At 44.4% G+C, this 60,948-nt stretch overlaps 3 protein-coding genes across 15 annotated transcripts in view; 2 read left to right on the forward strand and 1 right to left on the reverse strand.

Moving 5' to 3' along the window:
- Positions 1-9,775, forward strand: part of LOC100478996 (hyaluronan synthase 3) — a 213,033-nt gene extending 203,258 nt beyond the window's left edge. For 9 of the 11 annotated variants that reach the window (XM_034638550.1, XM_034638551.1, XM_034638552.1 and 6 more), the window contains 3 exons: positions 4,177-4,812; positions 7,877-7,978; positions 8,828-9,775. In XM_034638550.1, the coding sequence (XP_034494441.1) occupies positions 4,177-4,812; positions 7,877-7,978; positions 8,828-9,751 (1,662 nt within the window). In that variant the 3' untranslated portion in view covers positions 9,752-9,775. The other 2 variants (XM_019803770.2, XM_034638558.1) reach the window with 2 other exon arrangements.
- A 5,113-nt stretch (positions 9,776-14,888) lies between these two features.
- On the reverse strand, positions 14,889-19,510 carry CHTF8 (chromosome transmission fidelity factor 8). The gene is given in 5 exon segments (XM_002923205.4): positions 14,889-15,161; positions 15,163-15,257; positions 15,659-15,776; positions 16,037-16,094; positions 16,630-19,510. Coding segments are annotated over 5 exon segments (414 nt in total). The 5' UTR covers positions 16,646-19,510; the 3' UTR covers positions 14,889-15,034.
- Positions 19,511-23,337: 3,827 nt separating this feature from the next.
- On the forward strand, positions 23,338-60,225 carry UTP4 (UTP4 small subunit processome component). Of its 3 annotated transcripts, none has more exons than XM_019803769.2 (17): positions 23,338-23,486; positions 24,648-24,808; positions 27,623-27,814; positions 28,876-28,960; positions 30,629-30,718; positions 34,532-34,743; positions 40,916-41,087; positions 41,202-41,293; positions 42,522-42,618; positions 43,377-43,441; positions 45,781-45,903; positions 46,500-46,656; positions 49,126-49,232; positions 50,254-50,349; positions 52,391-52,576; positions 54,215-54,325; positions 59,919-60,225. In XM_019803769.2, exons 2-17 carry the CDS (start codon positions 24,650-24,652, stop codon positions 59,946-59,948), a joined length of 1,974 nt encoding a protein of 657 aa, XP_019659328.1. In that variant the 5' UTR covers positions 23,338-23,486; positions 24,648-24,649; the 3' UTR covers positions 59,949-60,225. The 3 variants fall into 3 exon arrangements, with proteins under 3 accessions (XP_019659328.1, XP_002923250.1, XP_034494452.1); XM_002923204.4 differs by lacking the exon at positions 59,919-60,225 and adding an exon at positions 55,955-56,154; XM_034638561.1 differs by lacking the exons at positions 23,338-23,486; positions 59,919-60,225 and adding exons at positions 23,533-23,735; positions 55,955-56,154.
- The last annotated feature ends 723 nt before the right edge of the window (positions 60,226-60,948 follow it).

Genomic DNA, 60,948 nt, shown 5'->3' on the forward strand with positions numbered 1-60,948 from the left:
GGTTCTAATTCAACTGGTTCTAAACTTTCTCTGCTAACAACTCCCCACTTTTTCCTGACCCCACCCCATCTCATCCAAGTCCAGCACCAGCTTTGGGGGACCTGGAATCCACTGGCTATAAGGTCAGTTGGGAATTTAGGAGGTTATGCATGTCGGAAATAAAGGTGTAAGAAAAGGGGCGGAGGAATTGGTTTTGGCTTTAAGACACCGGAACTTCCAAGGTTCCTGCAAAACCATTTGGAGCTTTTGCAAACCCTTAAAGTCATCAGCGCCCCACTGCGGAATCCAAAGCTAAGCTTGTCACAATTGTTAACACCTTCTTTGAACAGTCTTTTTATATTTGACAATTATTCTCTTCTGCGCCTCTTTTTTTTTTTTTTTTTCCTTGCCGGCGGGAAGGTTCTGCTGTCTTGCTTTTAGGGAGTACCCTATAGAGCGAACAGCCCCTCCGCGTGCCGCAGTCGGGGAAAGATTTCCATCGCCTCGGCGGCTTTGCAGAGTGAGTAGATTTCGAGGCTCAGAAAGCCGGGCGCGGGGAGGCGGAATGGAGAGTTAACAGTTTTGGACGTCCCTAGAGGTTATATTGAAAGTTAACAACGCTTCAGGTTCTAGGTTGAGCACAATGACCGCCTCCTCCTGGGCAGCTGGCCCCGGGGCGAGGCGGAGGAGCTCGGCCTCTGGCCGCCTTGGGAGAATCCACCTTCCCAGGGCGCAGAGACCGACCGAATCTGGAGCCGCGTGCACGCGGGACCCCGCGTCCCGCAGAGCACCGGCCATGTGTAGCTCCCTCCGACTGAGCCAATAAGGGGGTGCTCCTCGCGGCCCTCGGGGGAGCCCTCCCACTCTTCCCAACTTTCCCGGCCCTAGGGCCGGAGGAGGGCGCCTCTCCCGGCGGAGACGCGCTCGGTACTTAAAGGCGGCTCCGTGGGGCCGGCGCTCGTCAGTCGGAGCGCTCGGCGGCGGCAGTGCACCGGGGAGAGAGGCGCGGCGGCGGCGAGGAGCGGGAGGAGGGGCATGGAGCCGCCGCGGGCCTGCTGAGCACCGGAGCGCGGGCAGCGGGCGGCACGGTGAGCGCGGGCCCGACCAGCCGGCCACATCGGAGGGGCGGGCNCACCCCCACCCCCACCCCCGGCTGTGTGGGCGCTGCGTCCCGCGCCGGGAGGCCGGCTGAGGGCTGCAGTATCTCCAGGCTTCCCGGTGGTGGTTCCTGCAGCCCCCTCCCCACTGACCCCTCCTCCCTTTCTTCCTCCATCCTCTCCTCCTCCAGCCTCGCCTCCCTTCCTCCCTTGCGGCGTCTGTTTTGTGAATGGATTAGGGGGCGGACGACGGTGCGGGGCACGAGGCTGGTCGGAGTCTCTCCCTTCCCCACTCCAGCCTGGGGGTTCGCACCTGTCCGGCACCAAGATGCCCGGCGCTCTGGGCCCTGCGGGTCAGCCGGGCCACGGCCGCCAGTATCCGCGGGCCCTGCCTCCCCTACCCCAGCGGGCTCGGAGGGGCCGGGAGGGCGGCCGGCCGGCCAGGCGCAAGGGAAAAAGCCCCAGCCCCGCGCGCAAGTTTCCATCCCGCCGCGTGTGGGCCTCGTAGCAGGGCACACCTGTCAGCTGGAGAGGCTGCACACTGGCAGCCCCGCAAAGTTTCGGGTGTAGATTGGCGGCGTGCGTCCTTGGCTGAGGGTTTTCTCCTTCAGTTATGGGGGGGGTGTCTTAGGGAGCGCCCCCCAACCTAGCGCCCTTGAAGCCGGGTGCGCATTAGCCTGCGGGGACCGAGCTCTAGCGGATCTCTTCTGAACGAAACGGGAGTGGGAGAGAGGTGGTCGAGGCCCCCCTCTCCCCGCTTGAGGTGGAACGGCCCCCTATCTGGGCAGGGGCGCCTCTGCCAGAGCCCGCACCAGCACCTAATTGCTCATGGGGTTTTGGCTGCGGGGCATTTTTGGTCCTCGGTGGGGTACGGGGTGCCAAGGTAGTGCCTCCAGTTCGCGTGCGGCGTTTGGGGGTCCTGCCCGGGAGAGGAAGGGGCCGGCGACACCGGAGACGCTGCCTTTGTCTGCAGGCACAGTTTGCCAAGGTAGCTGGGGCCCAGAGGAGATGAGTGGGGCCTGGCCTGGCTGATTCCTCGGGTTTTCCGTTCCTTCCCCGCTGAGTCGTGGGAAACCGGCACGTGGGTGTGGCCGGCGCCGCCTTTGCTAGAAGGCGAGGCTCAGGCGGGGGTGAGCAGCCTGGCGAGTGCCTTCCCGGCTGTATTAACCTGGTGGGCACCGCCTCCGGCATTGCACCGAGGCGGGGCGCCAGCACCCGGCAGGTTGCCGGGCTGGCCTCTGTGCCCCGGCCCTCTCCCAGAGCGCAGGTGGGCAGTGGTGCCTAGCGGCGCCCCTTTGGCTTGTAAGGTCTAGAGGGCTAGGGCCGCGGGGCGCTCCTAGGGTGGATGCAGGGCCTCGGGCCCCCTGAGCCGCAGGCGCATTGGGGGGGTGGGGGAACCAGGGGAGGCTGGGAGTCCTGCAGAGGAAGCAGGCTCCCAGGAATGGCGGGGCAGAGCGCCTGGAGGCTGAGCTTCCCGAAGACCCGAGGCTGCCAACAGCACTTTCCGGCCCGCAGCTGCTGGAATGCTGCTGGTGCCTGAGTCTCAGACCGGCTTAGGCAGTGACTGCGTGTTCCTCTCCCATCCTATGTGGCAGGAAGGTGCTTTTGTGTTGGAGCAGGGCTCAAGGGGTGGTTCCAGTAAGACCTAGAGTTGGAGCAAGCTTGGAAGCGAGACCCCCGTTGTCTGTAGAGGTGGGTGGTGTTGCAAATGGGATTCTCCAGATCAGGCAGGTGGCAAAGAGAGGAAATTGGGAGAAGGCGTCGGTCAGAACGAGGAGTGGGGAGCTGTCTTCATCAGCCCCTCCTCTCTTCCCCAAGCAGCCTTCCCACTTGGGTAGTCCTTCAGGGCAGGAAGTGCTTCTAATTTCAGGGAAATTATTTACCTGAGACCTATGGCGTAAGAAACCATTAGAACCCCTCTTAGGGGGACCCCAAGTCTCAGACCGCTTGGGCAAGGTCAGACAGCCAGGAGGTGGTAGAGCTGTGTCCCAGGCACAAGTCTTAGGTGCTGAGTGCTAAGCTCTTTTCATTAAAACCCAGATGTTCCCGACGGAGCAGATGCTGGGAGCCCTGACTTAGTGCAGACGAAGGCTGGCAGCATTGTCAGGAGTGGCAGGGCAGGTGGATGAGCACAGAGATGCCACGCGGGCACTAGGACCAAGTGGATGGGGCTTCTCGGGCAGCCACCCCTCCCGGCCTGCTGCAGCCACCACTAGGGCTGCTGCAGTGGTGGCTGCAGTTCCCTCTGGCGCCGGGACTGCTGGGCTTCCAGGACAGCTGTCCACACCCCAGCTCTCATTTCCTTTCTTTCCTTGTCTGCTTTTCCCGGTTGCTTTCCCTTTTTTTCCTGCCTCTCCAGTAAATGAGAAAAAGGTGAGACAGCAGAGAACACAGGGAAACTTTCTCTTACTGATTTTGCCGTTTCAAGAGAGAGAAGTTGCCCCCCCCACCTCTTTACATTTCCTGCCGTTTCTCATCTTTTCCTCCTCCACTTTGTTTGTGGGCCTCATGGGTGGCTGTGCTTTACTTCCCCTCCCACTGTGTAGTACCCTGGTGGGTACAGAGCAGGCAGAAGCTCTTGGCCACTGGCTGCGTCCCTGGTCATCCTTCTCTTTCCCCTCCATGGCCCCTCATGTGCTCAGAGCTGCTTCAGGCTCACCGCTACTGAGGGTTGCCTAGAAGAGTTTTGAGTCAGGCAGATCCCAGGACCGCCGTCCACCAGGTGGGGATCACAGTGTTCTTTCTGGCTTTGGTTTGTCTAACAAGAATAAACGCTCTTCGAAATGCTTTACATATGTAATCCATCTAACCCTCAAAGATGCTACAGGATTAGTGCTGTAGTCCACGTTTCACAGATGAATGAACTCAGGGGCAGAACAGAGTCACACAGAGAGTAAGTGGCAGAGCTGGGATTCAAACCCCAGTAGCCTGGCTTCTGAGTCTACACACAGTCTTAGTCACGCTCAGTCAGTGGCAATGGTTTTCGTTAGTGGGTCATTTTCCCTGTTCTGGACCCAGTCCGGAGAAAATGCCCCCACTCCCACTGACTGGAAATGCTGCCTTTCTGCCTGATTCCACACCTCCCTCCTTCTCCCGCCAGATGCCGGTGCAGCTGACGACAGCCCTGCGTGTGGTGGGCACCAGCCTGTTTGCCCTGGCGGTGCTGGGTGGCATCCTGGCAGCTTATGTAACAGGCTACCAGTTCATTCACACAGAAAAGCATTATCTGTCCTTTGGCCTGTACGGTGCCATCCTGGGCCTGCACCTGCTCATCCAGAGCCTGTTTGCCTTCCTGGAGCACCGGCGCATGCGGCGGGCAGGTCGGCCGCTGAAACTGCCAGCCCCGTCGCAGCGCTCCGTGGCACTCTGCATTGCCGCCTACCAGGAGGACCCCGACTATCTGCGCAAGTGCCTGCGCTCAGCCCAGCGCATCGCCTTCCCTGACCTCAAGGTGGTCATGGTGGTGGATGGCAATCGCCAGGAGGACGCCTACATGCTGGACATCTTCCATGAGGTGCTAGGTGGCACTGAGCAAGCTGGCTTCTTTGTGTGGCGCAGCAACTTCCATGAGGCGGGTGAGGGGGAGACCGAGGCCAGCCTTCAGGAGGGCATGGACCGTGTGCGGGATGTGGTGCGAACCAGCACCTTTTCGTGCATCATGCAGAAATGGGGAGGCAAGCGAGAGGTCATGTACACGGCTTTCAAGGCTCTTGGCGATTCAGTGGACTACATCCAGGTAAGAGCACCTTTATCAGGAACATGGGGTTGTGTGGATGTGTCTGGCCAGCTGGGCAAACTGGGTAGGAATTGTAGGTCCGGTTGAGGTCCCTTGTGTTGTGTACTTCCTTCCTCTGACCTTCACAAGACAACGAGGCATCTGCTGCTCTGAACAGCAGTCCTGGGTCATAAAGACCTGGGATGGAATCCTCGTTCTTCTTCTGTTGCTTAGCTCTGTGACTTAGGGCAGGCCTCTGGACTGGTGTCCCCAATACTTATAAGAGCTAACAAGTGGGTGGCATTTAATTCATACCACACACCATTCAAGACGCTTCATACATACTTTTTTTTTTTTTTAAGATTTTATTTATCTGTCAGAGAAAGAGTGCAAGCACAAGCTGGGGGGGCAGTGGCAGGCAGAGGGAGAAGAAGGCTCTCCACTGAGCAAGGAGCCCAACACAGGACTCGATCCCAGGACCCTGGAATCATGACCCGAGCCAAAGGCAGAGGCTTAACCCACTGAGCCACCCAGGCATCCCTCCATATTAGTTCTTTTAACCCCTCATAATACTCCTAGAGGATAAATACTGTTAGTATTTCCACTCATAGAAGGTAAACCTGAAGCACTGAGAAGTGAAGTAACTTGCCTACTGTCACACAGCAGTAAGGTGCAGAGATGGGATCTGAGCCTAGGCAATCTGCCCATATCCACTGTGCTATACTGCCTCACCACTGGTAACGTGGGCTTGAATTAAACACTCAACTATTGTTTTAGTTATGGGCCAGAGAGCCCTACTCTACCCAGTGTCAAATTTGTGTTTGTGAAGTGGGAGGGACACAGCAGTGACTCAGCCCTCAGCTTAATTCTGTAGCTGTCATGGCAGGGCTAAGATGCTGAGCAGATCCTGCCCAGCTTCCGGTCAAAAAAGTCATTGACACCAGGCTGGAAATGTTATTAGGTTGACACAGTTAACACAGCTCCCAATTTTCAAATAACAAAACCTAGAAAGAATTGATGTAAAGCTCACACACTTAAGTACCAAGTAAAAATTGCACCCAGAACCCCAGATTTCCAGTCCAGCATCCACTGTCCATTTCTCTGTTGCATTCCTTCTCCACACATACCAGAGGGTTTGCCCATCACTTGAATGAATAGCGGCTGTCATGGCAGCCCACCTGTGTACCAGCTCAGTCTTGCTGAGGGTATGTTGCGTATACCAATATTGAAATGTTCCGTATTATACCCACCTAAAATTAGCTTGCCACAGATGTTTTGGTTTTGGCTTTTTTGAAAGTTGCATCCTCAAATGAATTGGTACATTGACCTTTTTCTGTCTTCCTAAGGCCAGGGACCTCCTCGGCCTTGTAGGGAGGGATGTTGAGGCATTTCATTCTGCAGTTCATCTAAGGTCAAGGGACCTCTGAAGCTTTCTTGGAGACTCAGAAGGCACAGGAAAAGCCCTTGAGCCCTGGCACATGCTCAAGCCACAGGGACTTTGTTGTCTACTCCCTTGTACCACAGAATTCCCAAAACCTGCCACACATCTTCCTTTACTGATCATTTCCTGTGGATTCATTCTGGTGGATCAGCAAATAGGCCAGCCTCTGTGGCTCTGGGCTCACTGTCTGGGGCAGCCTGGGCTTCAGGCCTGTTTGGTGGACTTCAGCCTATCTTCCAACAGCCCTGCTATGGGTGTGTCTTTATCTCTGAGGGAGATTGCCCTGCTTCAGCCAGTGGGGAAGCGAGGCAGCCAAGAGCTCTAACTTGCCTAACCCTGCTCTGTTCCAAAGACCTTGGAGTGAAGGGAGCTGAGCAGCATGAAGAACGCGTTAGGGTCAGGGGAGGAAGTAGCCCTGAGACCGGCGGCACTGGGAAGCCTAGGCTGTTAGCCCAAGAGGCTCTGGGAGTCTGGCCTGAGGCTCTCCAGGCACCTTCTCCCAAGGTGTGTTGGTGAGAAGGTAGGCAAGAAGAGGTGTGGTGGCTCTGCCTGGATCCCCTTCAGCCTTTTGCTGCTTGTCTGTGGCCACGTCTTCCAGCATGGCAAGAGAAATCTCGGCAGGAATGGGGTGTGGGCGAAGCCCTCTTCCTGCAGGCATTAGCAACTTTACTAAAAGGATTTTAGGCTTTCGCAAAGCCAGGTTTCGGCTCATCTGTGGGTACTGTTCTTTGCTCTGTTTTTCTGCCAGTGATTATCTGGGATCTCTGGATCATCTCAGTTATTTTCTAGAAAATAGAAAAAGAGCCAGCCACCAGGATAAGTACTCATAGCTCAGGTTCAACTAATAATGGAGCCACCTGTTAGACCATGAGCCTCCCTAGGGAAGGCGGACAAGTGGGCAGGATTTGATCTAGGCTCTGGCTGGAGGCAGCCGTTGCCAGCCTCCATGCTCATCCAGAGTAAATCCACGTGTCACATCAGGATGGCGAAGTGGTTTCAGGTGCCAGACTCAGGCTCCTGAGAATCCAGGTGAGAGCAGCCCTTGGACATACTGTGCTCTGATCTTATAGAGACTTGGCCAAAGGAGCACAGAAGGCCTTGCAGCCATATTGCAGGGGGTGGGGGGACCTATGACTGGGTAGATACATTCTCCACTTGCGCTGCAGGTTGTCCAGGAGACCAGAGGCTGAAACTGGGGAGACCACGTTAATCTATGAGCATGCTTTAGGCAAGAGCCATTTCTTGGCCTAACCTGGAGTGTCTGCTGGCCCAGGTCTAGGCACTGTACCTGACATCTGATTTCAATGCATACCTCCTTTTCTTCCAGGGAAATGTTCTGAGACCATTTTTGTGGAGCCTGGCTCTATAGAGGCTAAAAACTTGCCCAGTGCTAAGCATTTCTCCCTGACACCGAGTCTCCACGATTTCTCTCTCAGCCTAGTAGTGGCTGTCAAGCCTGTTTTCTCAACTCTCCTTTTCCTTACATTTTGTTATTCGTCTCACCTCTTCTATTTAGCATAGATCTCTTTGCTAGTGGCTGGAAGTGAATCCTAGCCAAGGTGGTTATGTCCTGGAAGCAGTGAGCAGCATGCGACGTACATAGGCTAGAGGTCAAAATGGGCTGACCACATACTCCCTCTACAGGTGTGTGACTCTGACACTGTGCTGGATCCAGCCTGCACCATCGAGATGCTTCGAGTCCTGGAGGAGGACCCCCAAGTAGGGGGAGTTGGAGGAGATGTCCAAGTAAGAAGTAACCAGGGATTCCTGCGGGTGGGGCCTCTGCTTCCTAATCCAATGGATATGCCTGGGAAATGAGCATCTTGACTATCTAGTGTTTTGGAGAGGGTGTGTGTGTGTGTGTGTGTGTGTGTGTGTCTTGGGGCGGTAGGGTGGGGGTGGTTCTTTTTTGATAGTTTTCACAGTATCAAAGGGCTCACTTGGTACCCAATCCCTTTTCTGGTCTTTTTCAACCTGAGGAAAAAGAAAATCACTGAACAGGTATGTAGTAGAGAGCCCAGGCTGCTGGGAGGGGCTCGGTATTCTGAGGCTACTGACCACGGATGGTGCCTCTTGGCAGTGCTGCAAAAAGCACCTCCCCCGTTGGACCCTTGAGAAACCTCATTCTTAAGGAAGTTGTACTGAATGGGTAGAACAAGGCAGTATGGTAAGATTAAGGGGCCAGATCTCCTTCCAGAGGGTACTGCTGGTAACACACCAGGTCTTCCTGAGCAGCTTTCCAGCTGCAGAAGGGTCAGGATAGAGGGTGGGCGGGGATACTGTGCATCCTTCTCAAGCCCTTCTCTCTGGCACCACAGGCTGTTTCCTGAGATTGAAGGTAGCCCTGACTGCTAGAACCACTTCCCTGGGACAGTCAGTGCAGATGGCAGTGAGGTACGGGGTAGAGTGACAGGGTACGGCTGGCTCCTCTAAGCCTCAGGTTTTCCAGCTCTGGCTGGGTTAGGACTCATGGCCAGGTATTTAAGCAATGGGGTACAGAACTCAGGGTAAGGGAGGCCTCATAGCCTCTGGTGTCTGTCTCCCGGGATGCAAGTCCTCAGGCGAGGAGGCCCAGCATCTCTGGTTCCCTTGCAGATCCTCAACAAGTATGACTCGTGGATCTCCTTCCTGAGCAGTGTGCGGTACTGGATGGCCTTCAATGTGGAGCGGGCCTGCCAGTCCTACTTTGGCTGTGTGCAGTGTATTAGTGGGCCCTTGGGCATGTACCGCAACAGCCTCCTCCAGCAATTCCTGGAGGACTGGTACCATCAGAAGTTCCTAGGCAGCAAGTGCAGCTTCGGAGATGACCGCCACCTCACCAACCGAGTCCTGAGCCTCGGCTACCGGACTAAGTATACAGCGCGCTCTAAGTGCCTCACAGAGACTCCCACTAAGTACCTCCGGTGGCTCAACCAGCAGACCCGCTGGAGCAAGTCTTACTTCCGGGAGTGGCTCTACAACTCTCTCTGGTTCCATAAGCACCACCTCTGGATGACCTACGAATCAGTGGTCACAGGTTTCTTCCCCTTCTTCCTCATTGCCACGGTCATACAGCTTTTCTACCGAGGCCGCATCTGGAATATTCTCCTCTTCCTGCTGACAGTGCAGCTGGTGGGCATTATCAAGGCTACCTATGCCTGCTTCCTTCGGGGCAATGCAGAAATGATCTTCATGTCCCTCTATTCCCTTCTCTATATGTCCAGCCTCCTGCCAGCCAAGATCTTTGCCATTGCTACCATCAACAAGTCTGGCTGGGGCACTTCTGGCCGAAAAACCATCGTGGTGAACTTCATTGGCCTCATCCCTGTGTCCATCTGGGTGGCGGTCCTTCTAGGGGGCCTGGCCTATACAGCTTATTGCCAGGATCTGTTCAGTGAGACGGAGCTAGCCTTCCTGGTTTCTGGGGCCATCCTGTACGGCTGCTACTGGGTGGCCCTCCTCATGTTGTATCTGGCCATAATTGCCCGGCGATGTGGGAAGAAGCCAGAGCAGTATAGCTTAGCTTTTGCGGAGGTGTGACACAGCCCCCAAGCAGAGTGGGAAAAGTGCAATGGGTAAGGGAGGGAAGGGGAATGGAAGAGAAAAGATGGGGTGGGAGGGAGGAGGGAGTGCTGTTTTAGTTTATTAACGGTCCAAAGGGCAAATCTGAAGTGCAAAGAACAGTGACTGTACAATATGGTCTGGGGCAGTTCTGCTTACAGGAGGCAACACCATTCCAGCTCAGGGGGCAGAGACTTGTTATCATGCCACAAACATCTGCTTGCTTCTGCATGCATGGTGGCCTCTGGGAAAGATTCCACTTCCTCCCCCAGGATCCAAAGGGAACGCAGAAGTGTGCTAAACCAATTAGTTCCAAACGGTGGCAACTTCTGATAGGTAAGTGACAGCCTCTGGCAAGGGGTTTTCTTAGACCATCTGAACACAACCAGAGGTGGTGGGAGAACGCCTAGGAGATCTGGACTAGGTAGTAATGTGTCCCCTACCCCCACATCTATCAATGCAATAAGATTGTGCCTGAGATACAAGGCCCAGAAGCCTGATCTTTGGGCATCAGAAAACAGGGTCCAGGAATGGTGCTTTACTATGTGACATACTCCATTCCACATCTCAACATCCCAAGGATGAGCCAAACTAGCAGGGAGTTAGCACTGAACTGCTTTTGTGTGTGTATATATATCTATGTTAAAAATGAAAGTCTGCCAGGAACAAAGATTGATGGTGGTGCTAAAGGCCAGGGGCTATATGGAGGCCTTGGGCTGAATGTATCTCACCCGGAAAGTGCCGGACATCTAGATGAGCTTGTCTGTGATCTCTGCTGGGGAGAGGAAATGTTTTGGTCATCTATCAGAAGGTGAAACCCCAACATGCTCAGAAAGGAAGTGAGGACTCAGGTACTTCACCCTGTACATTCACCCTGAATTCCTCTCTCAAACTCCACTCTAAGACAGCCTCCTTCCCTTTGCTTTCTTCGAGGTGATGCAGTCACCTCTTCCACCCTCTTTCTCACTGGTAAGTTTTTCAAGGTGGCAACTGAGGTAGAGCCTGGGCTCTCATAGGCCCCTCTGCCAAGGGCAACCCTGTCCTCAGCAGGTGGGGAAAAAACAATTAGGAGCCTCTGACCAAATTAACTGCAATCTTGGAACTGCTTGGACAGATCCCTTAGCAGCTGGCTAAGCATGCACGACTTTCAGGCTACAGTTCTTGACAATCATCTCCAATGAAAAGCTTTTCAGTGTTCCCTAAATGAAGCCTCAAATCCAAGCTGGTCATCTTTGAGACGGTCCATTCTCCTCAGTGGCTTCTCCAGGGAACTCTTACAGCCAAGTTGTGGATAGTCATTATTGCATTTGCTTGCTTCTTTCCAGAAACCGAACCCAGAAATGGAATTGGTTCCTAAATCCTAAGGTTCTTCATTTCTCTCTCATGCCCCTTGAAGCTTTTATTTTCTTATGCTTTTGGGGAGTGAGGGAAAGCATTTTCTAGAGGCTTGCAATCCAGAGACTATCCTCAGCCCTTGGGTTTGAAACCTGGGATCTTGACTAAGCCTTTGACTTCGGGGATGCTTGGTTGCACGCGTGCCTGCTCACGCTCTCCAGTGTCCATTCTCAGCAGGGCCTGCTAAACCCTCAGAACCAGCATTAAGGTAGGCAGTAGAGGGGGCAAGCCTCTAGGGTGCCCAGGTGCTTCCTACAAAGGAACAAAGTGTGCTCTGAGCCACAGACTGGCAAACCCTGGTGCTTTCTTTCATCTCCCATGAACACAAGGGTTTTCCAGGTGCGGCCAACATCACTGTATCACACAGACCTCGAGCTTCTGGTAAGACTGCTGGTTGGTATTGGGCCCGACCCAGGAAGGCTGGGAAGAGGCAGCAGGCATTTGCTAAAGGCAGTTGTTCCCAGGCTCTTCCGTGTTTTTGCTGGCCAAATAAACTATTTTGAGCACTACAATGGAGGAAATCCGGTCAGCCAACTGCAGAGCTCAGACTTCACTAAGGGCTTGTTTTTCTTCAGCTTTTACTTGAAGGTTAAGGTAGGACAGACTCCTGGGTGGAGAACTCCTGGTTGTCCTACCATCAATTCTGCCTTGCACTGTGGTTATCAACTTTGCTGAAATCAAGAGTAGGCAGGTACAAGTAGTGGGCTCACAACGTTTGACCTCGACTGGTTTTTCTAAGTTATTTTGTACGTTTTTCAGCAGCGAAACCAAACTGGGTCTTCAGCTTTATCCCCATTTCTTGCAAGGGAAGAGCCTTTATACAACTGGACACATTTTGGTTTTTCCTCACTGAGAATTTTAACCCTTTTGTATTCTTTCTACAATAATTTGTAAACATATTTATTTTTACTTTTTTTTTTTTTTTTTACTTTTCAGGTCAAATATTTTATACTGCACTTATTTGTCAAAATAAAGATTCTCACATAATGCTGGTTATCTCAACTATTTCCTCCTTGTAACTTAAACTGGGTTTATTCCAGTTTCAAAAGAGGTACTTGTGATAGAAGTAGTTTTGTCAAGATAGCTGGCAGTGGAACTCAAACACGGTTAAGTAGTCACAGCTGCCTCTGGACCTGGGGCATACAGCAGGCCCACCTTGTTGATAACTGCACAACCTCTGGTGGCTGAACTTTTTTTATTGTTGAGGATGGGCAAGGTCTCTGGTGAAATCACTGGCAGATGAGTGAGTCCTAGCTAAGGTTAAAAGTCAATGCTTGCTTCCTCCTTGAGTGACAGCATTTTACCTGGCAGATAACATAGGACTGTGGCCAAGCTGAAACAATGAAAAGCAGTGGGTAAAACTCCTTTCCTGTGGGAACAGGTAAGGAAATGGAGTGACATCGGCAGCCCTCTCATCCCATTTATTAAAGAAACGGTAAGAAAAGATACAAGCAGGAAAAACACCAACCATCCTTTCACATCAGGCTGAACGAAGCACAGTGATCTCTCCCCTTTATTCCCCCAGCCCCCCACCCCAATCCCCATATTCCCATCCACGTCAGTTTAAATTCTGAGGTTCTTTGATCGGGAGTACTAGTGGAGAGGGAGTTAGATGAGCAGTGGAGCCTTGATTCTGGCCTCCTCTAAGTCCCAGGAGAAGGAAGCTGCAGGCCCAGTCAATCAAGCAGAAATTGTATTTGGTGGGTCTCTGAAGTGGTTGTCCACCTCCCTGTTCTGTGTTCAAGCCCCCAGGGAAAGGTATGGCAGTAGAGGATGACCAGGTCCAAGCTGCCCAGGTCAGAGCTGCTGAAGTATGGTCCGTTCACCAATGCAACAATCCTAGAGAGCAGTGAGCTGATTCTCCAGTGGTGAGCAGGGGACTACATATGAAGTGGGGCCTGCAGGCCAATGTATCCCTGAGGAAAAGTCCACATGAACAATTCAAGAAACTAGTAAGAAACAAAGGGCAAAAAGCTGTGGGACAAAAGCACAGCAGGCTTCTGGCGGGCTGGAGATCTGTCAAGGTCAGGATCATTCCCACCTGCCGTAGTCCATCTCCCACATATAACATTTCACCTTCAGTCAAGAAAGAAGCAGAGGAAAAAAGATGGCTCATCTGAACTTGAGCCCCAGCTATGTACTTCAGAGTGTAGCTCCACATCTACCCTTTTACTTACAACACAGCCCCTGCCCAGAACCATGGTGCTTGAAAACCAAAGCGGTCCTGGAGAGAAAACAGTGTTTAAGGGGGTAACATTCCATTTGGGTACATTGCAGCCATTGGACCCCCTGGTCTGGGGAAAGCAGCTGGGTTTGTGCCAGGTAGGCTCCCCACTCTAGGAAATGGGACCAAAGTCTTGCTTACAGGGCCATTCATCCTTGGAAAGGAAGCTGGGTTTAGACCCAGGGTCCCAGTTGCCCTTGCAAAAGGAGCTGGGTTGATACCCACAGGGCCTGCTGGAGAAGAGCCCAGGGGCCCAGGAGCTGACCTGGGGAAAGTAACCTGACCAGGGCCTAATGGGCCAGTAGACCTTGGGAAGGCAGCTGGACTTGGACCCTGCAAGCCACTGGCCCTTGGGAAGTTAGCTGGGTTGGGGCCTAGTGGCCCAGAGGTTCTTGGGAAAATTGCTGGACTTGAGCCCTGGAGGCCAGCAGACCTCTGGAAGGTAGCTGGATTTGAAGCCAATGTGCCAGAGGCCTGAGAGAAGGCAGCTGGATTCAGCCCCCCTGAACCTGTCCCCCTTGGAAAGGGATTAGCATTTACCCCCATGGGCCCAGCTGGCCTTGAAAAATGAGCTGAGTTAGGACCTATGGGGCCAGGAGCCCTGGACATGGGAGACGGATTTGGCCCTGGAAGGCCAATTCCCCGAGAGCCAGGACCCGAGTTTGAGCCTATGGGGCCAGGCACTCTTGCCATAGAAGATGGGCTTGTGCCCATGTTTCCAGAAGCCTGTGAGAAAGCAGCTGAATTTGCTCCTAGAAGACCTGCTGCTCTTAGAATGGGGGCAAGATCTAGGCCTTGAGGTCCAGCCATTCTTAAGTTAAGACCAGATCCTGTGCCCAGGAGGCCACCCGCTCTGGTGTCCACATTAGGGCCTGGGCCCAGGCCACCTGCCCTTGGGTTGGGTCCAAGGCCTGGGCCCAGGCCACTTGCTCTTGGGCTAGGCCCAAGGCCTGGGCCTGGAAACATACCCGATCTCGGGGCAGGGTTTGTACCAACGAAGCCTGACCTCAGATTGGGACTTGGTCCTGGTCCCAGGCCAACGGGCCTAGGATTAGGAGGACCATTCCCAGAAGTCAACAGGACACCTGCTCTCAGGTTGGGCCCAGACCCTGGGCCCATAGGGCCGCCACTTCTGGGGTCAGGACCCGTTCCCAGGAGACCACCTGACCTTGGGTTGGACATAGGACCTGGCCCTGGGAGACCCCCTAACCTTGGGTTAGACAGAGGCCCTGGGCCTGGAAGAGCCCCTGCCCTAGGGTTTAGAGACGGCCCCGGGCCCGGGCCCGGGCCCAAGAGGCCACCAGGCCTTGGGAAAGAAACTGCACCTGCGCCAGTGGGATTCATCCCTCTTGGAAAAGAAGCCATGCCTGGGTCACGAGCACCAGCAGGGAAAGGTGCTGGATTTGAAGCCAATGAGCCTGATGAAGTTGGAAAAGGCGATGGGTTCCTTGGAAATGGGGCCAGATTTCCACCAAGAGAACCGGATGCCATAAGGAAGGGATCAGAATTCATGCCCAGCGGGTGGCCTGTGTTCAAAACAGGACCCCCTTGTGGTCCCAGGGAACTGTCGAGCCGTCCTCGAGGTGGCAACTGAGCACGAGTCCAAGGAGTTGGCCGCTCTCTAGGGAAAATCCGGGGTTCTTTCATACTTTCTTGGGGACGTTGGTGATAATGGGCTTGGGGCGAGTTTTGAAAAGGATCTTGTTTTTGATGAGTGCTGTCACCAGGTACCGGGTGCCAGTTTTGCAGCCAAGCTCATCACAGTCCTGCTCCAGGAGTGTGTTTGACAAGGACGGCAAAAGGTTTCTCCAGATGGATGATTTTTCCATACAGGATATGATGCCCCACGATCAGCACAGGGATTCCCTTTGGCAGAACAAGAATGAAATGCCTGAGGTTCAGGGCAAGGTCATAACACTCAGGTGCCTTCTAGAGATGCTCTTGGCAAGCAATGCTGGCACCTCTACTCCCTGGTATGGCTCTACCACTGCTGAAGAGCCACACCAGACAACCACCCTTGTGCCCTTTTACTCTTTCTATCCCCAGGTGAGAGAATTTCCACTTTTTAAAACTGTGACTTTTCCAGATTCCCCAAAGCTAACTTTCCCTGCTATTGCAGGGGTCGGGGGAGAACAAGCAGAGAGCTTAGATTAGCTAGACCTCGAATAACAAACCTGAGGGCAGTCCTCACTCTGGGTCCTGGGAGCACCACCTTGGTGTAGCTTGCTTTCCTGAGGCATTAGGCAGGGAAAGAAAAGTCCCCTCACCTCAGTGGTGTAATGTAGGTCTCCCAGGAGGTTTCCAGCTAATCCAGTGCTGTAGCGAGCCTCGATCTCCCCCTGTAGTTCCATCAGCACCCATTCTGCCAGGCCTCCAGCCCCAGCACTGCAAGCAAAGGGCTGGCGGTTACAATATTTTTGAGGGGTGAAGGATGAATAGTGTCCTACACCACCATTCAAGGCCCAAAGGAACTCTTTGTGGAGCACAAGTTCTTGGGAAATTAGGAGTGCTAGGCACCGAACTACAGAAGAAATGCAAGGATGTGTGCGAGATGCACCTAAGGACCCCGATTCTTCCAGAAAAATGTCAAACCTACATAACCCTAATCATTCAAACTAAACAAAATAGTCTCAAAATGTACTCACCTGGAAATAACAATTTGCACCATGAGCTTTCCGTCTTTAAAAAGCAACTGAAAGTAAGCTGTAGAGGAAAAAAAAATTTAGGATAATAATAATAGTAGCTAATATTTATCATGTGCTGTGTGTGAGGCATTTTTCTAAGTACTTTAAACAGATTTTATTTCATTCCCCTAACAATGCTATAAGCTGTTAATATTTCTGAACTGACATTGTATGTACAACATTGCTTAAGATCACCAAGGGTCAACAATGGTATGCAAAGCTGTTATTATAATTATGTTCAAGGTCATGTACTTACTAGTCAACGAGCCAGAATTTGAACCCAAAACATACATTATTGCCCACATTACTGACCACTATGCTAACTTGCATTTCTCAAGAATGTTCTATTTTCTATTCTGCATATTTCTAAAAAAACTAAAAAATTCACTCAGATTTTACTTTTCCCTTTGGTGATATAAAATATGAACTTCGTGTCTAACAATCTGGTTATATTTCAAGGCTCAAAGGAATTCCTTTAACAAAAGCCAAGAAACAAAAAAGTCCTTCAAGGCAACTTTGGTGAATGGTCAGCGGACACCTAACATGACACTCACCATATGCTTTGACCATCTTTCAGAGAGGTATACTCCGACAATCAACTTTCATTTTATGCAACAGTACCATCTGGTGGCAAGTTTGCGGTACTCTAAAAGAATGGGTTAAAATGAGTATTTTTTGCCTGTGACAACTGGCTTCACTTGTCTTTCTAGGAACAATAGATCCACAGGGGACTGAGGAGATGGGGGATCTAAACTACACGTTCTGTATAAGTCTTTCCAATTAATCGGTGGAACTCGGTGGAAAGTTGTTAGTCCAGTGTTTACCAACTGTAGTACTGTTATGTTAATAGGTATAATTGTTCTCAAGCTTAGCAAACATTGGATTAAAAAGTTAAACAGGTTTCCTCACTGATATGTTAACCTTCATTTTGGGTCTCCAGGGGAAAGTGTATTGCCAAGAGCCTTACAGGACGGCAGAACTTGTCTGTTCTCGAGCACCAAACATACTTTGGGAACACAAGGTCAGTCAATTCACTGGTCTTCAAATTCAAATATAAACAGTAGCTAATACTTATTGAATTTTTACTATGAATCAGATGCTGTACGTGTCTAAGAACCTAGGCCACCTGTCTTTATCTACAACCATAATCAATATGCTCCCAAAGGAGAAAACCAAGTACTAGTGAGAATGAAAGACATCAAAGCATCAGGTAGACCCTGCAGACATGGAAAAGCTGGTCAGAAGGGCCGTGGGGGGCGATCAAGAAGGCATCTGTGGGGGCGCCTGGGTGGCACAGCGGTTAAGCGTCTGCCTTCGGCTCAGGGCGTGATCCTGGCGTTATGGGATCGAGCCCCACATCAGGCTCTTCTGCTATGAGCCTGCTTCTTCCTCTCCCACTCCCCCTGCTTGTGTTCCCTCTCTCGCTGGCTGTCTCTATCTCTGTTGAATAAATAAATAAAATCTTTAAAAAAAAAAAAAGAAGGCATCTGTGAGTAAGTCAGACCTTCTGTCGCAGCACCAGTTGTGGTGCTGCTTGAGAAAAAATACATGGGGCTCAAGGGCAAAAGTCTTGTGACAAGATAAGGAGGCACTACACCACCATCAACTGAACAACCAAAAGCACTTTTAAATTTTTTCTAAGGTTTCTTGAAGAAAGGATTACAAATTAAAATCGGAAGACTTAAAGTCAGGTTCCAGCCTGTAAGTGTAGAACTTTTCACTGTGTCATCATACACAAGTCACTTAATGACCATGAGGCTAACACCTAGATTATCTGACTCATTAAACTACTGTGAAGACCACATATACGCAAAAATGCTTTAAAGACAGACAGCTATATTTTTAGAGAATGGAAAAAGCAAATCGGTATTTCCACACTATAATTTTGACTATAATTTAGAGAATGGTAGGTATATTTTAGCCATCAATCAAAAAAACCTCAGTAACTAGAAATTGCAGTTGGAAAGTTTCTAAAGGTTAATAAATGCATAGAGATTAAAGGGTTCTTGTAACTAAGCTCTTGATGACTGATAATGCACTATATGTTTCTTGATGGATATAGTTATAGTAATACACAGGTAGTTTCTGAGAAGCAATTAAGTGTTCACACAGATACACAAGTTCTAGGAAGACCATGGCAGGGGAGGAAATCAATCTTAAAGGCCTTTGGAAACATGTCTGAGAGGAGTACCTATGGACTATTTAAGGGGGAATGCAGAAATGTTTCAGTGCATTCCACATTTCCTGAACAGTTTCCCGTTAGAACAGGAATTCACAACAGTGGCCCAAGTGGGCAAAGGAAAACAGATGCCTGATAGCTAGGTCAGAAGAGCTGCACCTGCATACTCATCCCCAGCGCTTCTGAGTACACAGTTGTACCAGCGTCTATAGCAGGCCCTGCCTCAGTCAGGAGATCTCTTGATACTGGCAAACATCTAGCAATGCTCCTGAAAATACAAATTTTGGGGCCTATAGCTTTACCATTCTGCTGCTGTCCCTAGTCAGGCTGGTAAAAAAAATTGTGCTAGTCCAACTGGGATGTTGCAGATGTGAACACAAATGAGGTTCAGACCCAACTTTAAGAGTTTTAGCTCACAGGAACCTGTGGACTGTCCTGGCTACATTTACGTACGTGGGAGTGTATTTACGGAGTTAGTAAGAAACAGAGGAGAGGGCATTCCTTTAGCAAATTTTAAAACTCTACTTTAGGGGTGCCTGGGTGGCACAGTCACTTAAATGGCAGCTCAGGTCATGATCTCAGGGTTGTGGTTTGAGCCCCACGTTGGCCCAGTGCTCGGCACAGAGTCTACTTGAGATTCTCTCTTCTTCTGCCCCTCCTACTCATGCATGCATGCTCCCTCTCAGATAAATCTTCAAAATTCTACTTTAGTGCCTTAAAATAGGCTATATCACCTTATTATCCTTTTTCTTGCTCCTTGAGATTACTACTCTAGGCAACTGTTCTCAGGGCCAGTGTGGGTACTTCACCGAGGACACACCTGATGGAGATGACAGGGGATGTGTATTTCACATTGCGGAGCTGACTAAAAAGAATCTGGTAACATGCAGCCCAATCTGTCCCTATACGCTTGACAGTAGGCAGGTAAAAGAAAAACCAAGAGGTAAAGTAGTATAATACAATAATACAAATCAAATCCTATTAGTAAGAACAGATTAACATTATGATAAATATTTTCTGTATAGCAAAAAAAATTTCTAAGTCTTCAGTCTCAACTAATTCCAGCAATGACAAGTAGAACAATTTCTACATGTTTGTTCTAAGATATTGCTTGTACAGAAATTGTAGATTTATTAAAAACATCTGAAGACACAGCCTGAAAATACACTCCATCAAATCATGAAACTGAATGGAGTCAATGAAAGAGCTTGCTTGGCACCTCTCTCTCTCGAGTTTAATGCCAGATTTGGTGAGGACCAACTTACTTGTCTTTGGTTAAGAATAATAATCCTAGGGGCGCCTGGGTGGCACAGCGGTTAAGCGTCTGCCTTCGGCTCAGGGCGTGATCCTGATGTTATGGGATCGAGCCCCGCATCAGGCTCCTCCGCTGTGAGCCTGCTTCTTCCTCTCCCACTCCCCCTGCTTGTGCTCCCTCTCGCTGGCTGTCTCTATCTCTGTCGAATAAATAAAATCTTAAAAAAAAAAAAAGAATAATAATTCTAAGTTGACAATATGTGTAACTGTATAGCCAAGGAAAAATTTCTGCAATGTCACTCTCTAAAAGATGTTTAATTCACTGTACTTCAAAGTGGAGTCTCATAGGCCACAACTAGTGTGGACCTGGAGCAATGGCAAAGTGGGGGAAAAAATCCCCAAACCTCTTTCCCCTGAAATGAATTATTTCAACTCCTCCCACCCCCATACCTCAAAAAATGAGGTAATTTTTTCCTGCTTAATTGTTCTGAGCCTTCACATCACTAAATAAATATAGTTTTATATTTCTAACTTAGTCAAGTTTAGCTTTCTAAAGGAAACTTTTTCTGAAGTACTTTATATATTCTAATTAACTCTTGGTATTTTCCTGCTAAAAAAAAAAAAAAAGGCTTTTCTGGGGCTTCAAAATTTGTAGAAATGGCTTGCCCCAGATCATCCTGTTTTAAGACATGGAGCCAGTCTGGAGGTCCTGGGTAAAAACACACTACTGCTTCTCAGGACAGTGGTCCAGGTAACTTTAAGATCCCTGAACAAACTACAGCACGGCAAAAGAATCAGCATTCTCAAAACCAATCCAGAGCCACAACAGAGCCCTACCCAAAATTCAAAACACTGAGGTGGAACTGTATTAGTCTGGGACATACCTTATTTAACTGTCATTTGGCTTCTACCTCTATTTTCAATTTACTATTAAAGTTATTATTAAAAACCTGAAAAAAAAAAACCAGAGTGCAAACACAATTTTAGAAGAAAAACCCAGGCAGAGCATCATAATACAAAAAGCTTCATTTCTCCCATAGCTAAGCTTTTGCGGACACTGATTTTCTAGTTTCATCGTGAGAACCTTTAAGGATGTAAGCACTCTTATTCCCATTTTACAGATAAGGAAACATGCTTAGAGAAACTAAGGTTAAGTAACTGGTCACCTAGCCTCTAAGTGAGATGTGAACTTCAATCCCTCCACATTATGGTCTCTCCAGGAGTCCTCTCCTACAGCACCTCAAATACAGTACTTCTGTATAACTTCTGATTGCTTTACAAAGATCAGCCTTTCTCATTTCTACAAAATGGCAAGTAACCTACACAATTACTAGCCAAAGTACCTATTACATCTCTGGGGTAGGCAGTCAAAAACAAACAAGTCTTTTCATCATATTCAGTTGATGAGATTTAGATTTTTGAAATCTCTAGAGATCTACTCCAAGATTCAAAACTAAGCATAGCAAAATAAGCCAAAAGAACAGAGGACGTTGTCACTGATTCATTTTAATCTTCAAAATCGAAGTCTTATAATTTGCTTTCTGAATTTTTAAATGTTAAACTGTTAAAAGATTACTAATGCCTTACAACAGAATGAATGAGCAATGATCCTCATAACGGTAACTGCCCCCAAAATATAATGGGGCAGAAGTGTGGTATGGATCCAATTAAATAGAACATATACAGCTTTTACCCAAACAAGGGGACTCAATGGTGATTAAAAATAATTAAATTTTACTAGAGCTAAGTGGTATTTTATAAAATTTCATTGCAACCTTTCATTTTGTATTTAAGATAGGGAATAAAGGCTTTAACTTTACAATTCTTAGTATAAAAAATTCATTTTTTATTTTAAAAAATTAAACAGTTGACAAAAAAATGTTTTCAAACTGCTAGACGAACACTTAGCATTTACTGAGCTTTTATTCAGTCCCAGGGATGGTTGTTTAGCATTGCAGTGAGAACTCAAGTCGTCAGACCTGGATTCTGTCACCTTAGCCTATGTGTGACTTGGGATTAATAATCTAACCTTTTAGGTTCCAGTTTCCCCACCAATAAATTGGGCATAATAAAGAACCTATCCCAAAGGGTTGTTGTGAAAATTTAATGAGGTTATGAATGGAAAGTCCTCAGCATAGTGCCTAAAACATGGTGAGCCTTTAGGGTCAAACTACTTATTACTGGCAGGGAACGTGGCATTGTCTTAGTGTATGTTCAACAGAATGTCTAAATGCTATACTGTATAATTATTTTATACAGTATATTTTAATGTTTATAGTGGACTAAGCTTTTCTACAAAAGCAGCAGATTATCAGAATAAAACCAAGTTTACATAAAGGGAGAAAAATTCAAACGGGACAGTCAAGGTTCACCAAACTGCTTCAAGGATTAAGTTCTGAAAGGTTTTTCTCTAAAGATGACTATTTTCTATGTGCCTTTCCACCAAATAAACCAAATAAACAATTCCACCAAATAAACAATTCAGGAAGTTTTCATATACAAATGAATCAGATTATTTTTATTAGCAGTGTTATTGTGGTTTGTGACTGAAGGGGATGGTCTAAGTTTCAAAGGGAAAATCTTGTCTCCTGACAGGCTTATGTCATTAAGCACTGAAATTCTGTTTCCAAATGAGAAGCTTGCTCCCCTCCAAAAAGGGGCTGTGGAGGATAGGTGGAAATGAATGCTTCCAAACTTTTCATTAGTGAAGAGTGTGTTCAAAAACATGTGTGGATACTATGCATACACGTGGTACTTTCCCATCACATTTTAGGATTCCCATGATGGGGGGAATCAATTACTGGTATTTGCAGACAATGGGTGGAAAAGATGGCTTCAGTCGATCTGAGTTACTCCAGTTTTCTCCATCTTCTGCTACTCTGCAGCCCCATCTCAATCCTTCCTCCTCTTACTGCTAAGGACCCCCATCCTCCCCAAAGCCCCTCCTTTCTAGCCCTGCTTGAGGTCTCACATAATCCCGGATTCTCCTCCCACCGACCCCCATCTTCTCCACCCTCTCCCCCGGCCCCCTCCCATCCTTTCAGTTGGAGCTACAAACACTTCCTATGTCTAGTCCCGCCCACTTTCTGGGACTTCTCGATCCGCTTCCCCTCTCTTCCCCAACCCCCTCCAATTCTCCCCCAGACTTTCCCTGGGACCTCCTACCAATCTATTTAACCCTTTCTCCTACCTCCCAAAGGAAACAATTCTTTAAATTGCATTCCTCCACACCCCTCAAACCGTCCACCCTCCTCCTGAAGATTACTCTTTAAACGTTTTTCTTCTACCACCCTCATTCTCAAATCGTTCCCTGTTCCCTCCTCAATCTTAAGTACTTAGCTCCTCCAGGACCCGAACCCACCCCACTCTTTAGTCTCTCACTCCGCCCACGAAAGAACCTGGATCACTCTTCCTTCTAACCACCCTCCCAATTATCTCTCCCAGCAGCTTCCCCCCGCGACTTAAAATATTCCCTCGAACAAACCTCATCGTTCTACACCCCCAACCAAGTTCCCTTTCTGATATTCCCGCTACTTTCTGGATTCCAGTTCTACCCCGCTCCCGTAAGCCTCGCGTGCTGGACTCCCTCCCCACCCGGGGAAGAGCCCCTTCCCGCACGTACCTCGAGGTTCCGGCCCGCGCCGCCCCCTTCTTCCGTCCTCCGCCCGCGCTCGGCCACCCTTTCCGCCCTTCTCTCGCTCCGCCCCGCTCGCTCCCTTCCTTCCCTCCGCCTTCCGTCTATACACCGCTCCCTTCCCCCACAATTCCTGGCCCTCCCACCCCAAGGGCCCCTCTGGGCTCGCTTTTTTTTTTTTTTTTTTTNCAACGGGCGACAACCGAACCTCCCGCCGCCGTCGCCGCCGCCGCGAGCACTGCCTGCGCACTTCCGGCCTTGCGCTGCAAGCACTTCCGGGGCAGAGCACGCGAGCGCGCGCGCACGTGGGGCCGCGGCAGAGAGTGGGGAGCCCCCATCCGTAGGTGAGTTGGGGAGGGGGTATGGGAAGCTGGCGGGAGAGAAAGAAATCTGAGGGGGTGCGGCCTGCCCTAGGCCGACGCCGGTGGAGCTCGCCGTTCCCCATGTGCCGAGGCCTGGTGGGGGCTACTCCGTAGATTCCGGGAGAGGGAAGGGGCGGCGGAGTTCTAGCGCGCGCTTCAGACGCCCTCTTAGCCGGGCCGGGCCGAACGCGCCTGACCTGCCCGCGGGTTCCTAACCTTGAAGGAAGACGGGTGAGGGGGCAAGCCAGAGTCGGTCCCTGTCTACTCCGCGTGTGTATGTTTGCGGCGGTGGGGAGGGGATAGTTGACAGATGCCAGATTAAGTCCCGTGGCTTCCTTCCCTTGAGGAGCTCTTGGTTCTGCCTGCCCCATCAGCCTCACTGCAATACCTTAGCTTGAGTCTGTAATTTGGAAACTTAGCGTGCTATAAAGTTAGGGAGACGTGTTCGCTAAAATGCAGATTCCTAGTCTTCCTCCCCCACCTCAATTCTCCCCCCATCCGAGAGATTGGAATTCTCCACTGGAGCTGTGGAGTAGGACCCAGAATCCTGCGTTTTTAAAAACTATTTTTGCAGATGATTTTGATGCAGGAGTTCTGCGGATCCGACTTTTAGAGACTGTTTTAGGCTGTATTTCTTCTTGACAGTGTTAGTGGTGTTTACTCTCTTCTTCACCCCCCCCCCACAAGAAACCTTATACACAAAATAGAAAGGAGTACCTTAGTTTCTGCCTCGAATACAACTGGTCAGCACCATGTGCCTCCCTTCCTTTAGGTGCACACTCCCAATTAGAGAACGAGGTCATGTTCAGTCTCATGTCACCCCTCTTTCAAAGAGTACTTTCTTCAGGTAGTTGGCAGGATTGTTAGGAGTCTGGGGCATATGTTGATCTTTTCGTTTTTAGCTGAAGCATCCTGTGCTTGTGGAGATGGTTTCATAGATTCTTGCCTGGGGTGTGAAAGCATCATTGGTTAGATATCTAGAAGTGAACCTCAGTGAGATACAGTTGGACTCTTCCATCCAGGACAGTGATAGTAAGAAATAATACATGTGACATGCTGCTATTAACAATAGTAAGAAACAATACATGTGACATACTGCTGTTAAAACATTTAACAATAATAACTCTTTTTTCCCCCCCTCAGGAATGGGTGAATTTAAGGTCCATCGAGTACGTTTCTTTAATTATGTTCCATCAGGGATCCGCTGCGTGGCTTACAATAACCAGTCAAACAGATTGGCTGTTTCTCGAACAGATGGCACTGTGGAAATTTATAACTTGTCAGCAAACTACTTTCAGGAGAAAGTAAGTCATTTGGAAGCCTGATTCGGTGTTGCTGAGTTAATTTTCTTAAGTTCAGTTCTACATCTTGTATGTCTTCTGTATTCAAAGAGATGAAAAGAAAGTGACTCTCTCTGGAGTCATTTAGAACTATGTAACTTGTGTAGTAAATATGCAGTCTCTTGTCTGAGCTCACAGTTTTGTTCTGTATAATGTCAGGAAGATACTATCTGGGAGTTGTGGTGGCTCCCTGTCATTTGGAAACAGGTTTGCTGGTTCTTTTCGGCACAACAGAAAGGGAAGCTGTCAAGACTATTGCTTTGTATCAGTTTCTGCACCACTGCAACTTTGGTAAGGTGGCAGGCATTTCCTGCTGGGGTTGTCAGTACCCATTTCATTGTCAATTCAGAAAAAACAATGAAACATCTTAGTATCAAACTTTCTGGTGCCATGATATGATGGTAGGAAGATGGATTTCTAAGTTCATCTGTCCGAGGGAATGTATACTTAAATGCCTACATTTGGGAGTAAAAGAGGAAAATACCATTTGGGTGTATGCAGAGGGCTGTTACAGCAGCATATTTTTCAAAGGCACTGATTACTGATTTCAGGTGCAACAAAATATTCATTTTGCATTTATTGTGTTATGCGTCCTAGGCACTGAATGGATGCCTGTGAATAGATAGATGGATAAATGAATGAATTCAGTACCTAGCAGCCTAGTACTTGGAATTTAGGCTCCCTGCACTTGTTTCTAAATGAGTGAGTAGCAAGTATTAGGCATTATGACAGGAGTCAGAGGCCCTTGAAGGAGCTCAATGTCCAGTGGGGAAAATATGACTATACAGTTTCCAAACAGTAGGTAAATTTTATTATAAAGCTAAGCACAGACATAGAATCTTAGTGGAAAGTTGGCTTACTCTGATGATGTGGGCTTAGGAATCCTGAAAAGGGATGACTTACTGATTTGATCCCTGAAGAATCAGAAGAGTTAAAAAATTGGCCACCACCAATGGATCACGTTCTATACTATGAAAAACGTGCTATGGTACAGGTTTGTTGCACTCTGTGGTATTTCTTGTCATTTAGGATGATTAAAATTATATAATAGTTTGTATGTTTGTTTTTTTCCCCACTGAACTTCAAATATTATGAAGGGACCATGTCACTGATATTGATAACCGTATTCCCAGCATTTAGCAAGTGCCTAGTACAGAGCCAGTTGTGAGTTAATATTTGTTTAATGAGTATTTCAACCATTCTTTACTGAGTATTTCTTATTTTTTTTCTCTCATCTCTCCTTTTTTCAACTGTAATTAATTCAGTCTGGTCTTTTGCTTTCTCCATAGTCCTTTCCCTACTATTGTTAATCATTCTCAGAGCAAAAAAATTTGTATCTCTTAGAGTGAAAAGAGTAGGGACCAGGAATAAGAATTAAAATGTTCTTAAAAAAAAAAAAAGATTTTATGTATTAGAGAGAGAGAGCGTACGTAGCAGAGGGAGCAGGAGAAGCAGACTCCCTACCAAGCAGGGAGCCCAACGCAATGTGGGGCTCAATCCCAGAACCCTGGTATCATGACCGAAGCTGAAGGCAGACACTTAACCAACTGAGCCACCCAGGTATTCCAAAAATTCAAATGTACTCTTCACTATTTAACTTTGGCACTTTGGGCAAGCTGCTTAACCTACAAGTACTTGTGTCATTTCAAGTTAACAGAGGAAAAATTGTACTCAGTCCCTTTCATGCGGAGCAGATGTAAAAATAAAATGCCTTGATATGTATGAAAATTTTTTTAAGTGTTAAGAAGGCACTTAGAAATCTCACTGGATTGAGCTACATTGTTTATGTTCTTGTTTTTAAAGTTTTTATTTATTTTTAAAAGTTGATCCTTTTTTTTTTTAATTTAGTATTCTCTACACCCACCCAATGTGGGGCTCAAACTCATGACCTTGAGATCAAGAGTCGCGTGCTCTTCTGACTGAGCCAGCCAGGCGCCCCCATTTATTTATTTATTTTAATTTTAATGGTAAAATTGATACTATAAATAGCATGTATTTAAAGTATATACATGGGGTGCCTGGGTGGCTCAGTTGGTTAAGCATCTGTCTTGGCTGAGGTCATGATCCCGGAATCCCAAGATCGAGGCCTGCATTGGGCTCCATGCTCAGCAGGGAGTCTGCTTCTCCTCCTTCCTCTCCTCCTCCCCCGCTTGTGCTTTCTCTCCCTCTCTATCTCTCAAATAAATAAAATCTTTAAAAAAATAAAGCCTAAGGGCGCCTGGGTGGCGCAGTCGTTAAGCGTCTGCCTTCGGCTCAGGGCGTGATCCCGGCGTTTTGGGATCGAGCCCCACATCAGGCTCCTCTGCTAGGAGCCTGCTTCTTCCTCTCCCACTCCCCCTGCTTGTGTTCCCTCTCTCACTGCCTGTCTCTCTCTGTCAAATAAATAAATAAAATCTTTAAAAAAAATAAAAATAAATAAAAATGAAGTCTATACATTGATAACTTTGACCTGCGTAAACCTTTGAAACCATCACCCAATCAAGATAGTTACATTTTTTTTAAATTGGATATGTCAGATACAATTGTATACAAACTTTATTCTACTGAAAAGGTTTTGCAAAACAAGTCCTACAAAGAGAAACAAAACCAACTGTATAGGTAACTAAAATTTGGATCTAAAAAATGAAAATCTTAATAAACATGATCTTCTGGTAGAACAAAACCCCACACTAGTTGTTTCTAGGTAAGTGTTTTAATTTTTACCATGTTGCCTGTGACTACTTGGTGCTGCTAGCTGATTAATTCATGGTGGGTTGACAAGTTATGGTGTTTCTGTAGTTTTTTCCAGGTCATGAGTCTCGGGCTACAGAAGCTCTGTGTTGGGCAAAAGGACAGCGACTCTTTAGTGCTGGACTCAATGGAGAAATTATCGAGTATGATTTACAGGCATTAAACATCAAGTATGCTGTGGATGCCTTTGGAGGACCCATTTGGAGTATGGCTGTCAGTCCCCATGGTTCTCAGCTTTTGGTCAGTAAGCAAGTTATTGGTAATTTAAAGATTTTATTTTTAAGTAATCTCTTGTACCCAACCTGGGGCTCGAAGTCACAACCCTGAGATCAAGAGTCGCACACACTACCAACTGAGCCAGCCAGACACCCCAACTGTTAGTAATTTAAAGCAAGATTTCTCTTGTGCTCACTTAAAGTTTCTTCCTATGTTCACAGGAGGGTAAAGTTAAATTACGACGTGTAGTAACTCCAATCTGAGGTAGATTCCAGCAACCCCAATAAAAGATTGGAGTTGATATTGGGGATTAAAAATCACTTGTCCTTGTGCATCCTTTCTGCTGCTCCTTTGGACCTCATTTATTCATTTATGAAGTGAGGGGCGTAGTTTGGTTCAGCATTTTTTAAACTGTACGTTGGAATTGGGAGATGTGGAGGCTATTTTTTGTTTTATTGTGATTTATATTTTATGGTAAATATCATTTCAGAATATGGCATGTTAACATGAAATCCTTCCATAGATTCACAACACACTAATGTTTGTTAAAAGTCCTGGGAGTTACTTCCACAAGTTAACTTATGGAACTATGTTTTACCACAGTGTTTCTCAAAAATTGTTTGAGTGCAGACTGAGAAGATACCCCCACACACACACACACTGTTATCATTAAAACTTGGGCTCCCAGATATTTCATTTTCGGGGATAAGTCTATGATTCTTGTTTGATTGGCACTAATTTATACAACATCTTGACATGTCTCCATTTAGGTTGTATAGTTAATGGGTATTTTATGTAGGCCGTGGGTCTCTAGAAGATTTGTGCCGTTAAGTCCTACTTCTGTTCCATGTCCTATACAGGAATTGGGCCACTTATTAGCCTGTTTTCTAGCTAGGACATGAAGGCTGCCAAGAATACACTGTCAGTTTCTTGGTACCAGTAAGTTTTTTCTTCTCTCACGTAGTATTTTTCTCTTTCACAGCAAATGACAGCTTTGGGGAAGACATGTTTATATTTGTAAAAACATATATTTAGTTATACAAAATGCTTGTCTTCTCCATGTTCTATTTCTCTTTCTCTAATAGGTTGGCTGTGAAGACGGATCTGTGAAGCTATTTCAAATCACCCCAGAAAAAATCCAGTTTGAAAGAAATTTTGATCGGCAGAAAAGTAAGGGTCATTTTTGGTGGGACAGTGAGTAACCTTAACAAGAAGTTAATGTTTCTGTGCCACTGGGGATAGGCTGTTTTCCCATGTGTCCAAGTAATGTTTTGTCTACATGCTGACTTTATCTGAGTGTAGGGTATGTCCCCGAAGCCATCCCTCACTCAGATTTTCTTTATCCTGTTGCATAGTTGTGGTTGCCTACTTTAGTATTATAGAAAACTAGAAATCCAAAATAGGAAAGCTAGTGTTTCTGTGTAAGTCACTTTGTTAGTTCTCACTTATTTTCTTTTTGAAGGTTTAACATTGTGCATAAAGTGTTAAAACTAGAATTTTTAAACAATTGCCCACGTTCCACCTGGACCAGTTGACATTCACTTCTGTAGCAGGGGTTGGCAAACTTTTTCTGTAAAGGTAGTAAATATTTTAGGTTTTGCAGACCATACACTCTGTCAACTCTCTTGTCACATAAAAGTAGCCATAGATAATACTTAAAGAAATGGGTATGGCTCTGCTTTGGTAAAACTTTTATTTATGAAAACGGTGGGCCTGATTTGTCCTTTGGGCTATAGCTTGCTGACCCTTTTAGAAAATAGTACCTGTCCCTTGTATTCTGTGTCCATTAGTAATATTTATTATCTGCTAGTCAGATTCCTTTTATTTATTTATTTATTTTGGATTTTATTTTTAAGTAATCTCCACATTTATCACGGGGCTCAAACTTACAACCCCGAGATCAGGAATTGCATGCTCCACCAACTGAGCCAGCCAGGCTTGGGTGTTCCTTTTTTTTTTTTTTTTTTTTTAATTTATTTATTAGAGCTCACAAACAGAAGGAGGGGCAGAGGGAAGGGGAGAGAGAGAATCTCAAGCAGATTCCCTGCTGATCATGGAGCCTCACACGGGGCTTGATCTCATGACCCTGAGATCATGACCTGAGCCAAAAATCAAGAGTCTGACACTCAACCAGCTGAGCCACCCAAGTATCCTTTGGGTGTTCTTTTTTAATTACAAAGATATAATGCTGTTTCAAAATTTGTGTGTCTAGCCAGTGTGAAAGAGAAAATAAATATCTCTTCTCTGTAAGCAGCATTTTGGAAGTAATCTTCTAGGCATTTTTGTATATTCATAAAAACAAATACACCGGAGTGCTTGTTTTTTCACTTGGTATATCACAGATATTCTTCCATGTCAATCATGCCAGTCTGCATGGCATTCCAATTTATGGTGTTCCATAATTTATTTTAACCAAAGTCCTATTGATGATATGAATTTTTTTTACTAATATAATCAGGGCAGCAATGCATATTCCAGTATACATATTTTTGAACACTCCTGCAGATATTTGTCCTTGATTAATTCCCAGTTTAATTGCTGAGCCAAATGTGCACATTTAAATTTTGTTAGGTTACTAACAGATCACCCACAAGAAGTTGTTTCTTTACACTCCTATCAACCAGTTCTACGTTATTAAACTAATATTAAATACTTCATTATGGATTCCAGGGTAGAGTTCCTCATGTGTGATAAAACAGTTCTTCACCAGAGTGCAGTAGATGAGAGCGAAGATTGTAGAACACTAGCCCTGTAGGTAATTGTCAAAGGAGAACTCAGTTACCTCTTACTGTATATTTATGTGTATGTCCCTTTCTTTTTTGTTGTACAACTTGCAAGGTCGCATCCTGAGTCTCAGCTGGCATCCCTCTGGCACCCACGTTGCAGCTGGCTCCATAGACTACATTAGTGTGTTTGATGTCAAATCAGGTGACTGTTTTTCTTAAGTTCATTTGGGCTGTGGGTCTTGTTTGTCAGATTCACATTGGTGGTTTCCAAAAGCTTGAGCCTTTGTGCTTTCAGTGACCTTCGGGGCCTAACCTCTCATTAACCTTCTGAGATGTTAGCCATGAATTTCACTCCTTTCTTGGATTGCTGCTGCTGCTTTTGGGGGAATCCTAGTAATTCGATGAGATATATATGTTTTATCTAATAAGTATTTATCCTTGAGCAATATGACATTTACTATAAATGAAAAATTAGAATACCTATTTATATGTACTAGATCTTGGTAAAAGTAGGTGTCTCTCTTCGAGGAACATAAGATCTTGGTAGCATAATTGGTGAAACATGAGATCAGAAAGGTAGAGAACCATATACTTTCTCTGTTCCTGGCCTGCAGAATTGGCTTATGGAATCCTTCAGTGATAAGACAGAGTTCAACTTGTTAGGTGGGCCCATCTCTATGCCCATCTAAGATGGGAAGTAAAACTGGTCGGGTTTGTCTCATTTTTCTTTTTCCTCCATGCTTAAGCAAATTTTTTATTGTTATCTGTTACACGTGCATAGTCAAAGAACTCCTTGAGGCTTTTTAGAAAGAAGCCAGAGTCCCCCTATATCCCTTCTCTCACTCCTCAAAGGCAACCATCTGTAACTCTTAGCTAATTTCTTTGATGTTTATCTCCACAATTAATCATATATATATACATACATACACACACATATGTGTGTATATATTTGTGTCACTGATTCCTCCTCAAATTCTTGCAGTTGTATAAGTTAGGTTCAGATATATCTGATTTTCTTTCTACCACTTTTATCTTCTTGAATGATTCTCTCCCCGGAGCCTTCTGACCTCCAGTCTAGTGTACCAGTTTCTGGGCCTGCTGTACCTCTGTAGGTCTTGAACCCTGATTTCTCAGTCATTCCATGGATCTCCTTTGCTTCTCTCTCAGGTAGAATCCCCTGTTTCCAATCACTTTCCTGGTTTATTCCTTTGTTTGGTGGATCATGAGAAGGCGTTCATAAGAATTCTAAGTCAGAAATTATTTTTCCTTAGAATTTTGAAGTCATGGATCCATTGTCTTAAGCCTTCAGTATTATTATAGACTCTGATGCCATTCTGGGAGAAGATCTTTTTGTTTTTCCAAGGAGTTTTTAGGATCCTATCCTTACTGTTCTGAAATGTAGTAATTAGGTTTCTTTTTTTTTTTTTTTTAAGATTTTACTTATTTATTTGACAGAGATAGAGACAGCCAGCGAGAGAGGGAACACAAGCATGGGGAATGGGAGAGGAAGAAGGAGGCTCATAGCAGAGGAGCCTGATGTGGGGCTCGATCCCATAACGCCAGGATCACCCCCTGAGCCGAAGGCAGACGCTTAACCACTGTGCCACTCAAGCGTCCCAGTAATTAGGTTTCTTGATGTGTGGATCCATTAACATCAGTCTTATTAGACACTTGGTAGATAATAATCTAATCAAAAGCCCAGTTTTCAGTTCTGGGGGAAATTTTTTTTTCTTCTTTTTTTTAAGATTTTATTTATTTATTTGACAGCACAAGCAGGGGGAGCAGCAGGCAGAGGGAGAGGGAGAAGCAGGCTCCCCACTGAGCAAGGAGCTGACACAGGCCCCATTCCCAGGACCTTGGAATCATGACCTGAGCCAAAGGCAGACACTTGACCAAATGAGCCACCCAGGGGAGCCACCCCCTCCCCGTTTTTTTAAGATAGATTTATTTATTTTTTTAGAGAGCGAGGGTAGTAGGGAGGGGCAGAGGGAGAGGAAGAGAGAGTCCCAAGTCGACTCTGCCTTGAGTACAGAACCTGATACAGGGCTCAGTCCTAGGACCCGAGCCGAAGCCAAGAGTCAGATGCTTAACTGACTGCACCACCCAGGTGCCCCTCAGCTCTGGAGAAAATTCTTAAATTATTTGGTAAAGGAGTTTCTCTTCATTTTCTTTCTGAGATTTTACTATTTGGATGTTGGCTCTTCTAATATCCTTATCTTTTTTCCCCCCTTCTTATTTTTCATATCTTTGACTTTTTATTCTGCTTCCTGGGAATTTATCTTTCTTTTATTTTCTTATTTATTTAGATTTTATTTTATTATTACTACTAAAGATTTTATTTATTTGAGAGGGCATGAGTGAGAGAGCATGAACAAGAGAGCACAAGCAGAAGGAGCAGCAGAGGGAGAGGGAGAAGCAGACTCCCCGCTGAGCAGGGAGCCCGATGTAGGGCTCCACCCTAGGACCCTGGGATCATGACCTGAGCCACTCAGGTGCCCCTAGATTTTATTTTTAAGCAATTGGTGACACCCAGTGGGGCTTCAACTCAAAACCCCCGAGATTAAGAGTCACATGCTCCATCAACTGAGCCTGCTAGGCACCCCTTGTCTTTATCTGTAAATTCTGTTACTGAATTTTTCATTTCTGCCATTTCCAAAGTTCGTTCTTGTTTCCTGAGTATTCCTTTTTATAGCGTTTTTTTATTTCATTATATATGGACTTCTCTTTCTAAGGTTATTCAGGATAATATTTGTCAGGTATTTTTTACTCTGGCTTTGTTTTCTTCCTGGTATTTATTTTTTTCTGGTAGTCTCTCTGGCCTCCGCCTTTCATATTCAGGCTTTGCTCACGTGTCTCGTGATTACTTTCCTTACCACACGAGTAGAGCTTTTTGCTCATGGGCTTCACTGAAGAATGATCTGGCTGGAGTCTCAGTTCGGGGAATCTCCAAAGACATTGGCTTTTTAGATCTTTTTTCTAATGCTGGTCATATTTCCCAGAAATGTGTTTTATTCTTCTGCCTGTTGATCATAAGCCTGGTCATCAGTAGTCTGAGAAGAAAGCTGGTGTCCTCAACTTTCAGTTAATAAATTTTCACTTTATCTCTTTTTTTTTTTTTTTTTAAAGATTTTATTTATTTATTTGACAGAGATAGAGACAGCCAGCGAGAGAGGGAACACAAGCAGGGGGAGTGGGAGAGGAAGAAGCAGGCTCATAGCAGAAGAGCCTGATGTGGGGCTCGATCCCATAACGCTGGGATCACGCCCTGAGCCGAAGGCAGACGCTTAACCGCTGTGCCACCCAGGCGCCCCTATCTCTTTTCCATATAGTAATCCCATTGTCAGTTGTGCCTCATCTCTCTCTTCAGCGAATGGATCTCTATTCTTGTTTGGGGTGAAGTTTGGGAGTTGCCTGGCTTTTTAGTTAGGGGATAGTTAGCCAAAGGATCTGTAAGTTTCTTAAACATATTTTCAACTGAGTTCTCTTTTTAGTTCCACTTTCACTTCTTTTTCCAGAGTTTTTGGGGTCACCACAGTTCCTGAGTCTTCTGAGGATTTCATGGTATAAATCAAGTGGCTTCTTGGTTTTCCCCACTGTTGACTTGGGACTTAGTTTCAGGGCTCTGCTATGTCAGTTACTACTCCATGTTTCCTTTTTCATTTCCAACATTTTGTCAACTGTTGTCTTCTCTCCCTTTCCTATGGGGTTTTAGAGAAGAGCCAAGTGTAACACGTGTTGATTTTAGGTAGTTTTAAGTGAAGTCTCAAATGTCTCCTTTCAGTTTCACCTCCTCCCCTCCCCTCCAAAATTTCTGTCCAACCACCCTTCCCCCTTCTCCCCCACAGTCTTTAGGTAACCATTTTTGTGTTCTGAGACTGAGTTCACCATAACTACTATTTACTGGCTGTTTGTGGTCTGTGCTCAGGCAGCTAACTTAACAGATGCCTACCACAGGCGGGTTTGAAGACAAAAGAAGTTAAATACCATTCAAATTTGGGCTTTTCTTATTTTTCAGGGAGCGCTGTTCATAAGATGCTGGTGGATAGGCAGTATATGGGTGTGTCTAAACGGAAGTGTATCATATGGGGTGTGGCCTTCTTGTCTGACGGCACTGTCATAAGTGTGGATTCTGCTGGGAAGGTGCAGTTCTGGGACTCAGCTACTGGGACACTAGTGAAGAACCATCTCATTGCAAATGCTGATGTGCAGTCCATTGCGGTATCTGATGTGAGTATGGTCCCTGTTTTGAGCAGTTCTGTACAACCTGGGGATGAGTAGAGAAGGCCGTGTCAGTGATATGGCACAGTGTTCCCTAATCTTCAACATTTTATGGAGGAAGATCAGTTTAGGAGAATGCATCTGAAACCCACATAATTTCTTTGAACCCTCTTATTCTCCTAACAACTAGTTAGAGAATATTCTTTAGAATATTAGTTAGCAGAGAGGTTTTCTTCAGATACTCCCCACCCCCAGTTAATCCAGTCTGATTTAGATAGGCCACAAGTACCCTAGGAGAATCTTGAGAAGTGCTATTTTTCTCATTATATAACTCTTCTCTTGCTTCCTGTCTTGGGAAATTAGGAAATAATTTTATAGTGATTTTGAAAAAAATTTCTCCTATTTACAACTTTAGCAGACTTGTGTTGAACAAGTGTGCCTCTTCCCTTTTGGTAACATGAATTCTTAATCAGAAACCTTTGGCTATTTTAGCATTGTGGCATGGAAAGTGACTTTGAGATCGCTGACTAGATCCTTTATTCTTTGTCTTTTAGTTTGAGACTTGTTTGCTATCTTAAGTGTGGACATGTATCTAGTGTAGAGATCACTCATGCTTGTTTTTCTTGCCTGTAAGTTGTTTCTGTCCCACTTAACAGGTTTTCCATGAGAACAGTTTGATGGGTATTAAAGTTCTGTGAAACATTTAGATGTCACATTAACTATAATGAAGATGAGTAGGAGAAATTTTTTTTTTTTTTTTAAGATGTTATTTATTTGAGAGGGAGAGAGCACGAGGGAGGAAGGGGCAGAGGGAGAGAGAGGAGAAGCAGATTCCCCACTGAGTGCGGGGGCCCCCATGCAGGGCCAATTCCAGGACCCCAAGGTCATGACCTGAGCTGGTCAGACGCTTAACCAACTTAGCCACCAGGGCACCCCGAGAAATTTTCCTTTTAAAATAGAGTTTTGAAAAGGAGAGGCAGGGGTGCCTGAGTGGCTCAGTTGGTTAAGCATCTGCCTTCTCTCAGGTCATGATCTTAGGGTCCTGGGATTGAGGGCCGTCCCTGCCGAGCAGGGAGCCTGCTTCTCCTCCCTCTGTCTGCCACTTCCCTGCTTGTTCTCTCTCTTTCTCAAATAAATAAAATTTTAAAGAAAAGAAAAGGAGAGGCAGATTTTATATCAGATACTTACATGTTTAATAGTCTCTGTATATATACTCTTGCTGTATATGTAGTGTTGGTAATTTATATATTTACAATATTGAGAAGATTAAAAATGCTAATGGTAATTTTTAGAGATGAAAGTTGTGGCAGGCAGGAGGAAGGCTTAGTTTGTACTGTATGCTATTTTATACTGTCTGATCATTTTTCTACTATGTGCCTATAATTACTGTATTATATTGAATCTTAGATACAAATGATTGCAAGACATGCCATAATTTTGTTATCATGGGAAAGAAGAAACTCTGCCAATTAAACTATAAGTGTGCTTTTTTTTTTTCGTGTAAAAGTTATATCTTATATACAAACTATTATAATACAAACTGACATCATGTTTTTTTATTTTATTTTTTTAAAGATTTTGTTTAGTGGGATGCCTGGGTGGCTCAGCTGGTTAAGCATCTGCCTTCGGCTCAGGTCATGATCCAAGGGTCCTGGGATTGAGCCCCGCATCATGCTCCCTGCTCAGTGGGGAGCCTGCTTCTCCCTCTCCCTGCTGCTCCCCCTCTTTGTGCTTTCTGTCTCTCTGAAAAATAAATCTTCTAAAAAAAGGATTTATTTATTTGAGAGAGCACGAGCAGAGGAAGAGGGAGAAGTAGACTCCTCTCTGAGCTGGGAACCTGATGTGGGGCTCAATCCCAGGTCCCTAAGACCATGATATGAGCCAAAGGCAGATGCTTAACCGACTGAGCCACTCAGGCCCCTCTATAGTGTTATTTTTAATCGTGCTGTTTATATTTTACCTATTGAAGAGGTCCTTGAGACTTAAGCCTACATTTTTGTTATATCACTTGTGCATTTATAACAAGGAAAGTATAAGCGAAATAAGGTGAGTAAGGTATTCCTAAAACTTTTTCACATGCACAGATGGACTCTAATTCACTTTTTAACTTGGTCATCAGGGTCCATGTTTCCTGCACATCCCTCCCAGCCATCCATTATGCTCCACTGTAGTCCCAAGATTTTCTTCCCGGCTTTTGACAACTGTTCTGCAAGTTGTGTTTATTTGTTTTGAATTTGTTGTTGTTGTTTTGGTGTTTTTAAGTAGGTTCCACACCCAGTGTGGGGCTTGAACTCATGACCCTGAGATCAGGAGTTGCATGCTCTGCCAACTGAGCCAGTCAGCCACCCCGCCCCCACAGATTTTGATGTTTGCTCCTTACCTGAAGATGTCACACACGTGCAGGTTAACAGCTATAAGATAACCTGATTTCAGAGATGTTTAAATGTGGGCAAATGTGTGCCTGAGAGTCAGGGAACTGTGTGGTTTTTTTGTTTGTTTGGTTGGTTGTTTTTTTTAAGGGAAAGAATGTAATTGTACAAATTCCAGCCCTCAAAATGCTTATCACACACTCTGGACTAGGGCAGCCTTGGGTTTGAATCCCAGCTGTAGCACTTAATAGCTACTTATCTTCCTTGGACAGGCTATTTCTTTCTAAACCTCAGTTTCTTCTGAGAAAACGTGGTGCTAGTAATACATACTTCTAGAGTCTGGGAAGGATTAAATGGGTAGCGCATGTGAGGTGCTAAGCGTAGTAACTGGCACAGTGAGTGTGGTGTTGGCATTATTTTCACATCTCTTTTGAAATTGATCCTAATTTCAAGGCTTTTCTCCACTACACTCTCTTGCCAGAACAGCATAATTATTTTTAGATACTTTTTAATGGATTTTCATTGACTGAAGGGTGAATGGTGGCAAATACCCAGTCCTTTGATCTTAGATGTCTTTCGCCCTTGTCAAGTAGGCGAGTACTGATTCCTGCAGGGACTTGTAGGGAACATTTGCTTTCATTTAGAGGTCAGTCTTCGGATTGTTTTTCTGTGTGAAACAGTCACTCTGTGATTAAATTAGGACACCCCTCTCCCTTTCCAGGTCAGCTTTCCCCTTGCTTTGTTCCCTCTACGCCCAAAGAGAACCCTTTTCTTTCATTTCCTTTTCATTTCTTTCATGATTCCACCTCAGGAAAAGATGATCTGGAGTGAGTAAGTGTTGCCTTCTTAGTCCCTCTCTATTGATAGGATTTTGTGCAAATGCCCCCCCCTGCCTTTTTTGGTAAATGAACTGTTAATATTTTTTTAATTTGTTTTTAAAGATTTTCTTTATTTGCCAGAGAGAGAGCTAGAGTACAGGGAGGGGGAGCAGCAGGCAAAGGGAGAAGCAGGCTGCCCACTGAGCAAGGAGCCCAGTTCTGTACTCGATTCCAGGACCCTGGGATCATGACCTGAGCCGAAGGCAGACGTGTAACTGACTGAGTCACCCAGGCATCCCGTAAATGAACTGTTTAGTTGGAGCTGGGGAGCAATCTTTGAATTCCTAAGCTGCTCGATATCTCCACTTTTCCTTGGGTTAATGGTTTTCAAATAGTATTCTTAGAGGAGGTGAGGGAGAGGCTGGTCTGGGCTACCTTACATGCTGTCTTTCAGATATGCTTTCCTTCCTTCTCACCATCATGTGCCTGCAAGTTACCTCAGAGAGAACTGGCACAAGGTTGAGGTGGTGTGGTGTGCCCAGAGCAAAGGCTTTTGAAGTTCCAGTTTCCTTACCTGTGTAAAGAGCTATTAAATGATGATGGGGGCAGAGGGAGATAAAGTCATGACTCATACAAACATGAAATGGAAATGTCAGAGGTTTTCTGTAACTCATTAACTAATGAGGAAACCAGTAAGATATTATAAGTAGTTCAAAGGACAACTTAACAAACAACAGTTCTATAAGGTCATCAGGAATTCTGAAATGAATTTGCTTACAAATTCTTGCAAGACTCAGCATCCATAAGGCAATTAGTAGCTGCATTCCACCAGGCGAAATTCTTTTGCATCACTCTACTACAGTTTACAGAGTTGTAAAGTAGCTCTGAGACAGTCACAGGGCTCACTAGACAAGGATACTTTTTATGTTCATTTCAAAGTCATTCACATTTTCTCCTGATAGGGCAAATGATACTTAACCTTGCAAATTACTCATCTATAGTTCTTAGCATAGTAATTGTGTATTTGGTGGCAGTTACATGTTCATGCATGTTTAGACATCTCATTTCTCTTAACTGCCTGACCTAATCTTCATATGTTTGATCATTTAACTGCTGATCCAGGTTCCTGGCTTTTCTTACTACCTTATCAAACATCCATCCTGTCTTTTTTGTCCCCCCTGCTCAAAGTTATATGTATTTTTAAAAGCCAGAATGAAAATGAGAATGGTTTTGAGAATATAAAGGAATTTTTAAAAGTTGTAGACACGCCAAGACCATTTGTTTGTTTGTTTATGAAAGACTATTTACTTGAGAGAGAGTGTGCCAGCACAGGGTGGGGGGGAGTGGAGGGCAAAGGAAAAGGGAGAGAGAGTCCTCAAGCGGACTCTCTCCTGAGAGCAGAGCTCAGCATGGGGCTCAATCCCAGGATCCTGAGATCGTGACCTGAGCTGTAATTGAGAGTCAGACACTCAACCGACTGAGCCACCCAGGTGCCCCAGATATACCAAGATCTTTTAAAACTAAGAGAAGTTCACAGTGCTCAACATACTGGTAAGAGAGAGCCTTAAACCGAGGATCAGGGAACCTGGGTCTTTGTGTGGTACTGACCAGGCTGCTTCCCCCCTATGCCCACTGTCTCTCCATCCTTAAAAGAAGGCAGTGAATTTCAGAGTTTTCTAAACTTCATTCTTTGACTACAGTTGTGCGATTTTTTTCCTCCCACATTCCTAGTAGTTTACTGGGGGTTTTTTGTTTGATTTTGTTTTTGGAGCCCAGTGAGGGGCTTGAACTTATGACCCTGAGATCAAGACCTGAGCTGAGATCAAGAGTTAGAAGCTTAACCAACTGAGCCACATAGCCGCCCTGACTTTACTTTAAAAGAAAAACAAACTTGTTTTATTGTGGTAAAACATGCGTAACATAAAATTTGTCATTTTAACCTTTTTTTTGTTTGTTTGAAGATTTGTTTATTTAATTTTTGAGAGAGGGAGAGCATGTGTGCACGCACATACCTGTGTGTTGTGTGTGTGTGCGGGGGAGAGGGGGACAGAGGAATAGGGAGAAGGAGGAAATTGACTTCGAGCTGAGCATAGAGCCCTCTCGGGCCTTAATCCCACGACCCTGATATCATGACCTGAGCCAGAATCAGGAGTTGGACGCTTAATCGACTGAGCCACTCAGGCACCTGCATTTTAACCATTTTTAATTTCAGTGGCATTAAATACTTTCACAGTGTTGTGCAACCATTACGTCTATCCACTTTCTCATCGCGCAGAAACTTTACTGGTTAAACAATAACACCTTATTTCTCCCAGCCCCTTGTAACTTTTATTCTACTCTCTGTCCCTATGAATTTGCTGTGCTAGGTACCCCATATAAGTGGAATCATGTAACATTTGTCCTTTTGTGTCTGGGTTATTTTGCTTAACAAAATGTTTTCAAAATTCCTCCACATTATACCATTATCAGAATTTCATCCCTTTTTAAGGCTGAATAATACTTCATTTTATACACACATACACCCACCCACACACACACACTGCGTTGTGGTTATTCATTCATCTTTGATGTACATTTGGGTTTCCATCTTTTGGCTTTTCTGAATAATGCTCCTATGAACATTGTATACTCATATCTGAGTCCCTGTTTCCCAGATCTTTTGAGGATATGTTTTTATTATTATTAATTGAAATTTACTGCTTAGGTGATCTTTTTTGTTGCTTTTCTGATGGGGTCTAGTTTGTGTATTTGAAAGCACTGTAACAGTGTGAGGTACATATTGTTAATTTTGTCAGTAGGGGGCACATTATTACCTATCTGTGAGCCTATTCCTCTGATGGAATTGTCAGCTTCTGAAAAAGACCCCATAACTTACCTTTCAGTTTTGGGCGTAGGTTTTCCCCTAAGCTGTGCAGACAGAAAACCTCAGGGAATATTTTTCAAGTTGGGCCCTGTTTTGTTTAAATGTACCTCCCTAATGATTTGATTTCTCAGCAAGAAGACAGTTTCGTGGTGGGCACAGCCGAGGGGACAGTATTCCATTTTCAGCTGGTCTCTGTGACTTCCAACAGCAGTGAGAAGCAGTGGGTGCGGACAAAGCCATTCCAGCATCATACACATGACGTTCGAGCCGTGGCCCACAGCCCGACAGCACTCATATCTGGAGGTAGGTTGCACTCTCTGCTAGGCTGCTTCTTTACCCACCTTCTTTACCTCATCCATGCTGGACGTTTTCTAATTCTGATGCCTTCTCTCCCCACCCCCACCCCTCCTGCCCTAGGCACTGACACCCATTTAGTCATTCGTCCTCTCATGGAGAAGGTGGAGGTTAAGAATTATGATGCTGCTCTCCGAAAAATCACTTTTCCCCATGTAAGTATCACCCCTTAGCCCCTGCTGTCCCTCTATCCTATAAGACTGAGCATAGCTCACACTTCCTGGGCAAATCTATAGGACTTGTGTCATTACCTACTTACTTCGTTCTTCCTTCTGTTTTTGAGGTAAGCCTCTCACAAAGACATTTACAGGGACCAAGAAATTAACAGTAGCACTCCTAATTCACTTTCTGGGAAAATCATTCCGTTTTCCAGATAGTTGTGGCTTATGGGTAGTTTATTTGTTTTTAAGGCTGGACTCTTTATTCTGGGTGGGAGAAGGAAAATCCAGGCTTCCAGTGTTCCTTCGTAGGTAAATTTAAGGACATCTTCCCAAGCTAGAAACTCTTCTCACCGCTACCTGCTTCTGTATTCCATTCAACCAGTAAACCTTACTGAGTCCATCTCCTCATTGTCTTGTGAATCCAGTCATTTCTCTTTGTCTCCACTTCAATTATCCTAGTTTCAATCAGTGTCTTTTCTCATCTGGATTCACTTGTTAAATGATCTCCTTTTATTTACATTTGTGTCATTTCAGCCTTTTCTCTATTGATCCACTCAAAAAAACAACTTTGCTCATCACTCCATGCTTAAAAGCCTTTGGTGGTCCCTGTTGCCTTTAGGATAAAGACCTAATTCCTCAGCAAGGCCTAGGAAACCTGTCTTGGTCTGGCCCTGGTCCTTCAGCATCTTCTCTCACTTCTGTCAAACCCTTGCCTCACCTCATCCCTACCCCCGCCCAGTTCAGTGTGCGGAAAGACTGTATTCCCTCTAATGTTCTCTTATTAACTTGGAGCTATTTTACATGCCATCACTCTGCTTGGGACATCCTGCCCTACCTTTTTTGCCTGACTAGTTTTTACTAACGAGCCTCATCAGGGTTCCTGTCTTTACCCCCAAAAGGCTAGATTAGATATCTTTTCTACTTTTTTTCATTACATACTATGCTTAGCCCTGTTAAAATTCTTAACACATTTAGTGCGGTTGCCTGTTGAATTTTTTGTCATCCCTTTTAGACTACAAGCTTGAGGCCAGTAGCTATGTTTTCATTTACTATTATGTTCTCTTAGATCCTAGGACAGTGCTGGCATATGGTAGTACTTAGGAAATTTTAATGAAGTACATGGATTTTGAAAGTAAAAAATGTGCTAGGTTGTTGCTACTGTATTGTACTGAGGCAATAGAATACCTTGGCTTATTTATCACTTTTCAATTCTTGGATACAGCGACGTCTCATTTCCTGTTCAAAAAAGAGGCAGCTTCTCCTTTTCCAGTTTGCTCATCACTTGGAGCTTTGGCGACTGGGATCTACAGTTGCAACAGGTACAATGGGAGAAAGTCTTATCCAATAAGAAAACTGGAGAGAGAAGCAGAAAGTTAGAATTGCAGTTGAAATTCTGATTGTGGAAAAATGGAAGTAGATTTTTCTTGTGTCTTCAGAGCAGAGGGGTTCTTCAGAGTGTTAGAATTATTAGCAGGATACATACTGGATCATATGTTAAAAGTTGATGATTCTGTAAGGTACACTGCAGGGTATAGTGGAGGTAAGGGTTGTAGAATTACAGTTTGCTCTGCCTTGACTGGGATTAGAACACGCTGCTGAAAATGACAAGATTTCATGTTGGGTAGTGATAGCCCTGCATGAAAGAGAAGGTCACATGGATTTTACTGGGATGACAGCCTAGTGGCCTTTTATACAACGTGTTCAGGAAGCGTTTGGGCTCTGTTGTTTTATAGTAGATGAGAGGTTTGTGCTTTAGGCTCCAAAATGAGCAGATGCAGTCGAGGTCACACAAACCCCACTTGCACCCACCTGCATGCCTGGCTGTAGGTCGTAGCTTCAGAGCGTTGATGATATACCATGGGCCATATCCAAGGTACCAAAGAGAAGCTAAGAAAGTGCTCACTGCTTTCTGCCTCATACAAACACAGAAAACCGTGGGTTTACTAAGTCAGACATTTTTCTGATTTCCCAGGGGTAGAGATTCCATTCTACTCAGGAATGACTTTTTAGTAAAAAGAAAAATGTACAAATAATCTTTCTTTGAGAAGGAAAACCTCAGGGAAATTTCTCATTCCAGGAAAGAATGGGGATACCCTTCCACTTTCTAAGAATGCAGATCATTTGCTGCACCTCAGGACAAAGGTAAGGAAGCTTAACTGTGTGTGTTCAGGCTCTGAAATCCAGAACATTTTTCTTATTCTGAATTTTGAGGGTTACTTGGTTGGTATCATAAATTTTGTAAAACTTTTTTTTTTTATTTATTTTTTTTTATTTTTTTTAAAGATTTTATTTATTTGTTTGACAGAGATAGAGACAGCCAGCGAGAAAGGGAACACAAGCAGGGGGAGTGGGAGAGGAAAGAAGCAGGCTCCCAGCAGAGGAGCCCGATGGGGCTCGATCCCAGAACGCCGGGATCACGCCCTGAGCCGAAGGCAGACACTTAACCGCTGTGCCACCCAGGCGCCCCAAAACTTTTTTTTTTTTAGATTTTATTTACTTGAGGCGTGCCTGGGTGGCTCCGTTGGCTAAAGCACCTGCCTTCAGTTCGGCTCGAGTCATGATCTCCAGGTCCTGGGATCAAGCCCCAGGTTGGGCTTCCTGCTTAACAGGGAGTCTGCTTCTCCTTATCCCTCTGTCCCTGCCACGTACTCATGCTCTCTCTCTCAAATAAATAAAAATCTTTAAAAAGAAAAAACAAAAAAAAAAAGTTTTTATTTACTTGAGAGAGAGAGAGAGAGTGTGTGTGAGAGAGCAGGAGCATGAGCAGGGGAGAGACAGTGAGAGAGAATCGTGAGCAGACTCCCTGCTGAACAGGGAGCCTGATGTGGGACTCGATCTCAAGGACCCTGAGATCATGGCTTGAGCTAGAGGCAGACGCTTCACTAACCGAGTCATGCAGGCGTCCCAAACTCTGTAAAATCTTAAATGATTTAAATGAAGTACTGTGTCAACAGGACTAGGCTTACTGTGATTATAAAGTTAGGCATTCGGAATTTATTGGATGAGTGAATATAGGAAATTGTGTTTCTTTCTTTTGGTATTATTATGTCAATAAATGACATATTTTTATAAAATTAAAATGGTACAGGCAGCTCAGTCAATTGCTTTCGACTCAAGTCATGATGTCAGGGCTGTGAGATCACGTGAGGGCGCCATGTCAGGCTCCACACTGAGTGTAGAGTCTGCTCGAGATTCTCTCTCTCTGTTACTTCCCTCCCCGCCCCCCACCTCCTGCACACACTCTCTCTAAAATAACAATAATAATTTAAAAATAATAAAAAAATAAAATAGTTTAAAAATATGCAATGAAAAAGGAGCCTCCTTCTTACCCCAAATCCCGGTCCCACTCTTCACAGATAATCACTGCCAATAGTTTCTTGTATACCCTTCCAGGAAAAATTTCCATGCTCGTGTGCATGTGTATATCTTTTCTTTCTACGATGATGAAAATACATAATATGCAAACTGCTTTGTAACTTCCTTTTAAATATCTTTTTTTTTAAGATTTTATTTATTTATTAGAGCACGAGCAGGGGAAGGAGCAGAGGGAGAGCGAGAAACAGACTCCTGGCTGAGCAGAAAGCCAGATGTGGGGCTCGATCCCAGGACCCTGGGGGCCCGACCTGAGCCGCAGGCAGACACTTAACCAACTGAGCCACCCAGGCACCCTATTTTTTTATTTTTAAGTTTTTACTTTTTTTATTAATCTCTACACCCAACATGAGCCTTGACCTCACAATCCTGAGGTCAAGAGTGACATGCTGTTCTGACTGAGCCACCTAGGCACCCCTAAATGTCTTTATTTTAATTACACAAATATTTGTGAATACAGTCTTACTGGAAAGAATTTAAACAATATTTAGGGTTTATATTCTTGACAACCTCTTTAATTCAGGTCTGTTCTCCTGGAATAATTATTAATTGATTTACTGTAGCTCTTTCCAAAACTTTTTCTGTGTGACAGAATGTGTGTCTATACATATGTACATGTATATAGATACTTTGTGAGTTTTTTGAATTATATAAATGTTACATTAAACTTTTCCTTTGTTCTGCAGATTTTTTTTTTTGTTTACTGTTTCTTAGAGATCTTTCAGGCAGGTTTCATAGACAAGACAAACAAAACCCAGAAAATCAGTTTTCCAAGTCACCTGGCCTCCAAAGCTTTATGGAGCTTAAATGCTTTTCTCTCAGGTTTCTGAAGTTAGGGTTTAGTATGAAGCTGTCTTTAAAATACACGAAGGGCTGAGATAAGTTCACAGTATTCATAGGCCTCTGTTCTTGGTTTTGCAAATCAAGCCACATCATTTAGGTGCCGTACGTCTGAAAGAAACATAGTGATACACAGCATATGAGTGTCAGGATTATGTGTAGGTATTTGTGGTTATGTCCAGAGTGGCAGTAGCTTGAGGATTCATGTCACAGTGAACCTTATCATAGGAAGTTTTCTGGTTATTCATCCTGATTCCTAATATTCCCAGGGTCCCGAGAACATTATTTGCAGCTGTATCTCCCCTTGTGGAAGTTGGATAGCCTATTCTACAACTTCTCGTTTTTTTCTTTATCGGTTGAATTATGAACATGACAACATAAGCCTCCAAAGGGTAAGTGATAGATAACCCAATGTCTGGTTGAACAATAAGAAATTTCATAAGTATGTGATTTTTGTGTGTGAAGTGGAATGTACTGGATATGAATCTTTGCTCAGTGAGAAGCTATTTGGAGGCAGCTGTTATAACACAGTCTTTTATTTCCATTTTGTTGTTTTTTTTTTAAAGATTTTATTTATTTGACAGAGAGAGAGCGAGAGAAGGAACACAATCGGGGAGTGGGAGAGGGAGAAGCAGGCTTCCTGCTGAGCAGGGAGCCTGATGCGGGGCTTGATCCCTGGACCCTGGGATCATGACCTGAGCCAAAGGTAGACGCTTAACAACTGAACCACCCAGGAGCCCCTTTTATTTCCATTTTGAATTGATTATATTTTTGGAGGAGTAGGGAAATGCCAGCAAGTGACAGTAAAGTTTAGGCTTTTGATGAGATGAAAGCGGGGATGGATAGTTTACAGTAGGCTCTCAGTGTTCTAGGTCCTGGTCAGTTGGCTTCCTTAGAAACAGGAAGCATTAAGGTCGTTTCAGTCTGGCTATGATTATTTTTGATGGGTTCTAGGTCTCACTTTTCTCTCTTACTGGTTCACCCCAAGGTTTCCAAAATGCCAGCGTTCCTTCGCTCTGCCCTTCAGATTTTGTTTTCTGAAGATTCAACAAAGCTCTTTGTGGCCTCAAATCAAGGGTCTCTACATGTCATTCGACTGATGGAAGGAAGCTTCAAGCACCTGCATACTTTCCAGCCTCAGTCAGGTGGGACCTTGGTAACTGGCCAAGGGAGAGAGTCGTTAGTCTCTGATGTACCTTTTTTTTTTTTCTCCCTTTTAAACCTCATTCATTGTTGGGGTTCCCCAGTGCTCTTCTCCACTCTGCAAATACTCACATGTTTGCAATTTAAAGTAGGAGGAGATATCTGGCAAGTGAAAACGCTTGATGAGATCTGAAATGTTCCTTACACCTGCTCTTTTCTCACTGGGTTTTTGATTCCTTATTTGGGGCCAGAAGTTTCATCACCCTTCTTGGAGTTTCATTAGCAGAGCAAGAAGAAAATTAAAATCATCTGTAATCCTGACACCCAGAAATAACTACCATTAATATTTTTGTGTATTTCTGATATGTGTTTGTATATAGGTATTTTTTGGACATGCTAATTTTTCTGATGGTTGTTTTTATTTTATTTTTTAAAAGATTTTATTTACTTATTTGCACAAGCAGGGGGAGCAACAGGCAGAGGGAGAGGGAGAAGCAGACTTCCTGTTGAGCAGGGAGCCCAGTGCAGGACTTGATCCCAGGCCCCCGGGATCATGACCTGAGCCAAAGGCAGACTAGCTTAACTGACTGAGCCACTGAGGCGCCCCTTATTTTATTATTATTGTTGTTGTTGTTGTTGTTGTTACTATTTTATTATTATTATTTTTTTAAATAAAGATTTATTATTTATTTGAGAGAGAAGAGAGAGCACAAGCAGGAGCAGGAGAGGGAGAGAGAATCTCAGGTTGACTGTGCTGAGTGCAGAGCCCGGTGTGGGGTCCATCTCACCACCCTGGGATCATGACCTGAGTCAAAAGCAAGAGTTGGAGGCTTAACCGACAGCACCCCCCAAGTGCCCCTGCTGATTGTTTTCTTGGTTTTGTTTTTTGTTTTTTAGATTTTATTTATTTATTTATTTGAGAGAGAGAGAGAGAAACAGAGTGCAAGCAGGGAGAGGGACAAACAGACTCCCTGTTGATTATGGAGCCCAACATGGCTGGATCCCAGGACTCAGATCTTGACCTGAGCCTAAGTCAGGTGCTTAATCGACTGCGCCACCCAGGCACGTCCACCCCCACCCCCTCCCCCAGTTGTTTTTATTTAAGATGAACTTATACATGCAGTTGCATTATTTGTCATATAAAGTTCATAACCGAACTTCTCATGTTCTTTGAGAGCATGAGTATGCATGACTGAGTAACTGTATAGCTAACTGTTGCTGAGTTCATGATTGAGAACCTTGGTACCCAGTACTTCCCATGGGCATTTTTGCTTCCCCCCTGCCCTGGGTTATAGCAGCTTCACTGTCATTTAGACTTCATCAGCCTAGGCTCTCACTGCACTTGATCTTAGCCAAAAGGCCGAGAAGCAGTAAACTCTCACTGTTCCTAAGCTGCTCTGGAAGCATACAGGAAGAGAAACCCACAGGTTAAGAGTTAGATCAAATAAGTGACAATGTGTATTGAGTACCTGTATATGTTTTTATTAAAAAATGTATACTCTGTATTTTGCCTTTAGCACCCCTTAGAATTAGGCTCTGTGTTACAGATATCACTTTATTTGTTCTTCCTCTCTCGTCTCTTACCCTTTTATAGTCAGGTGGTTTCTTCACAGCCCCCAAACCTGTATATTCCAGTCCTTTTCACTTAGCTGACCTGGTTCTCTATCCTTTTCTACCCACCTTACCCATCCTTCAGCACCTGGTGTTTGTCTTGTTATAAAGCCTTTTCACCATTTGGGGATTTTGTGTGCAGCACATATTTTGGCATGTAACCTTGTTGTTTGATTTTTAACCCACATGAGTCTTCATTTTGCCCAATTGGTCTAAAATCCCTTGATGACAAAGATGGCCCACACATACACAGGTACCCAATAAATTAAGGGTATGCCTCAAGCCTGTTGAACTTGCTGTTTGTCCTTAACTTTGACTAAAAGCCATTTGGTAGGGGGCACCTGGGTGGTGCAGTTAGTTGAGTGTCTGACTCTTGGTTTTGGCTTAAGGTCCATGATCTTAGGGTTGTGGGATTGAGCCCCACATCATGCTCCACAGTCAGTGCAGAGTCTGCTTAAGAATCCCCTTCACCTTCTACCCCCGTGCACCCCCCTCCCTGCGCGCTTGCTTGCACTGTCTCTCTCTCAAATCTAAAAAAAAAAAATTGATAGGAAAAGGAGTTTCAAATAACTAAAATACAGACTTTAGGTAGCTGCTACCTTGATTCTCCATTCCTGTAGTAGGCAGTATCTCACTCAGGCTTGAGCAAGTGATGCCTTCAGGTTTATCTCTGGCTCCTCTTTACACAAAGGATGGCTAATGAAATGAAAATAGTAGACTAACATCAAGAACTTACTTGCAGAACCATCAGATTATCCAGTCGTGATTTAAAAGTCTTACTGGCTTTTGCCATCATCTTCAGGCTAAGACTGGCTATGTACACTGAATTCAGAGACTTAACTGTTATTCTGTCTGCACAGGGACAGTGGAGTCCATGTGTCTTTTGGCAGTCAGTCCAGATGGGAATTGGCTAGCTGCATCAGGTACCAGTGCTGGAGTCCATGTGTACAGCATAAAACATCTAAAGGTGAGCATGGGGCTTAAGTAGTAGGAAACAGGAGGAAGTTAACCCTGCGGTTACAAGACTCAAGGCAGTTTGGTATGACCCGGAAAATTACTGGCCTTTTTTTTTTTTTTAAACTAAAAATTTTTCCTGTTTTATTTGTTTGGAGCCCAAAAACGGTAATCTGCAATACTAAAATCAGTGGGAATAGTGAAAGTAGCCTTGTACAGAAATTTGAAATTAAGGATTTATGGGTGGTGAATTCACATCCAGGTTATTTCTTTATTATGGGGAGGAAAATTCTAATTTACCCAAATGAATAGTTGTGGATAGTAACAATTTCCTTTAATAGCTTGCCTTGTAATCTCAAGGTATTTTTAAATTAAACAGAAGTTTGACAGAGGAACCGGAAAATACTTTTCACTGATTAGTAATGATCTTGTCATTCCCACATTGAATTACTAATGATCCCTTACAAGTTTTCATCTTCATTATAAAAATCATATAAGAAGTACCCAAAACTTGAAATAAGCATCAAGCATTTATAGAACAATACCAAACTGCAACATTTAATGAGTTTGCGTATTAACAGCATAACTTAATCTTTATGACATTGTGGCAGAAGCATGTACTGCTCTTTGAGCCTTGCCTGTCATTTGACAGTGTCCCTGTGTAATGGTGCACATGTCTTGGAACGATATATAAATGTCCATATTTGGCATTAGTTTCTTTTAAATCTAGTGTAGAGCTATAGATTCTTTGATCAATGACCTATTTATGAGCAATTCGTACAGATATAGAGATAGTAGCAAAAGCTTTATTCTGAAGTTTTTTGCAAATGCTATCAGTTGTGTAAGCAGTTAAACGTGTTTTTGTTTTTAATTAAGGTTTATTGTTTGTGGGTACTACCTGATGTTTTCAGGAACTTCCAAAGAACTCTTTGAGTTCTAAGGAACGCTGTTTAAAAACAACAGACCTAGACCATCCAGTGTTTCCTGAGGGAAGGTATATAGAGTTGTCTTTTGTGTCTGTTATTTGTTCCCAGCTTCACTGCACGGTACCTTCCTATAATTTCCCTGTGACTGCTCTGGCCATCGCCCCCAATACCAACAACCTTGTCATTGCTCATTCTGACCAGCAGGTGAGAGATTCCAGTGCTTTCTAATTCCTTTCTGTTGGATAGTAACTAAGAAGCTAAGACAATGACAATTTTGGAGGAGCTTTTGTCTGTAAATATTGGATAATATACAGGTAGTGTTCTCCTGTGTGAACCATGTATAGCCTAGGTACAGTATAGGCTGGTAATCTCCTTTGGCTTGATGGGCACAATGGAATGATGAAGCCCTGAGATTACAGATTAAAGAGTTACAGGAAGGAGGAGGAATTTTGAAGTATTCATTTTACTGATTGTTTTTAGACTAGAGATGACATGGAGCAGGTGTTAGACTGGATATGGGATGGAATAAGATCTTGAGATTGGAAATAACTAAAAGATCATATAATTTACCTTCACTTTTGCAGATAGGGAAATTAGGCCCTAGTGAAATCTGTTATCTGTAACAGAGATAACATTTACCAAAATGAGTGCGTAGCCTAGTGCTTTTTTCCAAGTTGTGAGAAGGTCTTTAAAATATCTGAGTTACAGATATTGTGAAATGGAACACTTTGTGTGAAATGGTCAGTACTTATATATCTTCATCTGTAAAATGGGCACAATACCTTCTTCACTAAGCAGTTGGAAAGATTAAGTGTGATCTGAGAAGCACATTTAAGTAGCTTGCCGGGCAAATGATGCTTACTACTTTGATTAGCAGTTTTTACACTCACATATGCACAGATATGTGTGTTCTATCCAGGAAATGAAATCTTTCATTTTGGTTTCATCTGTTTGTGTCCTTGACCAGAAACTGAAAGATTAGTGAAGCCACACCCTTGTCTTTTTCACACATAATGTCCACCTGATGCCTTTTTCTAGTCTTTGGTCCCTTAGGTCATTCCATCTGGTGGGAAATTTTTTGTACCTGTTAGATTAGCAAAGATCTGTAGAATTGATAATATGCAATGCTGTGAGGATATAGGGAAACACCACTTGGTACACTGCATAAATTAGTATGACCCCTTTAGAGGACACTTTGAGATACATTCAAAAAAATTAAATCCACATAATCTCTGAATCAGAAGTTCCAGTTTTAACAGTCCTTCCTGGGGTGCTTGGGTGGCAACGTTGGTTAAATGTCTGACTCTTAGTTTTGGCTCAGGTCATGATCTCGGGGTCGTGGGATCAAGCCCTGTGTCAGACTCTGCTCAATGTGGAGTCTGTTTGGGGTTCTCTCTCCCACTGCCCCTCCTGCTTTTGTGTGCACACACACGTGCATGCCCTCTTTCTCTCTCCCTCTCACTAAAATAAATCCTTAGGGGCGCCTAGGTAGTGGAGTCGTTAAGCGTCTGCCTTCGGCTCAGGGCGTGATCCCGGCGGGATCGAGTCCCACACCGGCTCCTCCGCTGGGAGCCTGCTTCTTCCTCTCCCACTCCTCTGCTGTGTTCCCTCTCTCGCTGGCTGTCTCTCTGTCACGTAAATAAATAAAATCTTTTAAAAAATAAATAAAATAAATCTTCAAGAAGGAAAAAAAAGAGAGTTCTTCCTGTAGATGTATGCCTTGAGTGGTGCAGAAAGAGATCATCATTGCAGCCTTGTTTGTAGCAGTAAAAGATTAGAAATAAATGTGCATTAAACAGACTAGATGAGTAAATCATGGTACATCCAAAAAGTAAATGGATTATGTGTTCTTTAAGGGGGCATGAGTGATATATAGCTACAGTTATTGATATTGACATGGGTCAGTCTCCGTGATATAATGCTAAATACAAAATGCAATATGCAGAATAGCATGTATTGCATGCATCAAAATCTGAAAAGATGTAAGTAGGAAATAGACTGCTCTTGGGGAAAAGAGATGTCAAGATGACAGGGTGACTTTTCACTGTAAACCTTTCTGTGTTAATTTTAATTGTTTACGTTCTATAATTTACCTTAAAATTTTTTTACTTAAAAGTAGAAAGCCATAAAGCTGAATATGATACAGTCAGGGTTTGTATAGATATTTTCTGGTTAGGAATGAGAGATACCTTCCAGTTTTTCTGGGTACCAGCCTGCATTTTTTGTGTATCATATCCTTCTTCAGGTATTTGAGTACAGTATCCCAGACAAGCAGTATACAGAGTGGAGCCGAACCATCCAGAAGCAGGGGTTTCATTACCTTTGGCTCCAGAGGGATACTCCCATCACACACATCAGTTTTCATCCCAAGAGACCAATGCACATCCTTCTCCATGATGCCTACATGTTCTGCATCATCGACAAGTCATTGGTAAGTTGCTCACCACTACCACCTGTGCTCAGACTGACTTTTCTGTGCTTAGGAATTTTCAAGTTCTAAAGCAACAAGTACAAAGAATTAAGAGAAAGGAGAACCAGAATAAAATTTCCTGACCCATAATTTGGAGGAGAGGAACTTTTGCAAATTTCCTCATTTTCATTCCTAGGCCCTTGAGGCTCCTGGGGTAGGGGCATGCCTTTGTGTCCTGGTTTTTGCTGATTTGAGCATTTCTCTGCTTTGCCTGTGAAAATACAGACTTAAAGTAGGATCAGGTCAGTATTCAGAAGGTGACCCTCATGGGGAGTACCATCGATTCGGCTGAATCATGTTCACCTTTGCACCTTGGAGTGACTGAAAACACAGTTTTATTAAAGGAGACACAGGCAGAGGTTTTGACCACTTTTGCCCCTTGCCTGAAAATGCTGAAACAGTATCTGTAAGCTTTAAGAGTTGGTCTTAATGTCTTGAAAAAAGTCAGCCTGGGGCGCCTAGGTGGCTGAGTCTTTAAGTGTCTGCTTTCGGCTCAGCGGGGAGTCTACTTCTGCTTCCCCTCCCCAGCCCCCACTCCTGCTCTCTTGCTTGTGCGCGCGCTCTCTCTGTCTCTCTCTCAAAGAAATAAATAAAATCTTTAAAAAAAGAAAAGAAAAAAAAGTCCAGCCAGGAAAATTCCATTCTTCATGGCTATGATTTAGGTGGGATGTGAGCTTTTTTTTTTTTTCAGTTCTAGATTCTAGCCCCTGCCAGCTGCTGTTTTGATTCACCTCAATTTACATGTCATCTCTGGGCAGGTACTTTGTTTCCTAGGAGCAGTATTAGCTGTGGCCATGCCTGTAATGCACTTTGGGCTTAGATTACAACCAAGATGCAGTGTTTTGGTCTGTATGTGGAGGTGGGGGTGGAAGGAACCGAGGGGAAAGCAGCAGATGGCTCTAAAGGAGGTGTGCATGATGTGTCACTGGAACGCATCTCGCAGGCTCTGTGTCCTCTGGGTGTGGGAAACAGAGCTGGCTGACAAGTGCTTTCTGCAGGATGAGTGATACAGGAAGGGCCCCTCCCACTCGCTTGCCTCTTTGTAACTCAGCCCAGGGCCGTCCATATTTTTTTGTCAAGCATTGGTGATAAGTCCATCACTTCCTCATGCTGGGCAGAGCTATTTCCCAAGGAAGTCAGAGATGAAATATCACTTGCTTGGCCAGAGGCCATCCCTTGAGTTGTCAGTGAGATCCATGGGGGTGGTTTGTGTTTCAGTTTTGGCCTGGGGAGAACTTTAGTCACTTGGCCTGTCTGTGATCTGGTTGGGGGAATAGTCTAGAAAGCAGAGCCTGCATGGGCTAAGCTCTTGCACATGCCAGTTTGTTCCTGTCTCACAAAGTGTTACTGACAAGACTGGCCAGAAGCCCCAGCTGGGCCCTTTGATCTTGCTGGACTAGAGTGCCACGCTCTTTGCTTGTACTCCCACCCTCTACGGTATATCTGGAGAAGTGGCTAAGCTTTTTTCCTGAAATAAGGAGAGTCATGTCTAATATGATGGTTGAAAGGTGGTGTTTGCCTGAAAAATCACTATAGTCCTTTGTTCTGGAGAAGCCCAATAAAAATAACGATTTAAACAGTATGTCTTTGTCTTTTTAGCCTCTTCCAAATGACAAAACCTTACTCTACAATCCACTTCCTCCCACGAACGAATCAGATGTTATCAGGAGGCGTACGGCCCATGCCTTTAAAATTTCTAAGATCTATAAGGTAAAACATCTTGTATTATATTCTAGATGGTTCCTTGGGATATTATCAAAATGTAATAAGCTCCGCAATAGGCAGACAAGAGCACCTTCATTTTATATTCAGAGAACCTGGTTTGGGGAGGTAAGTCCCTTTCTGAGGATGTCTGTTCCTTATGTTTGCATTTCAGTATTCTTGCCTCAGTGTATTAGAGGCATGCACATCATACTTACCCAAAATGAAATACATAGGTACTGAGAAATTATGTTGAAGCTTGAGTGGTGTCTTTGTGTTAAATCTGGCCTTTAAATGTGACTTCTAATTGGAGAATGTTCCACAAGATAAAATTCAAGCAAGTGGAAGTCATTGAATTTATTGTGACTTCCTTTTCTGGGCTAAGCTTTAAACTGTATATGAAACAAATATTCATTAATATTCATTAAGCTTATGATACTACAGCTGTTTGTGCCAACTTGGAAGTTCCATATTCTTGCTTTTCAGATTAGAGTTCCTGTCCTGGAACATTTTCTCAGGGGTCTGCAAGAATTTTTTTTTTTTTTTTTTTAAGAGGGACATCTGTAAATTATTTAAGTATGATTAGTTTCTTAATCCATTTGTAACTTGCTGTTTGCCAAGAATTCAGGCTCCAAAGCCATTGGTTAACACTGATTCCTAAGAAATTAGAGAACAAATGTTCTGTATAGAAAAACATGAAAAATCTTGTTGAAATCTTTTATTAGTGAACTCAGTTAAAAGTTCCCAACCTTAGGGGCACCTGGGTGGCACAGCGGTTAAGCGTCTGCCTTCGGCTCAGGGCGTGATCCCGGCGTTGTGGGATCGAGGCCCCACATCAGGCTCCTCTGCTATGAGCCTGCTTCTTCCTCTCCCACTCCCCCTGCTTGTGTTCCCTCTCTCGCTGGCTGTCTCTGTCGAATAAATGAATAAAATCTTTAAAAAAAAAAAAAAAGTTCCCAACCTTGGAGAGCCTGGCTGGCTCAGTTGGTAGAGCATATAAACGATTCTTTATTTATTTTTTTTTTAAAGATTTTATTTATGTGACAGAGAGACAGCCAGCGAGAGAGGGCACACAGCAGGAGAGTGGGAGAGGAAGAAGCAGGCTCCCAGCGCAGTAGCCTGATGTGGGACTCGATCCCCGAACGCCGGGATCACGCCCTGAGCCTAAGGCAGACGCTTAACGACTGCGCCACCCAGGCGCCCCCATATAAACGATTCTTGATTTCAGGATCATCGTAAGTGTGAGCCCCACGTTGGGTATAGAGATTTTTTTTTTTTTAAGTAGGCTCCACGCCCAGTGTGGACCCTGAATTCACAACCCTGAGATAAAAAGTCAGACAGTCAACTGACTCAGGCGCCCCAAGATTACTTTAGATAGATAGATAGATAGATAGATAGATAGATAGATAGATAGATAGATAGGGATAGGTAGGTAGGTAGACAGGGATAATAAATTAAAAAAAAACAAACAAAAAACTCCCAATCTGACCAGCGATTTTGAGTCCTACGGGAGGAAGGATTGTCAGAGATTGCGATCTCTTCAGCCTTGAACTAAGTTGACCGTTTAGCACTAGTCAGTCTGTTTAGGACTGACCCTGGAGCCTAACTCCTACTAGAGTCATTATCATATCTCTGCAGCCTCTGCTCTTCATGGATCTTTTGGATGAAAGAACACTGGTGGCAGTAGAACGGCCCCTGGATGACATCATCGCCCAGCTTCCACCACCCATCAAAAAGAAGAAATTCGGGACCTAAAATAGGGCACTGTCTGTGTCCTTCCTTGAACCGTCTGCCCTGTTTGTTTTCACAAATCATGATAATAAAGCAAAGTTATTCTTTGGGACTAGTCCTTATGAATGTTACCCTCCAAAATAATGGAAAGTAATTTCCCTTCATTGACTGCAGTGAATGGAAGCGCCAAGGTATTTGTAGTTGGGATAATGTTCTAAGCAGCTACAAATTCATCCAATTTTTTCAGGGTCCTGTTGTTTAGACCACAATCTCAGGGGGAAAAAAAGATGGTACTTATCTTCTCTTCCCTAACATATGCCTGAGGCTTCAGAGGGCTGATGACCTTCACTGTCTGCCAGCCACCTGCCTGCAGCCAGTGCAGAGGCGTGGGGACCTGCCCACCATTGCCCTAGAGGGCAGGGGAACTGTGCTTGTTTACTCAAGATAGCCTAACTACCGATAGTGATAAACAGCCTTTTTTCAAGAAGAATTTTAACTGCAGTGCTCCATCTCAAAAATTGATGTCTTTGGCCTCTGGCAGTCAGCTCTTTATTTTATTTAAAGGGAAAAAAAATCTGGCTTTGGGTTATCAATATCATTAACCATCTTTCACCTGATAGATGTATACAGTAATATATATAATATATATTATGTATATTTTATGTTATATATTAATATAAATTATGTGCGTGTGTGCACACACGCACACACACACACCAGTTTCAAAGATGAAAGAAACACTGGGCAGGGATTTTGTTAACAGTAGAGAGGAGGTCAGAACCAGAAAGCCTGCCATATATTTTACCTTTTCTGTCTTCTACTTGTTTTGACACTGTTATTCCCATGGGTGTTATCAACTGACTAGTTTTAATGTGATCTTTTAAATTAGAAGGTGAAGAACTCTAGTTAACCTGAACCGAGCAGATCGGTTTCTTTCCCATCTCGGTGCATATATTGTGTTGCATGCCTGTGGAAACCCAGTATGTGTGGTTTTGTTTGTTTTTGTGATGGAGGGCCATGGTATAGGCAGAGAAGGTTATGGGTTCTGATGACATCATGAGTAAAATGCTGTCGAAAAACATTTTTTGCTAAGATGAACCCCATCCTCCCGTCTGGAAAGGACAAATAAAAAGTGAGAATTTAAGGTAGATATGTGGGAAGAGAATTAACAGAGAGGTAATAAGAGAGAAACAAAGCCCAGTACTTTATAACATACAGGACAACCTGTTTCAGGTTTGCTAAGAGAGAACAGTTAAAACAAGGTTATAATGGATGCCACCTCTCTGCTTTGCCTATTTCGTTTCTTTTACGATAATAGGAGTTGTTTATTTTTTAACAAGAGAAAATCACATTTGATAGCATATATACAGGGAATCCACATAGACATGGACATTCCCATAATAGGAGTACTTTAGACAAATAATTGCAGCTTTTTGGACCCTCTGTGTAAAATAATTTTCCTTTCTTCTTACTTGAATGAATTTCCTTAGGCATATTTTCCTGGTCTGCATTAGTCTGGACTATTACAACCTTTCAGTAGACTGTAAGATCCTGCCCTTCCTAAGAAATGTTTTAGGTCTTCTTTTGTGTGGTTGAAACCAAAGTTCAAGTCACTGATCTTCATTGCATATGACCAGTGGGAGGCTAGGATGCCATAAATATTAACTCACTTGCTTTTCACTGTCTGTAGAGCTATAAATTCAGAGAGGCTTTATTAACTGGAGTCTAGTTTAAGACTTGATTTACTTAAACATATTCTGAAACCTTGTGGATTATGGAGGATGTAATTCTGACAGAAAAGGCTCACGGATTATGAGTGAAGAAGTAAAAGTTTTGAAAGGAGAAAGCATTCCTTTGCAACATTTCCAGCCAGTGATTTGGATTTCCATAAATGGTATGGGAAGTAAGATCTTTGGGCCTTGAAATTCTTCCTAAGTAAAGGAACCTTGAATACAAATGAGGCAGAAAGTGATTGGGGTAAGTTAGAGAAATTGGGGGAAGGGAAGGCAAAGCAGTATTAAATGAGAGGAATACTTCAGCGCCTGTGTTACAGGGTGATGGTACTTTTAGGGAACTGTGTAACCTAGAGAGCAGCATGTTTGTGGTCCGGCATTTGGCAAACCGTGGCTCCTACCTGGATTGTACAGAAAAATTTTGATCTGAGACTACCTAGGAAAGGTCTTTTTGCTAGCCTGACTCAAATGCTTTGAAAATGCACTTATATAGTAGTTGGTAATCTGATCTCTGAATGGATAATGTACCCTCTACCCTGGAGATTACAGCGAATTAGAAACGAAAATCTTGGAATATGGGAAGCAAGAGACCTAGCTTGGTGTTTTTTTAAGCATCAAAACTTTCTTCAGATGGAACATTATTCTGAACCATAATATATGATACAGATAGAAGTGAAGCTGTTCCAACTGTTGTTGGGGTTGGGAGTAGAGGAAACAGATTTGTGAAAGAAACCATGTGCCTCTGGCCTCATTTTTGTACTCCTGGAAATGGAGACCAAGAGGGGATGTTATTATTCCCTTGGTCACACAACAGTTCGTGAGAGGCCAAGGTGGCATTCTTAAAGTTGTTTCCCCTGTCTCTTGGTTGTAAGGACCCAGTTGTAAATATGACTAGCAGGCATGATACACCAAAGATTTTTCATCTCACAGGCTGCAGCGAAGGTGTTGAGGCATTTCTCATTCTGGATGAGCACTTGATTTAGTGATAATACTGCATTCTGTGGGCAGTCTTGTGTGCAAATCATAAAGTGTTGTAATGAACAGCCTAGTACGTCGTGGGGTAGTGCTCCCATGGGGTTGTTTTCTGTGGGGAGTAGAATTGCTCTTCATATAGTGTCTGTTTTCTTTCACTTATCATTGCCCTTTGGATTGGCTATATTTCTATCCGCAGTGTTTGAAAGTACTAATTTCCTTACAGTCTGCCAGTGGAGAGATGGACTTTAGTTGTAGCCCATCTCTTGGGTGAAAAATAATCTCTCATTTTGTCTGTTTACTAAAGATATTGCTCACTTTTTTTTTTATGTGTTTTGGCTGTTGAGCTAACTGTAAATTGCATATTCATAACCTCTTTTCCTTTTTTTTCTAATGTGTTGGCTTTTTCTTTCATAGTCCAAGGTATTTTCAGGTACAGCTCAGCACTGTCCAATCAGCTGTGGTGGTGGATACGTTCTGTGTCTGTGTTGTGCAGTAAGATAGTTACCAGCCACATGTGACTGTGGAGCACTTGAAATGCAGCTAGTTCAACAAAGGAAATGGAACTTTAAGTTTTATTTGATTTTAATTTAAATGGCCACATGCAGCTAGTGACTTTCATACATGGACAACAAAGATGTAGATATTAAGGCTTAGCTTTGTGTCAGCCCTTTGTCTTTAGGAAGTTACAGGACTTCATACTCAACATACATTTATTGAGTGCCTGCTATCTGCTACACCAACAACAGGTGAAGGATGATCTCAGCCCTCAAGAACTTCACAGCCTAGTCGGGGAAAGAAAGAAGTAAATCAGTGAGGCTACATTAGAGATGAGCACAGACAAGGGGCACCTTACCAGCAGAGGTAGCAGTTGGAATTGAGTGATAATGATCATGGGGAAAAGGGGAAGAAAAGAGGCATTCTTAGATCAGTCTCAGTAAAAAAGCCAGAAGCAAGAGAGAGCATAGTCTGTCCCAGGGCTGCCAGTAGTTCCACAACACTAACTCCAGTTACACGCACATTCTGAGGTACTGTGGGTTAGACTTCAACCTATACATTTTGAGGGGGACACAATTCAGCCCATTAAAGAGTCCATGGAAGGGTTTTAGGAGCTTTGTGAGCCCCCGAACTTGAATACTGTACTTTGTATTTGTATGTGCCCACAGCATGCAACTGATTCTCAAAGGGGCTTATGATCCCTTCAATGGCCTATTGCATTAACCGACTCAGGAGGGAGTTGAAGCTATGGGACCAAGGCCTAAAAACACCGTGTGCATCAATAAACATGATTTGGGGTTTAATGGCCCGTGAAAGAAGAGGTGAAGCTGACTGCAAGACTCCCAAGTTTTATGGTGAGGCACTGAAAATTCTTTTGGAACTGGTAATGAGGGAAAGGGGATTTTTATTTGGGGACCTTATCTGAACTTCATGGCAAACTGTGTGATTTCCGTGACTGTCAATAAAAAACACTGGTGATTTTCCGTAACTAAGTGGATGCAGTGAAACTAACCTTCTGCTTAGTATGTCCTTGGTAATATTTTCCTAAAAAGAAAGTCACAGAGCTACAAAACTGTCACCAGCTGCTTCTCATTAGGAATGTGGTTAGCAGATGTGGGTTTTCATAGTCCTACCGTATGAAAGAGTTAATCCATTTTTGTGGGTTGCAGATAAATACTGATTAATCTTGGCGGGATGAATTTACAAATGTGCTTGCATCAGCTAAAGGATATATTCACCTTTCCCTTTTTCACTTCGTGTTTGTGCTGGAAAGAAAAATATATTTTAGGATCTTTCTCCTGGAAGGCAAAGGAGCACTGCCCTTTGAAAGGGACAATTGATCTCACTGTCTTCTAACTGGGAAAGAGTCATGCATGGATAAATTTTCAAAGTTGGATGTTGGATTGGTTATCTTACAAGCTTCGTTCTTCCTTTGGTCTCTTCTCTTAGTAGTAATTGAGCAGCTCTTGTTTCTGTTTCTCTGGCAGCAGGCCCCCTTTGTGGTAGTGACCTTCAGGCTTGCTAAGGGCTGCAATTTTGCCTGGGGCCCTCCTTCCTTATGAAATTACACAACACTCAAACCTTGGAACAAACCCCAGATCCACTAATTCTTTCCTTCGACGGACTCTTGGCAATACGTATTCCCTTTCAGCCAAAATGTAGCTTTATACAAGATCTGTTTGTCACCGAAATTAATTT

Source organism: Ailuropoda melanoleuca, chromosome 12 (genome assembly GCF_002007445.2).
Source record: "Ailuropoda melanoleuca isolate Jingjing chromosome 12, ASM200744v2, whole genome shotgun sequence".
Lineage (NCBI taxonomy): Eukaryota > Metazoa > Chordata > Mammalia > Carnivora > Ursidae > Ailuropoda > Ailuropoda melanoleuca.

Excerpts from the sequence above, each read along its gene's own strand:
- UTP4 (XM_002923204.4), top strand. The coding sequence starts at position 24,650 with ATGGGTGAATTTAAGGTCCATCGAGTACGTTTCTTTAATTATGTTCCA. Across the intron at positions 41,088-41,201 it reads GACAGCACTCATATCTGGAG|GCACTGACACCCATTTAGTC; the intron begins GTAGGTTGCACT and ends CTCCTGCCCTAG. Across the intron at positions 49,233-50,253 it reads ACAGCATAAAACATCTAAAG|CTTCACTGCACGGTACCTTC; the intron begins GTGAGCATGGGG and ends ATTTGTTCCCAG.